Source organism: Pinus tabuliformis, chromosome 1_1 (assembly GCF_031772625.1).
Source record: "Pinus tabuliformis cultivar Carrire ecotype Pingquan chromosome 1_1, CPIR1, whole genome shotgun sequence".
Classification (NCBI taxonomy): Eukaryota; Viridiplantae; Streptophyta; class Pinopsida; order Pinales; family Pinaceae; genus Pinus; species Pinus tabuliformis.
The window spans coordinates 243,344,325-243,416,413 of NC_142297.1; the positions used below are offsets into that span (position 1 = coordinate 243,344,325).

General features: G+C 38.6%; 1 protein-coding gene and 1 long non-coding RNA gene across 2 annotated transcripts; one reads left to right on the forward strand and one right to left on the reverse strand.

The window, feature by feature from the left end:
• Window positions 1–2,538: 2,538 nt before the first annotated feature.
• LOC149212431 (uncharacterized) lies at window positions 2,539–55,716 on the reverse strand. Its single transcript, XR_016250768.1, has 2 exons — window positions 55,554–55,716; window positions 2,539–3,413 (listed from the first exon to the last, which is right to left on the reverse strand). It is a non-coding gene; the product is annotated as an uncharacterized LOC149212431 (long non-coding RNA).
• On the forward strand, window positions 29,630–44,881 carry LOC149212432 (uncharacterized). Its single transcript, XM_089393110.1, has 4 exons — window positions 29,630–30,742; window positions 30,850–30,991; window positions 31,116–31,349; window positions 44,497–44,881. Exons 1-4 carry the CDS (start codon window positions 29,707–29,709, stop codon window positions 44,879–44,881), a joined length of 1,797 nt encoding a protein of 598 aa, XP_089249236.1. The 5' UTR covers window positions 29,630–29,706.
• Window positions 55,717–72,089: the final 16,373 nt, after the last annotated feature.

A 72,089-nucleotide genomic window follows, 5' to 3' on the forward strand; every position in this document is an offset into this window, starting at 1 on the left:
TATGCCCATGAAAGCACATTATGGAAATAATGACTAAAGTACTAGCCAATGGATGACACGCCTTCCTTCAAGAAAGAATGTCAAATGGGAGAGAGAAATCTAACCATAACAAGAAGCATAGAATCATAATATCATGTTATGCATGATCATACAGGGCCACCCATTGGCTTCTTGTCCAAGGAGAAGAATTTTTTTCTTCCATGGGTTACCGACTTTATGGTGGGTAACAGTGCCTACAATCATAGGGTGATATTTCATTATTTCTTTGTTAAATTGCCTAAATGTGAAATTTGTTAGACTATTTCAGCCCCCCTCCATGTAAAACCTACATTGTTGAAGATTTAACCAAAAGTCAACTCCACCCCATCCTCCCACAAAGAGTGGAATTTTATCATTCACGTATGTTCAACAACAAAAGGGTTATCTTTTGCATCAGTGACTAGCACTTTTGTTTTCTACTTTTCAATGAAATTCAATTGGTTTTGATGTTAAAGCAAAGAAAACCTCTACTAGTCTTTAACTTGAGCCTTTACCAATTTGATAGAACAATCTTTCTATAACAAGATATTATTGCTTTTGTTATTAAATTAGAGAGAAACCTTTACCATCTGATGCAGCACTTTACCATTTGTTCAAGCACTTCAAGCTTAGCATGCACAAATCCATCCCAATATCTCAACTATACAAAAGCAAAGCCACTATTTAGTTTAAGTTTCTCGTTATAAATGGTACACCCTCCACTATGAGGAACAAAAATAAAATAAAAAATTGTGAAAAGAAATAATATGATTTGTATTGTCCAATACAAAATTCTATATTTTATATTTATGATTCCCACTTTAAAAGACAATTGTAAATACCTCCTCTTATCTCACCAAACTCTTCAACTAAATTCATCTACTAATATTGTTACCTAAATATGTCTAATGAACTAATAAAAATATAGCTTATATCTAGATATCGTTATCCTCCTCTTTCATTTTCTTTTTATATGTATTTTTATTCAAATATATATGATAAATTGTAGAAAATACAGATTTACACCAACGTATCTAATTAACTACAAATTTTACAAATATATATAATAAACTAAACTACAAAATTTACAACATGATATGATTTGTATGGTTGAATAAAAAGTTGTATATTTTATATTCATAACTCTTTCTTTAAAAGTTAATGATAAATACCTCCTATTATTCTACCAAACTCTTCAACTAGATTCATCTATCATATTTTTACCTAAATATATCTAATAAACCATTAAAAAATGTAGTTATTCTTCTTCAAATATATCTGATAAATTATAGAGTACAAATCTACACACGTTAACTACAAAGTTTACAAATATATATAATAAACTAAACTACAAAATATACAACATATCTCAAATAACTTTAGAGAGTGTACATACAATATAACGTCGAGTTGGTAGTAATTCTCTCTTACATTTTCCTTTGTATGTGTTTTTCATTGCTGACTTATATGTACATATTGGGACATTCCAAATGATAATGGGAAACTTGGTGTCTTACTAACACAACGATGATTGAAGTTTTCCCAAATCACATTCAAAATAAAAACCAACGAAACAAACAACATCTATTTTAGAGCTATTCATATAACATAGAAACGTAGAATTATGTTGAAGCTTTGCCGAATCACAGTCAATAAAAACCAACAGAATAAACAGCATCAATTTAAGAGCTATTCAAACCGAGATTGCAAAATTAGTGTCACGCTTCTATCAGCAGATATTGTTATTCATTTAACATATAAGCATAATTTTGAAAATTAACATCAAGCTTCAATCAGCAGATATTGCTTTTCTTCAAAATGTCGTAAATATTCCTGGTGTATTTAACATCACATCTGATCAACTTGTATTTGTTTATAATGGACAAGCCTACTTCCAACTTCATCTGTATCTAACCAGAACAATGAATCTAACAGCTGTATCGTCCTCAACAGCATGAGCACCTAAAACTATCCATCTGGCCAATCAATCCTCTAATAATAATTGGATCTAGCAGGTACATAATTGTTAAACAGTTTCTTTGGCTTTTCTTGCAACCTAAATTCTCAAAGAAATCAAAAGCTAGCTAGATCTACACAATCGGTAATGGAAATAACTGAACGGCTAATCCAGAAAATGAATTTCCTCAAGAAGAAAAGTTTGTTTAACATCTATGACGAATACTCTCCAAAGCATGTCTGACATGACCCTGGAATCATAATGCCATATAATGCAGAAAAAACACAACTTGCCACACATCTTTCAAAGTTAATTTTTAAACAAAGGAAATAAAGGTTCTTCGGTCCAGAGGAGAGGATTAAACCTGAATACAGTTGAATAGCTTCGATTTCAGAATTTCAAGAGAAACATTAAACCATGTTAAAGACATTACCTTCACGTTTACTGCATAATAAATATTTCTTTAAGCATAGAAAGCAAAATGGTTGCACAGAATGCCATCCTGCCTAGAAGAGCTACAAATATTTATGAATCAAGAAACTACAAAAGCCATAAGGGGAAAATAAGTTAAAGCCATCGTATTATTTATACAAATGGACCAAAATAACGGGCAGATAAGAACATCGAGTGACTGTTTCAGCGTCACAAACAGAATGCATACAAATATCATATTCAAAGCACCCGATTTCCTGTGAAGATTATATATGCCACCATACAAAAACAAATAGATAGATTTTGTTAAAAATACCATCCTTTAAGAACTGGCCATTTAGCAATTGAAATGGAGTCCTTCATAGATACCATTAAACCAAAATTCGCCCCCACTCAAGAACACCACATCATGCTAATAATGGAAAAGTTGGTTTGGAGCAGGCAATGGATCTCTCTGAACATAATACACCAGCCCATAGCAAACAGATAGTTTATCTCAATCACAAGCTAAAACAACACCTGTCCCAGTTGCAATAATACTTTTATTTTATTCCTCAGGTCGTTGAACATCCTCAGTCATATCATCAAAGTGCCAGTCCTCGAATATATCTCTTCTAACTGCACGGCAGCGAACCAAACGAGGTGTACCAGGAGGGTCTTGACTGGTCACAACAGGGCGTGGAGATGCCTGCGAACTCGCTGCACTGTTTGCAATATCTGTAGGAGCTGTCATGGGAGTCCTCCTCCAGCAGTTCATTGTTGCTCCACATCGTCCTTCACCATCCGAATCTGAAACTGAGTAGCTCCTGAATGACTCTGATCGACTATTTACACCATGGCAAGCAAGACATGAAAGACTTATGGCTTCACAACATCGACTAGAAAATGGCAGCCTACGCCTCATCTTCGATAAACCAAATTTAACACACGACAATGGTCCTGGAAGATAACTAAAACATGCCGTAACACTGGATGCAAGTGGATCTCGCTCCCTTCTTTTCCAAATCTGCACGCGTGAATGTCAAAAACTAAGAGTCAAATAACTTTATATCAAAAAAATTGCAAATCTAAAGAAATAAACTCAGAATTCAGCATGTGTGACGTACGAGTGCAACATGCCCGAGGAAAAGCCAAATTTTGAAAAAAGGGAACAAGGTAGTCTAAGTAATCGACGTTCTTGATCTTTTCGGGGGATATTTTCTGGTAGATTTTACTGGAAATCTGGCAGGGATTTCTTGGAATTGTGAGTTTGAATCTATAACCTGCCCAATCCTGGTGCTCCATGGTATTTCAGGACACTGAATCAATTTGTGCATTCAAAAATGCATCTAAACAGAAAATTCATTCTTGCAAAAAACTGCATCTCCAGATTCCGGCCCAAAAGACAAAAACGTCTATTAGTTAGATTGCACCGAAGGAAACATAATAATGGTTATGGTATTGAATGTTATAGCACACCATATCGTCGTTTAAGTCCTAAAAGAAATCATAAAGCAAAATTTCTTACTTTTCCATTACCGAAGGACATGTATTGGATCAAGAATATAATATATTTTGGGAAGAGCACACTGATATTAATCATATAAATATATCAAAATCTAGCTATAATGTCAAAGAACCACTTCATATATAGTAAGTGCATCCCAAATTTTGTAAAATTACGTGCTACAAGCTTGGTTCTTTTGGCAACTTTAAGTTCCTTCTGGAATATGATGTTGCTCCTTGGTTGGCAATATCCTTGCATGAGTTCGACAACCAATCTTGAGCAACCCAGGGACCATAGTACAAAAAAATATACGAAAGAATGTCAAAATCATTGTATGAGAAAAGTAGAATTATCAACCAAAAATGGATGTAATGTTAGAGTTGTTTTCCATAAAATCCCTATTTATGAAGGTGTCCAAACCTCTCGAGTAACCAAGGTTCGCTACGAGAGACCCAAGAGTGTATTCAGATCTCAGCCCATGCAAACCAAAAAAACAATGTTGACATGCCCCTTACTCTTGGAAGTCCGACTGCAAACTTTGGCGTGTGCCTCTCTGATACTTCCGTTATTGTGTTAAAATATAATAAGTAATAAATATTGGTAACAATACAATAATTACCATTATTAATGTTTCAAGTATTAAAATGTGATTGGTAATTAATAAACATGTTAACATATCTAAAATTATATAATAGGCCTGCACTGCTCAAGTTGCTTCAACCTCGAAGCAGGATCCGAATAACACATTCCTTGAATAGACAAAGATATCATATTCTTGAACCAGAGTGCACAAGACTTCTGGACATCGCTTGTAACAATTTTTTTATAGAAGAATTGACCTCCTTTTACAATTAATGAAGCATTCCACAAGCAACACTGATCAGATGGAATAAATCTTGAAATAGCCTTTGATAAATCTGGTAATATCCTCTTAATTGACATCAAATAAGAGCAACTGGATGTCAAAATCCAGCTGTACATTGAATAGGTCATCACTGTTTATTACTTTATAAAGGAGTTTCATGGACAATTTGAGGATTAGAAGGGAAAATTTGAACTTTGAAGCTAATATTGAGATTATTATTCCATAATTATAGAACAATTGGAACCATTTAGATTTTTTTATTAGTTAAAAGAAAAAGAAATCACCAACAGAAAATTTAGAATCTAATTTTTCATTTCCACTTCTAGTAGTCAACATTGGCAAAGTCTAACAATTCTACATGTTTGTCTTTTTTGCCAGAATCCGGCAATACAATTCTTGGTGACATTGCTATTTTTCATTATGTGAAATGCATTTTTGAGCACATATGGATTCAGGGCCCTGAAAAATCCCTGGGGCACTCACTCAGTACAGATTTAACAACTCAAATCTGCAATTGCGACAATTGTTGGCTGGATTTTGGGTAAAACTCATTGAAAAACATTCCCAAAAAAGAACAAAATCTCAGAACATTTAGACTACGCTGTCAACATTTTGCAAACACGAGGATCTTGTAAACTAATAGGCTACCTGTTTTTGCCTTTTTAATTCGTTATTTCTATCCATTTAGTTCATTAATATGAGGCTAAAGGAGTCTTCAACAATGCTATTTGCATTGCATTCTATGACAAAATCAACAGGATTGGCTCCTTTGTTGATCCAAGTTCATGCCTCCTCTTCATCCCCCCAAGGAGTGGTTAGAGAGGTAAATGATCAGTGAATGGAACAATGTCTTTGTCATAATTGTTCTTGTTATTGCAAAATCTAGAAGGTTTAGTGCAATGCCTCACTAGGCAACCTAGGTCTTATGGCAACAACAAGATCAGACACCATTCTCACCCCCAATGGCCTTTCTCAAGTGTGTCAAATACGAGTATCCATACACCACCAATAAATATCCATACACCAGCACTACTTTTGAGTTGAAGAATGCAATTAATGCTAGATTTTTCCCTTTTGATTATTAAATGCAATTTCTATCAATAGAGAAATGACATAACAAATGAAAATTACCATAAAATGCAAATTAAAACCAAACCCTAACCCTACTTAAGAATAAATTAGGAAAAAGAGGTAAGAATTTAAAATGATCACCTTTACTCAATTAGGCAATGGAGTTAATTAGGCAAGATCAATGATAGAGGTTCTTGGATGAAGAGGGTGGAAGATCAAAATGCTTCTCTTAATAACCCTAGCGATTTATTTATATGGGAGATTCAAGGTCAAAGAATGCATGCACCAAGTTCCTTTGATGGATTCTTGAAAGAAAAATTTTGCATAACCACATTGTTGCCGCAAAATCTAGCAGGCCTTGGAGAGGGGTACCTAACAAGGCTATTAGTAGGCCAAGAGACAACAATGGGGTAGTGGCCCACTGTCACCATAGCCAAAACCCCCTGCTCTTCCAAGAGGCTGAAATTCCAAGTGTGTGATGATGAGAAACAAATGATTCATCTCCTCTTTTTATATGAGTATTAATGTCCTTTTTAGCCTAAAAGCCCCTAAAACAATAAATTATGTCACAACGATGAGTTAGGTCACAAGCAAACCTACTAGATTAAACAAAAACACAAGAATTTTCCCACAAGTGTGAGTTGTAGGGCCATATATGCTAAATTCATCCATGCATGAGGCTTTCTAGGGCATGTGTTGAGGGCTTAGGGTGCCAAGAGTGGTGTAGAAGCCCTCTAAAATCCTCCTCTGAGGGTTGGCCTTTAGATCTCTATCAATCTTCCTCTATGGACCCCAAATTTTATCTTGGGGCAACAAAGGTGGTCTCATGTGCCTCCATATGGCCATAGTGCCCGTCTTTGCTCCAACATTGAGGGCTTACAAGGTGGTGCGAGCCCTCCCAAGTCTTAAGGGGTGCGACCATACTCATCTGGGCCATGGATCAACTATGATCCCCCACAAAGTGCTAAGGCTGGCTAGGGGCATGTTGGGTCTAGGTGCATCATCCTAAAAAGTCATCAAATGTAGGGCAAAGTGCTGAAATGTTGTGGGTGTTGAAGGTGCCCAAGGGTGTGTATGATGATCTATTGTTGCTTGGAGTCCCATGGCTTTCAAATCTTCACCTATGGGTGACAATATGCTTCTCTAGAATCCTAGACCCAATTAAGGTGGCCAGGTCCGACTATGGAACCACCTAACAATCACATCACAAAGTCTAGTGAAAGCAACAAACCATCAGGTACAATAATCATTTTTACATCTAAATGACCAAACTTGAAAGTAAAGGGCTATTTGACACTTCAAATAAGACATCCCTTCCAAAATTAGGGATTTGAACTCGCAATGGTGTTACCTGCCTAGGTAGGAGTGGCTAAAGTATTAGGTGTTTCTAGCCCCCAAAGGGAAGTGACATTTCCTCGATCCAACTTTCAATCAATAGGAATCATGTGAAAAATTATGGTAATTAAGGGGAGAAAACTTCATGGCCAAGTGCCACGGTCAAAGGGACTAGCATGATGGGGATCCATATCCTGAGTGTATAGATGTGAGGAGGGAGCAATCATGGATGCATGAGTTACCCACTCAACCTTTGTTTTTCCACCCCTCTTGTGCTCTTTTTACTTTTTCTTGATTTTTCTTTGTAATATTGTTCGTAGCTCAAAGGGTTAGAGCTTGCTTTGTATGATGTATAACAATTGTATTACCCCTTAATGATGAAGCAATTCATTTCCCATCAGAGTTGGGATATGCAAGGGTTCCTTTCATGATGTATAGGAGCGATATGGTGCTCAGGAATTGGGTGATAGCCATAATGGATGAGGTAGAGCTCATGGTAGGCTTTTGCCCATGTGCTAATGTGTATGCCCCAACCATCTTTTGCATTTTAACATTCTTTATTTTATTTTGCTTGTGGCCAATATAAGATTTTTCCTTTCTTTCAGTTGCATTAACCTCCTAAGGCCAAGTTTCGAGCCCTACTTAGATATGAGGATGTATGGTGCCAAATCCTAGAGAACCAATGGCCATTTGAACCTTAAGAAAGGAGGTGGAATATAGGGCTTGAAATGTAAGATGAAAAGTGGTAAGTATGGAATCAGGATAGATGGAACAGGATATCTCAATCAAGGCTTCCCAAGTAGTGTCCCTCTTATACCCATTGGTCCATTAGGGGAGATCCAACTGCACTAGGATTGAAGATTAACCCCCCATTTAAGGTGAGGGAACACGATCACGATCAAAACCCCTCCTCCTTCTAGGTCACCCCATAATCCATGCCAAAAGCCCAAAGTACAAACAAGCATAATGTCCCTGATTGCAAAATTAATAAAGTACCTTTTGATCGGAAGCCCACCTTTGTTCGCGTGCTCCTATGAGGTGGGTGAGAAGTCATGTGACTAATGCAGGGGACAAAGATGAATGGTATATCGTCTTTGGCTAGTGGTGGCTGTAGGGGTTGTTGCCTAGCAGGCTAGAAGAGATGCTAGGAGAAAAAATTTCTCCTATGGGGTCACCCACTTTTGGTGGTAATGTTGTTGCACAAACTAGCAGGCCTAGTAAATAGGCTAAAGTTAGAGGGCACAACAACAATTTGGGACAAAGGCCCATTGTCACCACAGCCTATGTCCCCTTCTCTTCTCGGATTTTCACCGATGGGAGGAGTCCCAATATAGAGGAAATCACCTAGGATTGTGGCATCAATGATGAGGTCTGTAGTGATTTCAAAAGCCCATTTAAAGGAGAGGCTCAATATGAGGCTCACTTGCTTCAATGAAGCTTAATGGCTCCCTAAGAAAGACATAAAGGAGTAGGAATAAAGATATAGGGATTTATGATGTTACAATAAGGTTAGGTATACCTAGAGTCAAGATCAAATGATATAGGACCTCTCAATAAGCTCTTTAAAATAAGCAATTGCTTCCAAGAAATGTGTTGCTAAAATCAAGAGACCTAGGTTAGGTCCACACGAGATCTAGGGTTTTAGGATTTATCATGAAAGGGAGGCCTCCAAGGACGACCCTAGGTCAAGCTAGGACAAGGAAAGGGTTAAGAATGATCAAGCTTTGATGGGAGATAACCCTTAACGAAGTTTATCACTATGATGTCAAGATTAGCCTTCAATGTCTGAGCTAGGGCTTGGTTTTTCTCACAAATAAACTGTTGAAATTTCATGAAACCTTGAAGATCTCTAGGAAAGACACCAGCGCAGAAGGTTGTCCAAGCAAAATTGCAAAATCATCCCTCCAAAAAAATTGCATGATTCCCTAGCAAGGTCATCTCCGAAATTTTTGGGAAGAAGAAAAGATAATAAAGGAAGGGTGATCACTAAAATTTCTTAGACTAGTGCCTTTCCCTTGGGAAATGGAGTTTTTATGATTCGAAATTTAGACTAATTCGTTCCTCAAGGAGGTTGAAAAATGATGCCATAAAACCTATCTCTCAACAATTTACCCATAAAAGATCAATGGACTTTCATGGAAGAAAAGAAACTTCAATCCACTAGGAACATTCTTCTACTTGTTATCAATGAGTAACATGCACAAATTTGCAATCTAACAATCTTTAACAATGATATTCAACAATTAGGGCATAAAAGAAAGAGCTAGTTGCATAATTTCCACACATTAGACATTATTCATGAAAAATTATTTTACACAATTCACTTACAACAAGAGATATATCCAATCCAAGATCAAGACAATGGCTCCAAGAAGAAAATCGAACTAGCCTCCGAAGATATCGAATGCAAGAAAAGTATCTCCAATAGTCATCCAAGAATAAATGTGAATTACTCAAGAAGAGCTAATCCAAGAATGTGATGATCATCCAATACAAAATGAGGCCTCTCTTATTTATACGAGGCTCCACAAGTTTGATTTAGTCTAATTTAGCCCCTAACGATATTTTAATATACAAAATAACATGTCTTTGGTGACAAGCCCACCAAATCATTGATGAAGTGAAAGATAAGCCATCCAAAGCTAGCCGAAATGATAAACTAATGGTAAGAGGGTCTTTGGAAGTCCTGGATGAGTCTTCAAAGTGCCATGATGAAGAGGAGGGCTTCATAAATGATGATCAAGGGGGTGGCCCCTTGATTTCCAAGAAAAACATCATGTGGTCCTCCCAAGTGGTTATGGGGCACAAGTAATGTTCTCATGGGTCTCCAAGTGGCTCAATAACAAGTTGATCCTCCATCCGTGAAGGCTAGAAGATGACACATGCCCTCCCATGTCTCCCTAGAGGAAACAAAACTTCATCTGGGCCATGGATCAGCTACCAAGTTCGAGTGCAAATGTGTGGTCGGTTGGGCAATGTGGTCCAATTGCATCATCATCTCTGTATGGTTGGGGCACGAACAAGCAATGTATGTGGTCCTGAAGAAGCCCATGGTGTGGCAATCAATGCTCTGCAACGGCGGAGGCCCATGGCTCTCAACGCTCACCCTATAAGTGTCATTATGACCCTCTGGAGGGTTTGGACCCCGTATAGAGATACCAAGTCCAAGATGAAGACCCACCTGCAATCCTTTATAAGGTCCAACACGTCTCCTTACCCTTCAGTACAATTAATCACTAGTGCAATTGAGTAAATAAGCGTGTTAATCAAGGGCAAAAGTGGACACTTCACAGTGGCATCACCTTCCAAATGGACTTTAAACATGTACAAATGTTACCTTGCTCGACAAGAGAGGTTAAATAATGGAACGGAGTGGGGGCAAGAGGGAAGGATCCAAGCCACATGCCATGGTACAAGGGTAGCTATGATGAAGGAAGCCCACACATCAGATATATGAATGTAGGAGGGAGTAACCATGGTACACGAGTTACCTCGACTTTTGTTTTTCCACCATTCTTCATATGCCTTTTGCCTTTTATTGATTTTTCTTGATTTTACTACTCGAGGCTCAAGGGGATGAGAGCATGATGCATAATATGTAGCAGTGAATACCCCTTAAGGTGGGGCATTTCATCGCCCACTAGGGGTTGGGACAATCATGGGTTCCTTAATGATGCAGGGGGAACTCATAGGGGGCCTAGGAACCAGGGTGATGGCCACAATGATAGGAGTAGAGCTCATGTTTGGTTTTTTCCCACACGCTAAATTTTATTGTCCCGACCATATTTTTCATTTTACGGTACATTTCATGTTGTATGTGGCCATATTATGCTTTTATCTTCCATTTTAGCTGCATCAACCCTTGAGGGATTATTCCAGGCCTGACCCATGGTGTGGACAAGGGGAATGGGAGACTAACACCTCATTGACCCGATGGACAAATGTGGACCCAGATGGGGAAAATGTGAAATTTGTTGTAATGAGAAAAGAGGAGTGAGAAATATGGTATCGGGAAGCGGGACCATGCAACCAAAATCATGGTTTCCCATTTAGTGCCACTCCTAAAGATGGTAGCCAATAAAGGAGATCCCAAGGGACTATGATACAAGATCAACCCCCAGGTTGAGGTAAGGGAAAAAGAGTACCGTCAAAGCCTATTCTTTCCGTTGAATCCCCCCACTAATCCATGCCGAAATGTGCCCAAGAGAAGAAAGCATAAACACCCAATTACATAAAGAAAAATCATACCTTCGGGGTTAGATGGTCCACCTTGAAACATATGATCATAACAGATGAGCGAGGGCACACAATAGTTGGCTCAGGTGGCGGAGAAAAGTGGCACATCGAGTTATCAAGTCGCTGCAAGGGGTTGTTGGTTGTCCACACTCCATTTAGAGATAAGTGAGTGAATGTGATGATGATAATCTAAAAGTGACTACCCTCTATTTATACGAGGGAAATCAAGTCACTTTTCACAAATTTACAACAAAAAGACCCAAAGGTTTGCTTGAAGCATTCAACTAGGCCTAAAGGTCACACGCTGACCTTAAAATTAATTTACAAAATGATAATACATGAAAATACATCATAAATCCTCCACATATGTAGAGGAAAGGCTCTCCAACATGACATCACCCTACAAAAATGGATATCTCCATCAAGCAAGTGGCGAAATGGGTCCAAGAGTGCTCCTCACACCAAGGTACATCATCAAAGTGCATGGGTATATCTCCAAGTAACATATACTCTACCATGATGTCATCAAAAAGGAGGCTAACATCACCCTTCTAGGGCATATATGGATGATGTGGAAAGGTCATATTGGCATCAAAGGCATGGTGTTCTTGTTAATTTTAAATAACAATGGTATGTTCTATGCTTAAGACAATTTACTTCAATGTCCCTTTAGCAGCCCAATGACAAATTCCAATTATATCTAGTAGCAATCACATTAACTTATAAATATTGACAGTAAATGCAGATAGAACATATAATCATATGTAGAATACAAGTCAAGACAAGAGGACACAAAATGTGGCGCATGCCAGGGACAAACCCCAATGTGGGGAAACCCTTTGATCAAATCTTCTTATTATTTTTCAATAGTTCAGCAGAGAGAAAGTACAAATATAAGACCAAAACAGATATGCTAAAACAGTAGTCAAATCAGCCCTAACCAGAAAGTCAATGGTGGTCAAAGCTACCCCAAAACATCCTCCAAATAGCAGTCCAATTCGGCCTTCCAAGAGAGTCAAAGTCAGCTCAAAATCATCAGTGAAACCCAATCAAAGGAGAGAGAAAGTCTGCTGTAATTTTCTACAGTCAAACATGAAGTCAACATTGGTCAAACACCTCCAAATGCCTCGATTTTTGTGCCAATAAATGCGGCCTAGGAAAAACAAAATTCTGGCCCAAAAACCGAGGTCAACTCTGGTCAAACACCCCTTGGTCAACGATAGTCAACACTCTGCAATTTTGACTTGTTCTGCCCAGAAAAATTTGGCCTCCTGCCACATGTGCGAAGTAGAAGAGAGAAGCCTCCAAAGTTGTTTGACCCAATAAAGAGAGAGAAGAAGATGTGATGAGATGATGATGTCCAAATGAGGAAAAGGTCTCTCTTATTTATACACAACGTTGAGGGTGAAGAGACACATTTGTTGGTCTTCATGAGCCTACATTTAACTGGATCCGACCTTGACAATTTGTCCATAGGAGAAATAAATTCATAACTCCATTTCTGCTTATCAGAATGAGATTATCTTTATATCAAAAGTGTACCCCTCTGAAAGAGGAATCCAATGCAATAATCATCTCCATCATATGAGTTGTCCTAAGGTGGAATTTGGCCCTGGTTTCCAATTTTAACACTCCCTCTCAACTAGGGAGAATTCCACCTGTCAATCCATCATCATGCCAACTTGTCATCTTGTACCATCATGCCATCACTGCTCTGCTTTACTGAACCATGAAGTAATAATGAAGAAGAAGTGATAGAGAGTATATCATACCACTCTCCACTGACTAAAGTCAGTCCTTAATCCCAGATCAAGTTGTTGAACACCATCCATCGTATTCATAGGGAGTACGGCAGTACACGATGCGTCCATCAGTAGTGTTATGGTCCCTAACCAACTTTTCCCAACTCATTGGCCAGATGAGAGGTACTTCCCATGAGTTTTGGACTCTATGGGTAGGATGTGTGTCAGGGCATCAACAGGAGAAGGTGAACCACTCATCCTACTCATATGCCATAGGAGAAGGTGAACCACTCATCCTATGCATATGTCAACTGTAGGGGAAGGACTCACCCTACATGCATGTGTCTGGGTAGGGGAAGGTGAACCACTCACCCTACACACATGTCAACCATAATGGGGTATCACAGGGGAAGGTGAACCACTCACCCTACACACATGTCAACCATAATGGGGTATCACAGGGGAAGGTGAACCACTCACCCTACGGTCGCTCATAGCTAGCTCCAAGAAGTACCCCACACCCCAAGAGCTCCCAGAGCTCTGCGTCCAACTCATATGAGACCCTCATAAGAGGGTCGTTCCACGACTCCAAGTCTCTCTCAGAAGAATAAGAATTTGACCTTCCTAAGAGGCTTCGTGAGAATGTCAGCAACTTGCTCATCTGTCCTGATGTGTTGGAGCCTAACTGCTCCCCGTTGTACCATAACCCGGATAAAGTGGTACCTAATATCAATGTGCTTGGAGCAGTTGTGGAAAATGGGATTCTCTGATAAATGAATCCCACTCTAGTTGTCGCAGAAGATCACGGTCGTATCTAGCATGTTCTCAAATAGCTCACTGAAGAGCTTCCTCAACCAAACTGCTTCACAATAGGCCATACTTGCAGTAATGTATTCAGCCTTGGCGGTTCTTAGTGCAACCGATTTCTGCTTCCTTCTCATCTAAGATATAGAAGCAGACCCCAAAGAGACACAACATCTGTTGGGAAAAATACTGAGAGGGGGATGCTGAATCAGTATTTTCAAATCAATAACTTTTTCATTTCATATTTTGATTTCTATACACGACTTTACTGAAAGGAACCTACATGTGTATGCAACTGTTCTTAAGACAACCAGCGTACATCCAGTAAACTTATGTTTCAGTTAATTCATCATTTGTTTGTCTTTTTTTTTGGTAGGTAAGCACCCACGGGGGATTTGAACCAGTGACCTATTGCAAGGAGTGCCTTAACAGTGCACCCATTCACCGTCAATCCAAAGCCCCGTGGGCTATCATTTATTTGTCTTCATCAAGTGCATCAGTATTTTATTAAACATTAGATAGACAGTAACCATGTGTTGTAAGAACAAAATAAACCATCACACATAAGCAACACATATGAACACCAGGATTTAAGTTGGAAACCCAATGCGGGAAAAAACCACCTGTTGTTGTCGTCTCTAGAAAGAGATTTTTACAATCTTGTACTAGTGCAGACTCATACCAGTACGCAGACACCCACCTACAGAAGGCTACAACCTTTTCTCGTTCTCCAGCTCCTACTGGGAGGGAGCTCCAACCCCCTGATCTGATTACCAGCTACTACTGGCAGGAAGCTTCGACTTTTTCACTGAAGGCTCCAACCCTCAGCAACATCAGTGGACCACGTTTCATAAATTTTCACACTGGATCCAATATCAACACTTAAGCTCAATATCAATAATCAAACTATAGCTCATCAATGTAATACAACTGAATCAACCAATCACTAAACCCAATCAACTGACACTTAATCGAAACTCAACCAATCAACTGGAACAGTTAGATCACTGTAACCAGTACAAAGAACTGAACTCAGAATATTGTATCAACACACAAAATCAACTACAACCCTAATCATTCAAATGCCAAAATGTATACGCTACTTTACTTAAGGCAACCTGCGTGTATATGCGCTTTTCTGTAGAGAAACCCTTGTACCGATTTTAATATACTGAAAACTGAAAACTTTTAATTCTGAATCAAACACAGAGTTTACCAGAGATATACTGAAATATTTTGTTAGCTTACAGAACTCTCATACAGCCAACAACATCAATAATATTTTCAACCAATCAGCATGTAGACAAATTCAACTTCATCATTCAATCAATTCTACTTTAGACATTATCACCCAACCCAGATCAACATCAGGACTTCATTGACAGACAACAGAGAAACAGTAGAACTAATCAGGTTGATCAATCATTTATGAACAGAAACCCTTACTTTATATACGCGACTTTGAAGAAGCAAACCCGCGTGTATACGTGCTTTTCCCGAGACCAACCAGCGTATAGATCTGCAAATTTTGACCTAAAACTGTGCAACTCTTCAGAAAGACCCAAATCATAATATTCAGAGATAAAACATGCGTCAATACTTAGATCTAGTTAATCCATGAGCAGATCATAAAATGAAAAGTCATTTCAAGTCTCGTGATCCTGATCCATCATTATGTTCATCGGTGCATAATTATTTCAGATCTACGTGACAATTATGGCCCTTACAATGCAAATATACTTCAGATTGAAGTATTCATCAAAAACCCTTTCACATGCACACTTAGCACTTTGATCTTCACATCCTTATATAGTTTAGTCCTTATCCAATACCACAGGTCAAAACTACACTAGTGCCAGTGGTAATCTTTGACAAGATCAATATTCGTTGTCGCACTCATTACTATGGGCCAATACCATGGTAGAGACCCCTGGTATTTAGAATACCATGGTGCAAAAACCATATGCTACTTTGCTTCACCAAACTTGTGTGTATACGCGACTTAGCCTTGACGAACCTGCGTATAGATTTTCAAATATTCACCTCTATCAAACTTTTGATTCTGATCTGTAAACCTTTGACCCATCATTCTGGTATTCTGTTCCATCATTCTGTCACCTCTGAATTGACCTGTGGATTCATCTAGTTACCATATACTTGTTTTGTTACAAGTGAGTTGCCATCAAGGACAACACATGCATCAGAATGCCAACAATCTCCCCCTTTGGACTTGATGGCAACCATGTTGGTGTTGATCACCTCAACTTGTAGAAACCTGTTAGATACATCAAATAATCGTTATTCTAACACCAAGATATTCTTCCCCTTTGACATCAAGGGAAAAGGGCGGACCAAAGCTCCCCTTTGGATGTGATTTGTGCTATACTGTATGTGCTCCCCCTGAACACATGCTGAATCTTTAGAAAGATTTTCAAATGAAGAACATGACTCTATAACTCAATTGCGTATGACCTTTCTATCACCAAGGACTTAGTTACATCAATCACCCAACCAAGTGGGGATACATATTTGACTCAACCACTCAACCAAGTGGGATTACATTTTTGACACTACCACCCAACCAAGTGGGATTAGATATTACATCAACTTCCCAAACACAGTGGGGTTTCAAAATTCATCATAAGTCCAAAAGGACTTGACCACAATAGTCCATACATGGCTGAATTTTACAATGAGTACATCATAGGTATTTATATGACCTTTACATCAAATGACATTTATAACAAAGACCAAAGATATAAACAAGACCATGATAGTTATCAGCAACTATCATGCACCATATATGATCTGCACCATAAGCATTTGTCAGCAGCATCAAGAACAACAACCTGTATATGTCCATCATCAATTCACAAGATAACACAATGTAGCTTTAATATCATCAACTTGTGATTAAATATGCCGCATATAGATTTTCATATATATCTGCTATCAACTCATCCTCTTAACCTTTATCAAGATCAACTTGCTCTTTTTCTATGTTCATAAAAAACATAGCCTTTTATGAATCAACTAAGCATATGCCATATCTCCAAACAGTAATGCCTATATCTTAACAAAACCATTCACATCATATCATATACATGTGAAAGCACCATAGTCATCATCCATGACCACAACATCATCATCAAATCATCGTAGCAAGAACTACATGTTCTTTCCTCAACAACCCTCAATATATCAAACATGTATCATTACTAGGAAGTTTTCTAACATCCCACATTAAGGGAATTTTGAGGTCTAAAATGGGCCTCCTACAAAAAATGTAAAACCAAAATAAACTTTATAAGGACCAATAGGATTCAAGATGATGATGTCAAGCATGGGGGATGATTCTCCATTTTTGGAGTAAAAAAGTAAAAAGATTAAAAACTAATAAAATAATAAAACTAATTTTTCAACTCGTATTTTCAACTTATCTCCCTAAGGTTTTACTCAAATTTCGAGCGGGATTGCAATCACGTTTTTCATGTATTTCTTATTTTTCATGTAGCAAGGTCCATTGAAAGTATGCAACATGGGTACTCCTTGCACGAGGAATCAAATTGTGCATCCAACGAGTGTTTCCGCTCGAAATTTGAGTAAACCCACAGGGAGATAAGTCGAAAATATGAGTTGAAAAAAGTTTTTTCCTTTTTTTTTTCCTCTAAAATTTGATGATGTAATCTAATCTTATTTTATTGTTTCCACTATTATTTTATAATTTCCTTAGGAGGCCCATTTTAGACCTCAAAATTCCCCTAATGCATCCGATAAGAATCAACCATAATAATCAACATATGTGAGAACCAAGCCTATCATCATAAAGTAAGATAGGAAGAAGTATTCATCATTTCTTATCATCATCATTATGTGACTAAGTAAGCCATGTCTCCAAATAGCCATGTCTTCATGAAACCTGCAATAACATCATTCCCTTGGCCAATTTTCTTCATATAAGATCTTTTATACCAACATCGTGCAACTTAAGTAATCATCCATGTGATCCTTACCTTGTAATGTATCTAGCTTCTCATCAATGAGAAAAGCAAACCATGAGCTCACAATCATTTGTTAAACTTCCGTGATACCATCAAAAGCAACAATCCTCAAACATGTGAGAGCCAAGAACCATATGAATCCTCATCCATAACTGCACCATATGAAATTTATGCATCTTTGAAGGCATGATGACAACAACATAAAAGTAATGAGTGACACTTATCATCATCAAATAATGAAGTTGTGTACTCAAGCTTTGTTTTTCTCCTTGAACTTATGAAGATCACCATGTAAGCAACATAACATATGTACTATATGCATCATCAAAAGAATCATCCATAAATCTGATCAATAGCATCAAAACAACTATGTGGCTCAAGCAATATATAAGTATCATCTGTGATTTCATCATAGGCAACCCATGACCGCAACATAGCATGATGCATCATTTAAACACTTCAACAACATAAGCATCATCACCATTGATAAGCATCATTACGTACCAAGGACTTCTAAAGCAAACATAATGCCAACAATGCATTATTAGAAGCATAGAAAATAACCCCCCTAAACATGTGCCAACTGTTCACTGTTAGATCTGATCATTTCATATATCAGTAAGAACCATCAAGGCATCATCATCAACCAATTATACATCAAGTCATCAACAACTTATGAGGACCAAAAGAATTTCTAAATAGCATCAACAGACTATAATCATCAACCATCAAAACAGAAAAGACAATTGACAATTGACTGAACCATATCAGACCCTTTCCCTAAGTCTGTCCCACTGTTTCTTCATCAAACCAAAGTATACACCACTGTGTAGTTTAGAACTCGTGTATACATGCGACTCGTATTCATAAGATCTGCGTATAGAAAGGGAAATACTGAAATTTCACACTTTCAGCTCCTCCTGAGTCTATTGTGATTGTACCTGGTCCTAGATATTTTGCTAAAACATTAGTTCCAAGAATATCATTACCATGATGGTTCTTCATGAGAGAATCCATTTTACTCTTATCTCCAGTCATGTGATGAGAACATCCATTATCTTTGTACCATTCATCTTCGTCTTCGAATGGAAAGAGAGCAAGACCACACCTTATCTGTTCTTTTTTTTCTTGCTTATTGGTGGATCCATCTTTTTAAGATTTTCTGATATTAATGTTCTTATTTGGTTGCTTACCATAATGTCTATGGCGATCCATAGACTTGTTCCTACATTCTTTTGCTACATGTCCAAACTTGTTACAAGTATAACATCTTGTATGTTTCATATTCCTTCTATAGCAATCAATGGCTTTGTGACCAAACATATTGCAAGAAAAACAAAATCCCTTAAAGTACCTGGAAGTTGATAATCTTTCTGTGAGACGGTTATTAGCTTGAAACATTATATTTCTGCAACTAGCTGCAACATGTCCAAAATTATGACATAGAACATTCAACATTATTGATCAGAGGAAAAAATCGATTAAAACTTATATATTTAGGAGTAAATGATTTCCTTTGAAGACTTTCTTTCCTTGGTTGTTGATGGGGTTGACTTCTTATCTCCTTGTTGAGCATTTCAGTTTTTGCATTAAAATTCCTTGCCTCGACTTGTGAGCTAAATTCACCTTTAACAGTTTCATGAAAACCAATACCAAATTTGATGGTAGGAGACCTTTGACTACTAAGAATATTAACCAAAATCTTAGTACTATCTTGAAATCGCAAAAGTTTATCATTTTCTTCTAATTTACCTTTTAAGATATTTACCTCATCTTGATATTTCTTTTCCTTTTCTAGATACTGCTTCTTCATGATTTCTTCAACCTTTCTTCCTTCCTCCACTTGTTGTTTTAATTTGAGAATCCCAATTTCTTTTTCCTCAAATGCTTGAAGTAGTTCTTCATTCTACTTATTTGATTTTTCAAGGTCTTCTTTTAGAGAGACAACCTCAGCTTCAAGACCTTTACCGTAATTGGTTCTTTCTTTAAGTTCCTTGGTTGTTGTATCATTTTCATTCACTTGATTTCTTAATGATGTTACTTCATCCTGTAGCCTTTGACATTGATCTTCCTTTTCCTTGTACTGCTTCTTTATTTTGTTTCCTTCCTCCAACTAAGTTTTTAACCTAGTAACCTCCTTTTCGTAGGTACATTCCCTTTTATCAAATAGATCTTGTTGATCTCTAATTTTATCTGTGAGCCTTTTAACTTCTACTTCTATGGTCATTAGATTTCTTTCACTTTTACCCATAAGAGAAAATTCAGTTGTTTCATTGTCACATTCATTACCTTCAATTTTGCATGAACGGGGAAAGGTATCACTAGAGGACCAAAAATCAGTACCTAATAATTCTTTTGTTTGATCATCTTCATTCTGAGGTGATTCTGAATCTGAATATTTTCTTCCATCTAATAGACAATTGTCTCTATCACGGTCACTGTCTCTTTGAGATGTCTTCTTCTTTTGAGGTGCTTTCTTCTTTTGCTTCTTTCCCATTGTCTTGACAGATCTCCTTCAAGCGATAAAGCTTCTGCCAATTGTTGGGAAAAACACTGGGGGGTGAATCAGTATTTTCAAATAAATAACTTTTTCATTTCATATTCTAATTTCTATACGTGACTTTACTGAAAGGAACCCGTGTGTGTACGCCACTGTTCTTAAGACAACCAACGTACATCCAGTAAACTTATGTTTCAGTTAATTCATCATTTGTTTGTCTTCATCCAGTGCATCAGTATTTTATTAAACATTAGATAGACAATAACCATGTGTTGTAAGAACAAAAAAAACCATCACACATAAGAAACACATATGAACACTAGGATTTAAGGTGGAAACCCAATGCGGGAAAAAGCCACGTGTTGTTGTCGTCTCTATCTTCTTTTTAATATTTTACAATCTTGTATTGGTGCAGACTCATACCAGTACGCAGGCACCCACCTGCGAAAGGCTACAACCTTCGCTCGTTCTCTAACTCCTACTAGAAGGGAGCTCCAACCCCCTGATCTGATCACCAGCTATTACTAGCAGGAAGCTTCGACTTCCTCACTAAAGGCTCCAACCCCCAGCAACATCCATGGACCACGTTTCATAAATTTTCACACTGGATCTACTATCAACACTTAAGCTCAATATCAATAATGAATTGTAGCTCACACTGTAATACAACTAAATCAACCAATCACTGAAACCCAATCAACTGACACTTAATCAAAACTCAACCAATCAACTGGAACAGTCAGATCACTGTAACCAGTACACAGAACTGAACTCAGAATACTGCATCAACACACAGAATCAACTGCAATCCTGATCATTCAAATGCCAAAATGTATATGCTACTTCACTTAAGGCAACCCGCATGTATATGCGCTTTTCAATAGAGAAACCCGCGTACCTATTTTAATATACTGAAAATTGAAAACTTGTAATTTTGAATCAGGCATAGATTTGACCAAAGATATACTGAAATACTCTGTTAGCTTACTAAACCCTCATACAACTAGCAACATCAATAATCTTTTCAACCAATCAACATGTATACAAATTCAACTTCATCATTCAATCAGTTCTACTTTATACATTATCACTCAACCCAGATCAACATGAGGACTTCATTGACAGACATCTGGGAAACAACAGCACTGATTAGGTTGATCATTCATATATGAACAAAAACCCTTACTTTATATTCGCGACTTTGAAGAAGCAAACCCGCGTGTATATGCGCTTTTCCCTAGACCAACGTATAGATCTGTAAATTTTGACCTAAAATTGTGCAGCTCTTCAAAACTTCAGAAAGGCCTAGATCATAATATTCAGAGATAAAAACATGCATCAATACTTAGATCTAGTTAATCCATGAGCAGATCATACAATGAAAAGTCATTTCAAGTCTCATGATCCCAATCCATCATTGTGTTCATCGGTGAATAATTATTTCAGATCTACGTGACAATTATGGCCCTTACAATGCAAATATACTTCAAATTGAAGTATTCATCAAAAACCCTTTCACATGCACACTTATCACTTTGATCTTTACCTCCTTACATAGTTTAGTCCTTATCCAATACCACGAGTCAAAACTACACTAGTGCTGGTGGTAATCTTTGACGAGATCAATATCCATTGTCGCGCTCATTACTATGGGCCAATACCATGGTAGAGACCCTTACTATTTAGAATACCATGGTGAAAAAACCACACGCTACTTTGCTTCACCAAACTCGCGTGTATACGTGACTTGGCCTTGACAAACCCATGTATAGATTTTCAAATATTCACCTCTATCAAACTTCTTATTCTAATCTGTAAACCTTTGACCCATCATTCTGGTACTTTGTTCCATCATTCGATCACCTCTGAACTAATCTGTGGATTCATCTAGTTACAATATACTTGTCCTGTTACAAGTGAGTTGCCATCAAGGACAACACATGCATCAGAATGCCAACAGCATCCAAACATGCTCTTACGATTCAGCATCTGTATATCCATGTAGTCTCGAATCCCCGACAGTGTATCTCAGTCCATAGTGGATTGTGCCTCGGAGATATCTCAAGAGATTCTTGGCAACAATCAAATGAATGTGATGAGGCTCGGCCATATATTGACTCAATTTGTTCACAGCGAAGCATATGTCAAGACGGGAGTTGCCCAAAACATCAGTTCCCCCACAAGTTGATTATACTCTGTATGGTTTGCCAGTCTGAGCCCAGCAGCACTTCCACATAGCTTCTTGAAGTTGAGTTCCATCAGAGTAGTCACGAACTTGCAGTCCACCATCCCACATCTCTCAAGTAGCTTCAAAATATATTTTCCTCGAGAAAGGAAATTCTCACCTGGCTTTTGTCAGACCTACAACCCTAGGAAATAATGCATCAGTCACGGGTCCTTCATCTCGAACTCGGAAGCCAACTCCCTCTTGCTTTGATGAATGAGAGGGTCATTGCCTTTTAGAAAGAGATCATCCACATAAAGGACTAGAATAAGAGGTCTGTCATTTTCAACCTTGAAGTATAGGTTCGGATCAGCATCACTTCTTGTATATCCCAGCTTCATAAGATAGATATCGATCATCTCATACCAAGCCCTAAGGGCTTCCTTCAACCCATAGAGGGATTTCATCAACCTGCATACATGTGTCTCATGATCTTGAACCTCGAACCCTTCAGGTTGTTCCACATATGCTTCCTCCTTAAGCGAACCATGCAAGAAGGCAATTTTGACATCCATCTAACGAAGGTTCCATCCTTGCGAAGCAGCAAGAGCTATGATCGAATGGATGGAGGTATATCAGGCAACTAATGCAAATATCTCATCATAGTCTACTCCTTCCTTTTGAGAGAAGCCTCGAGCTACAAATCTGGCCTTGAATTTCTCAACATCTTTGTGTAGATTTTGCAGTGTGTCCAAGAAATGCAATGCTCTGCTCACATCAACCCAATTCATAACGAGTAAATGGGCGGAGAAGCCTGGTAACAGGAAGCCATGGCTGCTTGTGCAAGATGTTGGCAGAAGGCCTCTTCATTGTTTGGCTTTCTTCTTCTTCACAGGAACCTGGAGGAATACCCCCTGCATCTCCTTTCCCTCCTTCGTGGCGCCAAATGGTAATGTAAAATTTGTTACTTTCTATGGATCAGGGGCAGGCTTGTTCTTGCACACAATCGATCTCCATCCATGTCTATCATTTGTTGTTTCCAATCCCCTCACAAGAACCTCCTTAAAACTGACCCCCATCTCATCCATAACGGTCTTAAGTGTTGGAGGCATCGTGGAAGGGGAGGGCGACAGTAGAGGGACATACAAAGTGGTGGTGGTTGGTGAGGACAGCCATGAAGCGGGGATAGTGGAAATATATGATTCTGTATTCAAGTCATGGAGAATTGCAGGACCCCTGCCACATGAAACTCACATCAGCTCCATGTTTGATCTTGTACAACCATTTTGAAGTGACCACAAACATATTCTTGGGTCTAGGAACCACATCGCAGACATCATTCTTCATTATTGACTCATACTCTTCGTTCATCGCATCCTTCCAAACCTGTTGCTTTACAACTTCTTCGAATGTACAAGGCTCAAATTGTACAATGGTACTCATGGCAACTAAGTAGCCTTGGTACCTATTCTTCTTCTTGCTTTCACGAATTGTCCCCCTCTGTGCAATTTGTTTCTCGACATCTTCAAGAGTATCTTTAAGCCACAAAGGCCTCTTTCTTGTAGTAGAGGGATCACAAGGAGGTGGATCAATGGGATCCATCGGTCCTTCAACATCAGGCATCGGTTCATCTGACAAAGATTCATCCTTCTTTCTTGCATCATCATCATCATCATTGTTCTTCCTAGGAATAGGAAGATCTTGAATCTTTCTAAGTGCAAAATCTTAATCAAAAATGACATTGTGACTTAATTCCACTTCCCTTTGACTAGGCACATAAATTCTATATGCCTTCGAAGTTTCACTGTAGCTTACGAATGTTCCTTTCTTCCCAGATGCATCTAGTTTGTTTCTTTTCTCTTTCGACACATGAAAGTATACGGGACATCCAAAAATTCTAAAATGAGAAACATCAGGTTTCTTACCGGTGAATACTTCTTCGGGTGTCTTGAAGTCCAACGCTTGATGTGGGCATCGGTTTTGGACATACACAGCAGTGTTGACAACTTCTCCCCATAAGAACTTTGGAAGACCTTGATCATGAAGCATAGCCTAGGTAGCTTCAATGATAGTACGATTCTTTCTTTCGAAAACACCATTTTGCTCAAGAGTATAAGTGGTTGTAGTCTCCCTCTTAACGCCATCTTCCCTGCAATAGTCTTTGAAGTCATTAGACTCATATTCGGTCCCATTATCGGTCCTCGAAAATTTTATCTTCTTCCCTATTTGATTCTCGACCAAGGGTTTGAAGGAGAGGAACCATTTCAATGCTTCATTCTTCTTCTTTAAGAAATAGATCTATGTCTTGTGAGAGAAGTCATCCACAAAAATAGCATAATACAAATATCCACTCAAAGATGTCATGGGAAACATACCTGATAGATCAGAATGGACCAATTGAAGAATATTAGTGGTTTCAGTCTCAGTTGAGGGGAATGGTCCCCTTGTATGTTTTCCAGCTTCACATCCCTGACAAACACCTTCATGAATCAAGTTGAATTCGGGCATACCTGTGACCATCTTCCTTACATCGAGTAAGGCTTTAAAATGAAGGTGAGAAAATCTTCGGTGCCATAATTCAGATTGAAGAGAGGTGTCACAAATCATAGCTCCCAACGGACTTCCTCCAACTTGATAGAGACCTTCAACTCTGAATCCTAGAGTGAATGCATCTCTTGGATTCCTTTGCCACAGACGAACCTTCCCATCAACGAATGACACCTTAAAACCTTTATCTTCCATTGCAGAATTAGAAACCAAGTTCTTTTTCAAGTCAGGTGCATATAACACTTCTTGTAGGTGAAGGGTTTGACCTTGATTTAAGTGAAGAGTAACGGTCCCAATTCCTTTCACAAGATAGGTGGCATTGTCCCCAAGTATGATCTCCATATTTGTCTTCTTCTCAACCAGGTTTGAAAGAGCTTCTTTATACCCAGTGAAGAGCCTTGAGGCACCACTATCAATGTATCTAGAGGAGAGGCAGTGGAGAGGGAAGAAATAAGATAAAATTCTTTTTGTTTTACAACATTAACTTCATCATACCTGGCGTTTCTCGACTTCTTGGGAGGATGACCACCTCCATTTTAAGAAGTAGGAGCTTCCTCTTTCCTTTGTTATTAAAGTTGTTGTTCCTTCGATTGCCATTGCCCTTGAAGTTGTTATTATTGTTGTCATCATCTCATGGAGTATCCTTCTTGTGAGGACACTCTCTAGCGAAGTGGCCAAACTTGTTACAATTGAAGCATCTTCCTTTTCTTCCTTCTTTGAATCCCTGCTTGAACCCTTGTCCTTGATTCCTTGGACCAGCATTGTTCCTTCTCTTAGAATGAGCGGAGAAGGCAGTAAGATTGTTTCCATTTGAGGGCTTGTCTCATTCCATCATCCTTATTTCTTCTTGAGTGCATCTGGCCAATAGTTCCTCATATCCGGAATCTTGTCATTGTTAAGAATGGTAGTGTTGAACACATCCCAATCTCTTGTAAGGCCCCCAAGTGCAATAAGAGAGAGTTCCCTATCACCAATGACTTGTCCAATAGATAAGAGATCATTCTTGATCTCGGTAATCCTCATGAAGTAGGATTGGATGGATTCAACTCTATCCATATTGATATCTTTCAGCTTGTTCTTGAGAAAGATTTGATTTGCATTGTTCACTTTGAACATCCCAACCAGCGTTTCATAGATCTCCTTAGATGTTTCCAAATCAGAGATATATGCAACCAAAGGCTTATGAATGGAATCAACAATAATATTCTTAGCTTTTACCTCACATTTCTTGTACTTGGTTTGTGCAACAACGGATGCATTTGAAGGAGGCTTTGCTATTCTTCCTTTGACATAGTCCATGGCATCATTCTCTTCCAAAGTCAAATCCAAAGTCATCTTCCATGCATGATAGTCATATTTGTCCTTAAGCTTGTCCTCAGATTTGAACAAAAATGTAGTTGTCATTGGGACTAGTTCCAAGTCCTTGTCCAACAACTTCCTTTAGTGATTGTTTTGCTTTACTCTTGCTTGGGCTTTGTCTTCATCTGAGCTTTGATACCATGTTAATTTTAAATAACAATGGTATGTTCTATGCTTAAGACAATTTACTTCAATGTTCCTTTAGCAGCCCAATGACAAATTCCAATTATATCCAGTAGAAATCACATTAACTTATAAATATTGACAGTAAATGCAGATAAAACATAAAAAATCATATTCAAAAGAGAAGTCAAGACAAGAGGACACAAGATGTGGCGCATGCTAGGGCAAACCCCAATGTGGGGACACCCTTTGATCAAATCTTCTTATTATTCTTCAATAGTTCTGTAGAGAGAGAGAGTACAAATATAAGCCCAAAACAGATATACTAAAACAGCAGTCAAATCAGCTCTAACCAGAAAGTCAACGGTGGTCAAAGCTGCCCCAAAACATCCTCCAAACAATAGTCCAATTTGGTCTTCCAAGAGAGTCAAAGTCAGCTCAAAATCTTTGGTCAAACCTAGTCAAAGGAGAGAGAAAGTTTGCTGTAATTTTCTGCAATCAAACTTGAAGTCAACGCTTGTCAAACACCTCCAAATGCCTCTATTTCTATGCCAATAAATGCGGCCTAGGAAAAACGAAATTATGGCCCAAAAATCGAGGTCAGCGCTAATCAAACACCCCTTGGTCAACGCTAGTCAACACTCTGCAATTTCGACTTGTTCTGCCCAGAAAAACTCGGCCTCCCGCCACACGTGCGAAGAAGAAAGAGAGCTGCCCAGCGACATGTGCTAAGTAAAAGAGAGAAGCCTCCAAAGTTTTTTGACCCAATCAAGAGAGAGAAGAAGATGTGATGAGATGATGATCTCCAAATGAGGAAAAGGTCTCTCTTATTTATACACAATGTTGAGGGTGAAGAGAGACATCTGTTGGCCTTCATGAGCCTACATTTGACTGGTGCCAACCTTGACAATTTGTCCATAGGAGAAATAAATTCATAATTCCATTTCTTCTTGTGAGAATGAGATTATCTTTATATCAAAATTGTACCTCTCTGAAAGAGGAATCCAATGCAATAATTATCTCCATCATATGAGCTGTCCCAAGGTGGAAATGGCACTAGTTGCCAATTTTAACAGTTCTAGATGGCAGTTGTCATATGAAATAATGATGGAATAAAGTGGGGCAACAAGGAGAGCTCCAAGCCACATGCCATGATACAAGGGTAGCTATAATGAGGGAAGCCCGCATATGGGTATAAATATGTAGGAAGGAGCTACATGAGTTACCCCAACCTTTGTTTTTCCACTGTTCTTGATATGTCTCTTTCCTTTTATTGATTTTTCTTTCTTTTATTGCTTGGGGCTCCAAGGAATGAGAGCATGATGTGAATGATATAGCAATGGATACCCCCTTGGGGTAGGGCAGTTCATCGCCCGCCAAGGGTTGGGACAATCATGGGTTCCTTAATGATCCAGGAGGCTCACATAAGGGGCCTTACGAAATAGAGTGGTGGCCATAATGATAGGGGTAGAGCTCATGTTCGGCTTTTGCCCACATGCTAATTTTTTGTCCCTGCCATATTTTGCATTTTGTGGTACATTTCTTGTTGAGAGTGGTCAAATTATGATTTTTACTTTCTTTTAGCTACATCAACCTCTGGGGCATCATTCTAGGCCCGCCCAAAGTGTGGACAAGGGGAGGGGGAAGCTAACTCCTTGTGGACCCAATGGATGAATGTGGACCCGAATGGGAAATATGTGAAAGGGGTTATAATGAGTGGAGGGGGATGGTGTATGTGATGTGAGGGAGTGAGACTACGTAGCCAAAATCAAGGTTTCCCATGTAGTGCCACTCCTAAAGCTAGTAGTCAATAAAGGATATACCATGAGGCTAGGATACAAGACTAACCACCAAGGTTGGACAAGGGGACAAGAGTACATACCAAGCCCATTCTTTCCGCCGAATCCCCCCACTAATTCATGTCTAGATGTGTCCATAATAAGTAAGCAAAAGTACCCAATTACATAATGAAAGTCATACCTTCGGGGTTGGAAGGTCCACCTTTAAACATATAATTTCATCACAGAATGGGCATAGGAACATAATGGTTGGCTCGGGTGGCGGAAATGGTGGCAAATCGAGCTATCTGGACTCAAAACTTTGTTTTTCATTGTTTTTAAAGAATTTTTTGAAATTTTTCATTGATTTGGGATGGGTTATTTGTTATGACTATGAGAACCAATTTTTTATTTTCATTTTCTCATTTTTTTTAAACATTGTTTATTTTTTTTGAATTTTCATTGTTTTTTGGCATTTTCCATTGGCATTTGGTTGGGTAACTTGGGTTTGGAAATTGGGATTTTGGAAATAATTAACTTGTAATTTTGTAAATGCTAAATTGTAATTTGTATTATGTAATCCTAAATTCCTATTTCCTAATCCTTATTTTTCCATAGGTTTGCAAATTCAAAATTCAAAAACAAACATGCCAAGGAAATTGGATCCTTTCTGGGAATATGGTGAACCTAAAACTCCGAATGATAGACAAAACTTGTATTGCAAGTTGTGTGGAAAGGAGATATTCGGGGGGGTGTACAGGTTGAAGTTCCACCTTGCACAAATCCTGGACGTAATGTGGAGCCCTGTAAAAATACAAATGCTGAAATTATCCGAAAAGCCATGAAATCATTGGGAGAATTAGAGCACACTAAAGAGGCCAAAGAATAACTTTTGAGGCAACTAAAAAGGTCAGCTGAAGGAAGTGGGCCAAGTGGCACTGGTTCTACTGCAGCGTCAGTCAATCCGGTAGCTGCATCATCATTTTTTGTTCCTCGAACCACACCTGGTGCACAACCAACTATCGGTTCAATGCTAAAAAGAAATGAAAAACAACAAGCTGACAAGTTGATGACAAAATTTCTCCTCTGGAGTGATATTCCTTTCAGCATTGTAAGGAATAATCCATTTTTCCAACCTACTGTTGATGTTATTGCCAGTGTTGGCCCGGGGTACAAAATCCCTTCTCTTCATGATTTTAGAGGCCGGCTTCTTCAAGATGAAAAGCGTGACTGCACCCAAAGATTGGAGGATTTTAGGGCATCATGGGCACAAACAGGATGCACTGTTATGTCAGATGGTTGGACTGACCAAAAGGGGAGAACCCTTATAAACTTCTTGGTTAGTTGTCCCAAGGGGACTATGTTTATCAAATCTATTGATGCAACTCATCAAATCAAAGATGCAAGAACTTTATGTGATTTGCTGGATGTGTTTATTTTGGAGGTGGGTGCAGAAAATGTTGTCCAAGTCATAACGGACAATGCTGCAAATTATGTTGTTGCTGGTAGAATGCTTATGGACAGGCATCCTACTTTATTTTGGACACCTTGCGCTGCCCATTGTATTGATTTGATGTTAGAGGACATAGGGAAAATTCCCTTTGTCAAAGAGACTGTTGACTCATCAAAAAGCATCACAAAATTTATTTACAATCACACATCTGTGCTTAGCTTGATGAGACAATGCACCAACAACAAAGAGTTGGTGCGCCCCGCCATTACACGGTTTGCGACGAGTTTCATATCTCTTCAATCCCTCTTGAAATCTATGTGGGATTTGAAGAGAATGTTTCTTTCAGAGGAGTGGCGTTCTTCGCCAATGAGCCGCAAACCAGAAGGAGAGGCCGTGTGCAGACTTGTTTCATACCAAGAAGACTTCTGGGCGGGAGTGCAGGAGGTGTGCGCTGTCACTGAACCTTTGGTAAAGGTTCTTCGGTTGGTAGATGGTGAGAAGCCCGCAATGGGCTATTTGTATGAAGCCATGGACAGGGCCAAAGAAGCCATTCGGTCCTACTATGATGACAAGGGAGATGATGGGTTCCAGAGACAACTCCTTCTATGGAACGTCATTGATGAGCGATGGAACAACACACTCCATCGTCCCATTCATGCTGCTGGGCTTTTCCTGAACCCTGCATTTTCTTATGCATGTGGGTTTGATTTTGATACTGAGGTCGTGGAAGGATTATTAACCTGTGTCCAGAAGATGGTGAGATCTCCAGAACAACGTATAGAGATCTCTAGACAAATTGAGACATATAAGATGTCAGGTGGCACATTTGGCTTTGAGATGGCTGTCATTGATAGGACGATTAAAATGCCAGGTATTTTTTAGTTTGTACTTTGTAACTTTGTTTCAAATTTCATTGTCTCTTCAAATTCCATTTTTTTCTTATGTTTATTTAAAATTTTATTTGTAATTTTGTTGTAGACGCATGGTGGAAGATGTATGGTGGCAGAGTACCCCTTTTGCAAAAGCTTGCCGTACGCATCCTCAGCCAAACATGCAGCTCCTCGGGATGTGAGCGCAATTGGAGTGTATTTGAAAAAATACACAACAAGAAGCGCAATAGGTTAACAACTTAACACTTAAACATTTAAAATATTGCAAATTTCCAAATAAATTTTTGAATTCATTAAACAATATTTTTTTTTATAATATTAATTATTAATTATTATTTCATGAACTTTGTACAGGTTGGAGTCCCGTAGACTTAATGACATGGTCTATGTCTACTACAATCTTCGATTGTGGGTGAGGCAACTAGAGAAGACACCTGATATGGATGCCATCTCATTGGATGGGATTGACACCACTGCTGAATGGAGGGTTGAGACCGAGAGGCCTCTCATGGATCCCACTGAGGATTGGTTAGTGCAGGATGAGGGGGAGGAGGAGGGGGAGGAGGAGCAGGAGCAGGAGGAGGAGGAGTTGGAGGAGCAGGAGGAGGAGGTGACACCGCCTACCCGGGCTACCACTACCACCAGTAGAGGATGTGGTCTCCGTCTACCTACAGTAGCTGCTACTTCTACAGCTACTCCTTCAGCTTCTAGAGCACATCAGACTCCACTGCCATTTCCACCACCACAGGCACCAGCATCTTCATCTAGGGGGAAAGAGAAAGCAGTAACATTTTCTCGCAAGAGGGGCAGAGGAAATCAATAGGATTAGAGTCTTAGACTTTCATTTTATTGTATATGACATTATGACATGATGAGATACATTATCATATTTTTTGTTGATATTTTGAGGCTGAGTTGGGACTCAGGACTTACTATTCAGGACATGATTCAATGTTATGTGTGATTTTAGCGCTAGAAATGATATTAAACATCTTATATATTAGTTTTTTTATCATATTTATGTGTCAATGTATTTATTTTATGTTGTAGATGGTTTAGATATTAAAAAAATTGAAAAAAAAATGAATATTTTTGTGCCAAACGATTTTTTCCCGATTTTTTCTGCTTTTTTTTTCTTTTTTCCCGATTTTTTTTTTTCCGCTTTTTTCCCGGCGCCGAATAAATCCTGATCGCGATTTTAACAACATTGGTTTTTATAGAAGCAAAACAAAAAAAAAAATTAATCTACATACCTTTTTTACGGACAAATTGGTGATCTTGGCTTGGATTCCTCCTAAAAACGCTTGGATTCGCTCCCAAATCCGACGGAAACCCTTTAGCTGCTCTCCCTCACCTCTTCTCCTCCTCCTCCGCGCGGACAGCCAAATGAATAAAAAAAAAATCGATTTTTGCATATAAAAGCCCGCTGCCCGTGCCTGTAGCGATTTTTTCACAAAAAATCGCGATTTTTTGAAAAACTCGGATTTTTTCGAAAAAATCGGGTATAAAAAAAATTGGCGATTTTTATGGATAAAAATCGCGATTTGATCGGGTTATGGTTAAAATCGTTATCGGGATTTTAACAACACTGATCTGGAGGCTACAAGGGGTTGCTGGCTACTGGCTGAAGACAATCTAGGAAAAAAATTTCTCCTATGGGTGTCACCCACTGGTGGTGGGTAACAACCTGCTCCAACTAGGACATGATCTCTCAGTAGAGTGAACAAACGTACTTGAACGAGGAGGTCATGAAAACACCAGTTATTTCTTAGGATCGCAGACATGTTACCTACACATTCAAAGACTAAGCATACGGGACAACATGTTTTTGCGGCATCTCTTGATCGTCCATGCTTTTGTTGGTCCATAAAAATCAATCAAGAAATAAAATTTAATTCTAAATGCAATTTTAATCTAAATGAATCTTAATCTAGCATGATAATATCATATGACATTAGCTCTAAAGCAAAAAACAGCATGCAATGCATCCTACTCTAATATGCATATTACATCACACAAGTACTAAGTGTAATCATAGACCCAATGAAACCAATATATCATCCAGTCAATATGTGAACGACTGCCCCTCTTCTTACTCATGCAATAGATCCAAAGGGAAGGGCAAGATGCTCGGAACGACTATATGGAAGGTCACAAGGGCGGGAGGTGGGAAAATGGAATATCCTCATATGAAGGATCATGGACAAAGAGGGAGTAAAGGGATACAACCTATTCCATAGGATCCTCTCTTTCAACCAAAAGATAGAGATATCAACAATTAAGCCCATAAATTTCCAATGAATGGAAACCTTAGGCATACCATCCTCATCATGGTCCCTATCATTTATATCGAGTTTTGCAGCCACCACAAGGTCATGATCGGAAGGAATAGGAGACCGATGACATGGAGAGACAAAAAAGTAGGTTGCCCATGATGATCACACTTAGGAGAGCGTGAGGATTCCTCATTATTAGTGATAATGTAAGAATGGTTTGAGGAAAGGGTCCACACGAGACTCAACAACATTCCCAAGATCGTGAGGAAAGAAAAGGGTCCTATGGATGTCATCATCATCAGTGTCATAGATAGGATCCTTGTCAAAATGATGCCCATGAACCTCCCATTTCCCCTTTTCAATATGTAAGTATTCATTGATATCAAAGTTCAAAGGGGGAGCGAGATCACTTTTCCCAAGATCTTCATGATGTTCAATGACGGCTTCCTCTTGAATATCCAATGGTGGGCACACCTAAAAATGTTAAAGAAAGTCATCAAAGAATGCTTCAATAGATGAGATACTCTTAGGTCTGCAATTATGTAACCATGAATCATGACCATGGACGGATCTCATAAATAGCATCATAAGGACATCGTGATGAACCAATTCCGCCTTTGAGGCATATGTGGCAAATCTTGCCACATGATCAACTACAGATAGTGGATCACCATCAAACTTGGGCATCCCATGTATGATAGTCCAGGTGAGATGCTTAGGGCGTCCAGGAATGTGAACGATGTCCAAGGCAAGTAAATCGTCAAAGAAAGACATCCTATTGAGTTAGGCATATCAGTTATGTAGGAGCTGCCAAGGTGAATTTAAATGTGCCTAAATATATGCTTGCTTCACCCTTCAAGCATTGACTTTGGAGTTCAATGAAGAACTAGAGCTTCGTTCTTCCAATGGAGTTGCAAAGAATGATATGTCAATATTTTTGTACGAGAATCAAGACACACGTCTCGTGTCCCCAACAATGATGCCAAAAATGTTACCACACAATCTAGCAAGGGTCCTAGAAGGGATTCCTAAGGGACAACTACTAGACCAAATGGCAACAACAGGATAAGGACCCACTGTCACCTCAATTAATTTCCACTGCCCTTTACGGACTTTCACCGATGGGAGGAGTCCCTATATTAAGGAAATCACTAGAATGATGAGGTCAATAAAAACGTGCAATGTGATTTCCAAAGCCCATTCACAAGAGAGGCTCAAACAATGGCTTGCTTTCTCTCCAAGAAAGGCTTAGGGAGGGAGGCCTAGACCTAGGTAAAAAGGATATTCAAAAAGGAATGTACTTAGATCAAGGATTCCCAAGGAGATAGAAGGACCTCTCTTAAGGTCTTGTGAGATAACAAGCATATAAATGTTTGGGACCACAAGAGAGACCTAGGGGATCCAAGCAAGGCCTGGGGTTTAAGATGATCACCAACAATATGACTAGGCCAAGCAAGGATGAGAATAAGGGTCAATGAAAGATGAACTTCCATTGAGTTTTTGAGTGAGAAAGGACCCTTTGAAAGCCACCAACCAAAGAAACCTGGGAGCGAAAATGATGTTGGTGCTAGGGCTTGGGTTTTCTCCAAATTTAACAGTGGAAAATGCTTCAAACTTTGTGGACACTTGGAGGACACCCCAATGCAACTATAGACCAACTCACGCTTGATTTGGGCTATCCTAATGCATTTCGCACAAGGCCCTAGGAAACTATTACGGTTAGGGCAAAAAATAGGAAAAAAGGTGAAGAAAAGGGTTTGGAGATTGATCAACTAGGAATGGGGTCCAGTGCCTTGACAATTGGGAGAAGTTGAGTCAAGATAGGCCTTGATGAAGGAATTTCGGTCTACCAAGGAGCCCAATGCTGCTTTTCGCTATCCCTAGATGAGGCAACTACCTAGCAACAAGGGATTTATACTTCGATTTAGCAATAGATGATGGAGTTTAAAGGTTTATTAATCAATACAAGCCTCTAGGAACATTCATTAACTTTATCTTTGACATGTAATGCATGCAATACTTCAAAATCCAAGTGTTTCCACTAGTTCACATTACAATTAGGGCACAAACGGACTTGACAAGACATTCCATACATTAATCATGTAACATAGTAAAGAAAATAGCATTAAATGACAGTTTCAAGAGAAAGAGAATATATCCATCCATCACATTTGCAATTAGAAGCTCCAAGATAAGAAAAGCAAAGATCCAAACATCAAAATGCATCAAGAACAACCAATTTCGTCCATCAATTGTAGGTCTGAATTCTTTTCACAAGAGAAATCCTAAACCAAATGGTGATGAATGATACAATGAGGCTCTCATGTATTTATATGAGTCTTAGGGTATTCGAATAGCCTAAATTAGCCTAATAATGCCCCTAGAATAAAATAATGTGCACAATAACACTACTTTAGTGACAAGCCCACCAAATAGCTCCAAAAGATAAATAATAAGACTCTCAAGAGGGTCGAAATGATAGAACAATAGCTAATGGGGTTGTTGGAAGGCCAAATCAAGTCCCTCATGTGCCACAATGAATAGGAGGGCTTCAATGACAATGATGAGGGGGTGGCCCCTTAAATCTCCAAGAAAATAACCTGTGGTGCTCCCAAGTGGTTGTGGGGGCACAAAGAATGGCCTCATGGGTCTCCCAACTGAATCAAGCAAACCTATGCTCCATCTATAAGGGTTGGAGTAATGATACAAACCCTCCCTTCTCTCCCTGAGTGAGACAAAACCCCATCTGGGCCTTGTATCAACTGCTAAGTGTGTGGTCCAAGTGCTTCATCATCATTGAATAACAGGGACACGAGCAAGCAATAAGTTGTGTTGAAGGGTCCATGGTGTGGTTATCTGCTCTCTGTTGTGGTGGAGGCCCATGGCTCTCAACACTCACCCTACAAGTGCCATTATGACCCCCTAAAGGGCTTGGATCCCATATAGGGAGGCCAAGCCCAAGATGAAGACCCACCTGCAATCATGTATAAGATCTAATGTGTCTCCTCACATTCTAGTACAACAATTTCATTAGTGCAATTGAGTAAATGAGCTTACAAATCAGGGAACCAATACTTCATAGTGGCATGCCCTTTCATAATGGGCTTTACAATGTACAGGTGTCTCCAGGGTCAAGAGGGAGGTTAATCAAGGACCCTATTTGGTGGTTTCAAGCTCTAAGGGTATGACAAGTCATGGTACATCTATTAGATGGAAGGTGTCGTATGAAATAATTATGAACAAATTGGAGCAAAAGGGAGGGATGAAAGCCACATGCCATGGTTCAAGGGTAGCTATAATGAGGGAAGCCCACACTTGGGTGTATAGATATAGGAGGGAGAAATCGTGGTACATGAGTTACCTCGGCCTTTGTTTTTCCACCCTTCTCCATATGCCTTTTTTAACTGCTTGGGGTTCTAGGGAATGAGACATGATGTGAAGGATATAGCAGTGGATACTCCCTTCAAGTAGGGAAATTCATTGTCCACCAGGGGTTGGGACAATCATGGGTTCCTTAATGATCCAGGGGGCTCACATAAGGGGCCCAAGGAACCAGGGTGATGAACATAATGATAGGGGTAGAGCTCATGTTCAGTTTTTGCCCACATGCTAATTTTTTGTCTCAGCCATCTCTTGCATTTTGTGGTACATTTCGTGTTGAGAGTGACCAAGTTATGCTTTTTACTTTCTTTTAGCTCCATCAACATTTAGGGCATTGTTCCAAGCCTGACACAAAGTGTGGACAAGGGGAGGGTGAAGCTAGATCCTTGTGACCCCAATGGACGAATGTGGAACCAGATGGGAAATATGTGAAAGGGGTTATAATGAGCAGAAGGGAATGATGTATGTGGTGTCAAGGAGCGGGACTACGTAGCCAAAATCAAGGTTTCCTGTGTAGTGCCACTCCTAAAGCTAGTAGTCAATAAAGGAGATCCCACTAGACTAGGACACAAGACTAACCACCAAGTTGGACAAGGGGACAAGAGTACAAACCAATCCCATTCTTTCCGTGGAATCCCCCCACTAATTCATGTCTAGATGTGTCCATAATAAGCAAAACCACCCAATTACATAATGAAAGTCATAACTTATATGTTGGAAGGCCCACCTTCAAACATACAATCATAATAGAATGGGCGAGGGTAGATAATGGCTGGATCAGGTGCCAAAGATGGTGGCACATTGAGCCATCTGGAGGCTGCAAGGGGTTGTTGACTATTCGCTGAAGACAATCCAGGAGAAAATTTTCTCCTATTGGTGCCACCCACTGGTGGTGGATAACAGGTACTAAACCAATTGAGAACTGGTCTAAACCATTGTCTTAAAAACCAAGACTAGATTTTGTACTAGTCCACCTATCAAACCAGGTTTCAGACCAAAACTAGATCAAACCGACTTGCACAGAATTCAATGAATAGGTCTTTAAAAAAATACACAAAATAATATTTTTTAATGAAAAACAAATTTCAAACCATGATTCCAAACCATTAGAGACAAAATATGCAAAGTTTGTTCCTCTATATACCATGTAAAGGTGCATATATCAAAATAGCACTGAGTGTAATACATATCATCAACAAAATACATAATCAATGAAGCTATAATTGGCCTCTAGAGTCCAAAAACAATGCTACAAGTTGTTGGGCCACTAGCCTACTACAAATCATTGAACAACATGATCACTCATCAAATTCATTATTAATTCATATCACTACTAGAAATGGGATCATCAACAAGAGCTACATAAAAATCACTTGGCTTAAAGTCTTCAAATTCAAATTCCTCAACCTTATAATATGGTAGAAATTCAGAAAGCTTAACATGCCTAACCAATGATTTTGATTTGAGTGAAGAGTTCATCTCCTCAACCTTATAATATGGTAGAAAAAGCTTAAAATTCCTAATAAATTATTTTGGTTTGAGTGAAGCGTACATTTTTGTTAAGGCCATGGCAAAGGAGTTCAACAATCAATACCACCAACATCAAAGTACATAAAGGGCGTCATTCTCTTGATTAAAAATCAATTCCCTACCCCCATACATGATAGAACTCAATGAAAATGTTGCAAGCCTACCAATCCTAAAATCCTGAAAACTATTCAGTCTATCAAATTTTGTGTGGGATGTTAAATTCTAATTTCTCTGCATTAACTCTGATATGGCTAGAACCACTCTTAAGAATCTTGAAACAATTAATGGTAATGTTAAAATTTTAAGTAAAAAATGATATTTCCTTTTACTTTAAGAATTTAAAATTACCGTTGGTAGCCCACATTGTTAAAGTTGAGTTAGGTTTTTTATTTAGGATTAGGGTTTGAGGAGGGGGAGGGTTGGTTTTATAGCCAAGGGGGATTATTTTGAAAGGGAAACTACCCCTAGTTTCTTCCAAAACCACCTAAAAAACCGCCACTGTGGGTCCTAGACTCTCCCCACCACATGTGAGATATGACTAGCCTAGTTTGGAGTGGAATCGACAAATTCAAGCCAATTGGTCCCAATTAGATACCAACCAATCTCCAAGACAAACTTTTCTACTAATTCATTGGCTAAAGGTTGTTGACCAACTAGTTTGACCAATTACCAATTCAAACCAACCCATTTTTCTAGTTGTTTTGATACTAGGGAGGTTGGTTCAACCACTAATTTAGGAGTTGAACCATCTAGGTCGACACTGATAACACCAATAGTGACAAAGGGGAGGAAGAAAGCAAGAACAATAGAAAAGAGCAAAGTTGAGGGCAATATAGGGCAACATCCTATGGGCAATAACAGAAATGATGTGGATAAGAGAAACATTGGTTTCCTGAAAATTAATAGTTCCATGTGTGTCATTTGAACAAGTCATGAATTTTCCCATATTTAATAAAGGATGACAACTAAGAAGGATGAAACAAATCAAGTTCAAGAGTTTTCAAATTAACCAAAAGACATCAAGAGATACAAGTTTGGGAAGGTCAAGGTAATAAGAATGACAAATGACAAAGCAAAATGTGTCATGACATGAAATGAAATGAAATTATACTAATATCTACAAGTGAGAAAAATAGGCCCATGGGACTAAGAACAACAATATTTAACAATGAGGAATGCCTTGAGCATCTTCAAAGTAGTTTGAAAACAAGTAAAAGAAAGTATGATAAATGACGTAGAGAAAAGTGTTGGAAACTAGGAAAACCAAGGGATGCTAGATACAACTAATGAGGTAAAGTAGAAAGATGGTGATGTGATAAAATAGGACTAGATACAAAAAATAATATGACAAATGCAAGACGTTTTTTTTTCCCAAGGATGAAGAATGCAAGACTTGCATAAAAAGGCAAAGAAATTCAAGAGAAGGAAAAAAGTGGTAGGGGTGTAGGGGCATGAAAAAGTCAAGAGCAGCAAAATTGCAAAAGAAGGGAAAATGTTAAGGGGAATTGAAGAAGAGTAATCAAAAGGGAGCATGAGTATTAAAATTCACTTAGTTTACAATGTTGTAGGCATGATCAATAAGGGATGGGCAACATGACAAGGACCAAAATTGGCAAGCTCTAATATTACTTGTACGCAAGGATAGCTATGTGGATCGATAAGGTCATTCACACCATAGGAGATGCTTAGATTAGAGAGAAAGTAACAATTAAATATATTGAATAGGAAATTGTGACAAAGTACAAAATGGTAAATGTCATACATATAATATCAGCATGCTTCTTACATTGCAATGGTCACCATTGGGCAATGACATTTACCATTTGCACAGGGACCTGCCAGCCCCCCCAACCAAAATAAAAAAATGTGCCCTCTGTTCTTGTGTTTTTGGGACTTGTGGACCCTTAGGAAACGTCCCTAAACTGTTGGAGACTTCATGAAGGACTTGTTGGCCATCCCCAAGGCATTTTGGGCAAATGTCAAGTACATTCTAGACAAATTTCAAGGATTTTTTGGACAGATTTCATGGATTTTCTGAGCAGATTCCAAGGATATTCCAAGAATATATCTTCAATTTTAACAATCATGGACATTGGTGATTAGACAATATGATCATTTCTTCCATTCATTATTTTTGTATTGCACTGAATCTAAATTGGTCGTACAAGTTGTAACTCAAAACATGGATTTTGCATGTTGACTTTCAATTTGGGTTTCTAGTGATTTGAATATTGTATTTTAAGCAATAACATTACAACAAGGAAAGCCTCCATGCCAAGAAAATAGGAAATGCAAAATTTCAAAGGATTGACACTTGTGGTTATTGCTTTTGTTCTTCTCATATTTTAGGTCATCTAAGCTTTTACATATTGTCTATCAGTTTCCAAGTGTCATTCAATTCCAGTGTTTCCACCATCCCAACCTCAAGCATTGTAAAAGAATCAGATAGTAGTGACTTGAATTAGGTACTAAATGTTTGATTAAATTCCTATTCAATCACCTTCTTAATCCGGTATATGAATATAATCTCTTTACAGAACCAAAGTGTTTTATAGTGGGTTTCAACACAGTTGTTAAAGTCTGAAAACCTATTGAGAAGGGAATGTCTTTTATGTTTTATCAAAACCATCATTAACAAGAAACATGAGGAAGAAAAGCTGCTACAGAGACAGTTCTCTATCTCATAGACTCTTCATGGACCTTGTTGCAAATTTCAAATAGATACACTTAAGTTTCTAAAGCTAAACTACATTTTGCTAGTGTCTAATGGCCAATAATAGAAAATCAATCGGCCCTTTTTTGAATTGCTCAAGCTTTTCAAAGTTGGCAAGTGTAAGTATTCAGCATAAAAATATATAATATAGCTTGTCATGCATACAAGCTTGAAGCAACAACGAATTTTGAATTTTTTATATTCTTTATATAATATGTGTGTGTACATATATATTTTATTTTCATCCCTTGAAATTTTTGGGGCTGCACTCTCGCTGCCCCGGGGATGCATCCCCCCATGTTCCCATTTCCCCTGTCCCTAAAACTTGTAAAACATAATTATTAATTGATAACTTACGAGAAATAATTAATGTTTATAGCAATAGATCTAACATCATACAACAAAATCTCAGAAGTAATGGGTTGCACATAGAGTTACTAAAAACTTGTTGCCCTATATGTGGTCTTGCATCATACGTCTTCAAAATCTATATGTTATAATAGTTATTTTACAACCCAGCTCAAGGAAAAATAAATTTAATTTGTAGAATATGGGTCCATCACCCTTCAATTACAAGTTCATCCAAAGTGCATAGACCATTTTATAATTAACAACATATACAATATATATTTTTTCTAGTTTTGCATATCTGTTAGAGCGATCTTATTGATTTTTGATACTAGCTTGCATCTCAGTCAAATCCAATAACCTTGTCATGGTGAAATTGTTGTTGTCTGTATTGGTCACATTTATTCAATCAATAGTAAAAGACCTTCATTGAGTTGCACTAAAGGGGTTAACATCTCACTTAATTTTGCCTTTTCATTCACTGGAATATGTTGTTGGCTGAGGGTTTATCTTGAGTACTTCATTTGATTTATGCTTTAAAAACTCCTAAGAATTAAACTGATACTTGAAGTTGTTCAACGTCTTTTCTTTAAAATCTAACATTCAGCTCTCATTTTATCTCATTTGCTGGCACATTACGAGTTTGATCATACATGGATGTCATTTACACATAAAATATGAAAAATCCTTTTTCACTGGAGTCACCTCCATTGTCATAAAGTTACTGCAAGAAGGGTTACAGCATATGATAAGGATATTATAGGTCCTTTGTGTTGCAATACAAGACTTAATGTATTCAAATGCCGGTTGTGGCTCTGATATGGCCTAAAGTCTGAATCATGGTTTGCACTGACATCTAAGGGGTGTGTGTCTAATTGGAAATTTTTGGATGCCACTGGAATCTTAATAATCTTAGCATAATCAATTAGCATCTAAACTAAGAAATCTCGATTTGATGCAATTTATTTCCAGCATTATCACTCACAGTTAATGATTTGATTTGACGCTTAATCTTAAATTCACAGTCTAATATAAATGGTTCATGGCTTGTCCACATATCATTTAATGAGCAGCCTTTTTTCCACTGTTGACCTGTGACAAACGTAATGTGCGAAAAATTGATATTCTGGGATTCTATCACACCATTAAAGATACATAAAACTGTGATATTTTATGCTATATTCCACTAGCTGAATGAGACTGCCAATATATCATGATGTAGTTATAGACTATAACATGTGCGAATGCTATAAACTCATGGTTCATTATGCTGGTTATTGTCTTCAATTTTGTGCACTAATCTGAAATGTCATAATAGCAGTATAATATCTGAGTTTGAGGAACTGAACCACACTTAAATCACATTTAAGTTGCTCATATTGGTTTGAAATCACACTGCTGTTTATTCTTAATGGGACAGGATTCGCACTCGCAATTTCATGTTACATTTTGGATCGTTGATGTGAATGTTCATTTTTGGCACTCGTGAATTAAAACGACTGGTTTAGCAGCACATGGTCACAGCCCCTCTTTGTTATCTTCTTTGAGATGTTTGTCCAACAGTTTGTGTTTGATGTAGTAATTGTGGACCATGGTCATCAAAGACTGTCATAACATAATCATTTCCAGAATTCTAACACAAGTTCATGTTAATGGTAATCCACATTTCAATTGGAAAACTTGTGTTACACTTGTTAACCATACAACACTTTGCATATTTTATTTCACTCTTAACTTATGGCAATATGATTGTTTGATCAATCACATTCATAATCAATCCAAGCTAAAAAATACTCCCACATCTACAAAATTTAGCTAGATAGACCTTGGGGATACCCCCCTAGACTAGGGATTTTGTAGTCTAAAATGTGGGGCAAGGTCACAAAAGTGACAGTGGATGGCTTGCTTGGCAGTTGCCTCTAGGCTCTCCTATTGTAGTTAGGACTCTTTTCATCTATGCAAGAGTTTGAGTGGAACAGGACCACTTCAGGCTAGCAATACTTTGAGAAAAATTGCTGAATGATTACAGATCAGTAAAATAAATCAGTGAAAACAATCCTTTTAAAGGTGGCACTAAAACTGTCAAAAATTCTGCAACTTGATCAAATCTATAACTACACTGCAGCATAGTTTCTTAAAGATTGTAGAACAAAATTACAACTTTACGGATGCTTGTAAAGCTATGGCCTAGCAGTAAGTTGGAGCACTTTTGACAGCAATGACCCATGCTCAAGAAATGGCAAGCATGCTGCTGCTATGTTAATAGGGGTTTGGGAGCAGATAAAGTTCAGGTGCAAGTCCTAGGTGATTTTGACTGAATTTGGCACAAAATTATCAAAATCATCAATTTGGCACAAAATTAAAGTTCAGGTGCAAGTCCCTCAATTTGGCACAAAATTATCAAAATCAACTCAGGGAATGACTGAACAAGGTAAAATAGTAAGAGTTGATTCACAATCAAGAAAATCTCCAGTGTTGACTCATTAAAATCAGAAGAAAAAAAAATACACTAAATTTCAAAGAAAAAGATATATTTCACATATATGGAAGTTATCCATATAATGCCAACCATTTATAAATATCATTTTAAAGCACATAGATGATCCTACATAGTACAAAATGCCTTAAATTCAAACAGTTAACAGGTATGCTCGTTGTGACTTGTCTGCTGCGAAATGGAGCATACTATTTTATTAGTTTTAATTCCCACAGCTATGTGATTTAACATCAAGCAATTGTAGAGATCACAAGAGAGAGAGAAGGATCAAATGGAACCACCAACAAAATCAAAATCAAGATGAAGCATAAGTACATCATAAAGAGAAGCTAAGATGAACCCATCAACAAGAGAAACACAGGATATGGTGCATATAGGCTAAAGTATCAATCACTATGAATCAATATGATGTGATGATACAAATGATAGCTTGGGTTGTGTATTTTTCCATAAATCAAATGAGCCATATCTTCAAGAAGGAAGGCATGCCTTCAAAACGGGGTTATGGGCCCACTGAAAAGGGCACACACCCTAGGAGAGTTACTAGGCCAACCTAGTCAAATATATATAAAAACAATCGAGAGGATGTTTAGCCATAAATGACCAGATGTGAAGATTTCCATCCTTGTAACACCTGCCCCCTTAATGTTATCATGGGGACTTGAAGGAGGAGGTTTGCACATGCCTAGCTCAATAGAGATACAACCGTAGCTCAAAATGGAAAGGAGAGTGGGTATGAGATAACCCAAATCAAATACAAGCATGAATAGGTATATGAAGACCCAACCGTCATCATAGAACTACTCAACTCCTAAGGAAATTTTTGGCCAATAAGGCTTGCCTATAGGAAGAAGAAAAAATTGAAATAAATATCTCCCTTCTCCATTTTTTCCTTCTTCATTTTTTCCTTCTTCAATATCTCCTTTCTGGCTTACCTCTATCCTTTTGCAAGTGCTCCTTCCAATTTGGAATTGGCCTCTGTGGTCATAGCTGGCTGAGCACTGGTCATGCAGTATATAACTCTTCTCAGCCTTTTTGGAATCTAGTCCCAAAGGAAATTAACATGGACGTGAGCTCACCCGATTTGGCATCTTCAGACTCATCCATCTGCAAACATTGTCAAAAGGAGCATGCTAAAATGAATGCAGAAATTTGTGATTTGCGTGTGATGCTCTACCAACAGAGAGCCTCAGATTGCAACATGTTGGACACTATTGAAGCTCAACAACAAGAAATTTCTCGTTTAGAGGACGAAGTTGAAGCACTTCAAGGCATAATTATGGATCTCCAACTACAAAATGCCAAGCCGACCAGCCCTACAGAGGACCTGCATAGGGATATAGATCTTAATCGCCCAGTTGATTCTTCTGACTAAGTTGTTTTGTCATGACTGGTTTCAAATGCTTACTTCTCTTGTTTCAATTTTGTCGTGTCTATACTACTAGGATAATAAGGGTATTATTGGAGTTAGCAGATTTCGCTGTTATCTGGGCATGGGTAGATAGTTTTCATGTGACAGCCCAGATGTCCATGGACAAATTTGCAATATAAATCTCTCCGGTATGTCACGATCAGGCGCAGATTTAATACAAATGTACTCATTCCTGCTGCAAGAAAAGAAAAAAAACCATCCCCAAAACACCATAAGCACCAATACCAATACAATTCCACAATTAAGAAAAGAGAGTCTCTAGCAAAGAAATGAAAGAAGGAACTAATGGCATTTGTTGCATATAGGATATCCCATAAGGACAAATAGTGTGAAGGATTTAGAACCACACAATTAGATTGAGACAATGAAATACGCTTGGAGTCATCCTTAGAGTCAAAGTAGAGTGAGATAAATGTAATTGACTAGTGAGAGGAAATTGCATCAGAGGTGCATTAAAGGGTCTCCCTTCATAAACAAATTGCAACATGCTTGTTAGAGTCATTATATATAATCATCAAAAGCTAAGTGTAGACCTTGTGTCACCAACTAGAAAATCCAACATAAAAATACAAATCCTTGAAATATGAAGATTATCTCCAAATTAATGTTTTAAAAAACAGTCCACTCAAACTTAGACTCAACCAAGTTGACCAAGTTGACCCTGAACCATATTGGCTATTCCATCTAAGTCCATACCAACTCAACCAAGTTGGTCTATTTCCTACCGCAATACACAGTTTGACAAAAACTTACATAAACCCTAAATTCTATCACTCAAAACCCTAAAATCAAACTATATAGACACTGCCCCCCACCCCACTTTTCCCTCCATTTTCCTTACACCTCTCTCATTCAATACTTGGGAGCATCTAATTTAAATTGAGCTCATGCCGAGAATCCCATTTTGAGCAATGGTGTGAAGTTTGATGATTGATCATGTTGATCAATTATATGTGGTAGGCCAATCACTTCTAACATGTTTTTTGGACTCTAGATGATATTTAGACTCTAGAGCCTCATTGATTATGTATTTTATTTCTTTTATGTATTGCACTAACATTTTGAAAGCTCCTGCCAAAACCCGCTCATGAAACGGATGTCCCTGTCACTGGTGATGGTCTTAGGAAGACCATGTAGACTGAAGACCTCTCTGAAGAATAGCTCGGCCACCTGCGCTGCTGTGTAGTGTGCGGATATGGCAAAAAAATGTGCGTACTTTGTCAGTCGGTCAACGACGACAAAGATGCAATCCTTGCCCTGTACCATGGGCAACCCTGTGATGAAGTCCATCGAGATACACTCCCATTTCCCCTCCGGGATGGGAAGAAGCTGCAATAATCCTACAGGATGGCTCATCTCCCCCTTGTTCCTCTGGCAAACATCGCACTCCCGGACATGCTGGAGTACGTCCTCCTTGAGGCCCTTCCATGAGAACCTCTCTCTAATGGCCCTGTAGGTTTTGGTAAACCCCTGATAACCGGCCAAAATCATGTGATGCCTAAGTATCTTCTTCTTGAGCTGAGATCCCTCAGTCAAGAAGATCTGATTCCTGTAGTAGATGATCTCATCGACCACCCTGTACCTGTCATCTGCCACCTGCCCATCCAGAACCTCACATGCAAATCTGTTCTTGAATTACTCTACTAAAATTCGAGCCCTCCAGTCTGCGTCGAAGCTCATAAGAGACAAGGTGGCTAGTCTACGTGAAAGAGCATCTGCTACCACGTTGTTCTTACCCTTGACATACTCAATGTCAAAATCATATGCTTGGATCTTACTGATCCACTTCTGTTGCCTCTCCTGTAGCTGTTTCTGCTCCAAAAAGAACCTGAGGCTGTTGTGATCAGTGCTCACCCTGAACCTGTTACCCACTAAATACTCCCGGAACTTGGCCAATGCATGCATGATGGCCAGCGTCTCCTTGTCGTATATAGAATACAATCTCTCGTGCAGGAGGAGTTTCCGGCTCTCAAAGGCTATAGGGTCACCTCCCTGCATCAATACTGCGCCGATCCCCTCTCCCTACGCATCACACTCCAAAACAAATGGCTGCGAAAAATCCGGCAATGCAAGCACTGGGCAGCTACTCATAACCTCCTTGAGCCTGTCAAAGGCTCGTTACACTGTATTCAACCAACTGAATGCCCCCTTCCTTGTCAAATTTGTCAGGGGTGCCGCAAGCTGTGAGAAACTCTTGACGAACTTCCGGTAGTAAGTACAAATTCCAATGAACCCTCGGAGTTCTGTCACGTTCCTCGACTCCAACCAATCTCTGATGGTGGCCCTGATCTTCTCCTCGTGGACCCTCACTCCGTCCACCCCTATGATGTGTCCCAAATATGACATCTCCGTCAACCCAAACTCACATTTGGAGAGCTTGGCATAGAACTGCTGCTCCTCCAAGATGCGCAATATTGTCTCAATGTGTTGGAGATGCTCCTCCCAAGTCCTGTTGTAAATGAGGATATCATCAAAGAACACCAACACAAACTTCCTTAAGTGACTGCGGAAGATGTGATTCATGCAAGACTGGAATGTAGCTGGGGCGTTGGTTAGCCCGAAGGGCATCACCAAAAACTCAAAGTGCCCATAGTGACACCTGAAAGTGGTCTTGGGAATGTCCTGTTCCCTCACGCGAATCTGATGGTACCCAGATCTCAAATCAATCTTTGAGAAGAACCGTGCTCCTCTCAACTCATCCATCAACTCATCGATCCTGGGTATGGGGTACCTGTTCTTCAGTGTCTTCTTGTTCAGGGCCCTGTAGTCAATGCACATCCTCAATGTGCCATCCTTCTTCTTCACCAACACCACAGAAGAAGCAAAAGGACTCGTGCTCGGCCGAATGTGCCCAAGAGCCAGCAACTCCTGAATGGCCCGCTCAATCTCATCCCGATAGGCCTTGGGATGCCTATAGGGGGTAGTAATCACTGCCTATATGCCCTGCTCAAGCTCAATGGTGTGCTCAAACCCCCGATTCGGCGGCCGTCCAGGCGGAATCTCCCCAAACACTATGGCATACCGGTCAAGGATGGACTGTATCTCTGGGTGCACTGTTTGCCCTATAGTCCCTGCTTCTGATGCACGCAGCTCCACTGCCCACTCTATGTCTCCCTTCCGGAAGACTGCCTCCATCTAATGAGCCGAAATAGTCTGAGGCGGATATGTGTGCTAACCTTGTATCTTCTTATGCCTCCCTGTATTCTCATCATCCCACTCCATCTCTAGGGCCTTCCAATCTATAGTGACCTTCCCTAGAGTGATAAGCCACTGAACACCCAGTACTACGTTGGTGTCCGGAATGTTGACCACGAAAAAGTGGTCAGTCAGTGTGTAAGTGCCCATAGTCACTGACAACTCTGGAACATAACGAGCACACACCATGGTCTGATCTCCTAGGACCAAAACTGAAAATCCATCAAAGCTCTCTGTCGGTATACCTCTCCGCTCAACCATCTCTGCATCGATGAAGTTGTGGGTTGCCCCACTGTCGACCAAAACTAATACTCGCTGGCCACGTACTGTCCCCGTACACGCAGCGTCAGATACTTGGGAACTCCTCGCAATGTTGCAAGGGCTCCTCCGGTAGGTGCAAAAGCTGCACCACCTGCTGCTGCTGGTGGAGGCGGCAAGGGACCCTGCACGACATGACTATCTCCTGCCTCCACATCATCCTCCTCATCCTCTTCCCTGCTGCTCTCGGAGAAGACCTCAATAAAATGTGCTTTGCTAGCAGCACATCTATGTCCCGGTGCCCACGGCTCCTGACAGGTAAAGCACAACCGCTTCTTCTTCAACTCCCTCCTGGCGTCATCATCAATTTGTGCTCGTCCTGGATTCCCCTTCGGAGGTGGAATCCTCACATCCTTCCCCTTAGGCTGGAAAACCTGTCTCTAGGGGTAAGGTGTCCGGGTCCTGGGTAAGACATCCTGTAAGTCCCCGAGTCCTACTAATAACATCCTAGAGTGTGGTTGGTATAGTGGATCTGACTAGACCCCAAAGTCGCTCTGCTAAACCCTCAACAAACATGTAGATCCTCCGTGTCGTGGATAGATCTGGCACCATCACTGGCCACTCAAGAAGTCTGTAATGTAGGTCTCTAGGCTCCTGGTCTATTTGAGCCTTGTCAGCTCAACAAAGTGTTGTTCCGGATCCCTCCGATCAAACCTCTCCATCAATCTCCTGGTGAACTCGGCATACGTCGTCACTGTGGAATGTCCGAGTGTAACCATCCCATGGAACCACCAATCCTGGGCCTCACCATCCAAATGTAATGTCGCCACCTTGATGGCTTCTGCCTCCGACATCTGGTTAAGCTGGAAATAGATGTCCAGCTTCTCCACCCAAGACCTTGCCGAACTATTTGATGAACCATCAAATGTAGGCAAGTGGAATCTACTAGCTGTGCGGTGGGTGTCTCCATCGTGATAATGCCAGTGTCTTCTGTGATGGTCGCGGGGTCTACTATCCCGTTGGAGTTGAACAAAGTCTCTAAATGAGAGAGCGTCCCTGAACTCCTGCCCATAGGCCTGGTATTCTGCAAAATAATCGCCCATGTGACCGGGCTTTGCCTCCTGCTGGGCTCTAGCCCCCGTGTCTGCTCCTAAGAAAGTGGGCATGGGAGAGCGTGTAGGGGCATGTGAGGCCATCTGCTGAGTAGTGTCACGCTGAGTGGCACCCTGCTCTGGAAAATGGTGGGATGTACCCGATCCCTCACCAACCTAGAAAACTCGTGGGTTCTCACGCTGTCTAGCCTCTACTGTCGTGAATCTCTGCCCCATCACCTCGATCTGCCTCGACAGATCCTGCACTGATTTGAGGAGCATGTCCGCAAATCTCTTTCCGTCCTCATCTGCCATTGGATCCTCCTGCTCTGCGTCCACCACAGGCTCCTTCTGTTCTGCACCCACCACAAGCTCCTCCTGTTCTGCGTCCACCACCGGAACACAGTCTCCCTCTCCGTAGGTGTTCTCCAACCTACGCCCAGTGTCTTTGTATCTCCTCCCTCTATAACAAGTGTAGGGTTTTTCCCCCAGTGTCATAGATTGCTAGCTCCACAGGCTCAACCAGATCTATGCTCTGATACCACTGTAATATCCCTTTTCCGGAATAACCCTCAAACCCAATTGAACTCCAACTAAATACGTACAAATGATATAGTAACTGGGAAGCTCAACGTGATAAAAATAACAGTGGTGCAACATATAATAATGTAAACATGAAATATAAGCAGATACTCAAGAAATGCAGAGAGAAATGCTAAGCCATTTTATTATACTGAGTAATGGAATGAGTACAGGAGGTGATCAGAAAGATGGCACCTCGACTTGCACAAGGCAAGTGAAGAAATACACTCAGAACAATAAAGGAATGGCCTCTCTCTGAATTGCGTCCAAGCAGTCGAAGAATTGCCGTGCTGTTACTACTACTGGAAATCAAATGAGGATTTGGGGTTGTTCCCCTCCTCAGAAAATGCTGAAACTCTGGAATCAAACTCTACTCAAGAAACCCAGAAAGCTTTTCTAAAATAGCCGACCCCTGAAAATCACCCCTTGGGGATCTACGTTGTCCCTTAAGGCCCTGTGCTGCCACTGAATAGAATCCTCCAAAACTCAGCCCAAAACTCTGCCAAAATCCTCCAATATGCAAGAGCTGATCCCTTGCTCAATCTCCCAACTCAAATCCTCCACAAATCCCCCAATCCGGAACTCCCACCAAAAGAACTGCGTCCCTCTCTCTCAAGACTGCGCAGTCCTCAAATGCTCAACTCTTCCACAACGCCAAAAATCAATCCTACTGCAAAAGACTACTGAAAACTACCTTGCCCGAGTAGGCACTCGAAGTCCCTCGGGGCTAAAGGTGAGATCTCCGAACGGAGACACTCAATGCACTAAACAGTGTTGCAGACAGGCTAAACAGCCAGCGTGTTCCAAGTCGAAGTTACTAGCTCAAATGCACATAATCGAATGCCAAAATGAGACTCCTCTCTCCTTTATAATGTTGGCCTCTCTCAATCCCAAGGGTCACCTCCTCCAACGTAGTCCCTCTCTTGCCACGTGTTCCTTTCCATCTGCACAGTCCCTCCAAGTGTCTGCGTGGGCCCCATCTCTGCGTGGTCCTTTGGCCCCCTTGGCTCCCCTTTAAGTCACAACGTTGTGCTACTAGGGAGTGACTTTATTCTAAACATGAGTTATGTCCCCCTTTCCTCACCTTTTTATTTATAAATAGTTATAGAAAGCAAAATTGAGCAAAATCGAATATTCCAATTAGCCATGGCTAATTAGGGATATTACAGTGGCTACTCCAGTTCCACCGCAACCTCAACAGGAACCCACTCATGTTGCGAAAGCATCCGGACAGGGGGGCAAAGCCAAGAAGGAACCTAAGGACAAGGCTCCCCAAGCACCTCCCACTCCCAAGGCTCCAAAGTCGACACCTCTGTGCGCTTTGTGTAATGTTGTTGGGCATGCCACCAATAATTGTCCTGAACTTCCTCGTCTCAAACCTTTGGTTCATGAAACATTTCCTAAGTCTAATATCCCTGAGGTCCAAGTTACCTTACCGGATTCAGCCAAGAGACTTAAAATGTTGCGCACAAATCACCCTTGTGCCTTGTGCAATCATTATGGTCACTATTCCCATTGTTTCCCTCGTCTCGACAAATTTTGTGATTGCCTCCATGTGCTTCGTGAATTCGAGGCCACCCGTAGTGGATCATCTACTCCTCTACTTGTGGATTATGGTACCACTAGTACACCAGAACAAGGGGACTCTGGTCCCACCATCGTGATCCCTCCCCCCGATGTCGAGATGACGAACTCCACGGTCCATATCCTTTACCTATCATCATCCTTGACTTCCTCGCATGAAAACCTTTCTGAGGTTTCTGCGCGTGCTTCTATCGAACCTCCTTCGTCGGAAACCCAAGTCTCAACATCGGTATATTTTCCATCTACTAGCTTGTCGTCTCCCATTTTAGATGATGTGTATGATGCACCAAGTACTGCCACCACATCATGTAGTCAATCTTCTTCCCGTCTGCTCATCTTCCATTCTGATGAGGACATCATGGAAACTATGTCTACTCCTGATTATCCTTGGGATGATATGCACCATCGTGCGTACTTCCTGTCAGAGTTGTCTCACGACCACTATGTTGTAGACTTCATCCATGGTAAAGTCAAGTGGTTTAGACATCCCATCCCTACCCCAGATGCTTTCGAATCGTTATGACTAGGACCTTATATCATTCGTAAGGACTTAGGCAAGGGGGCATATCTTCTGGAGGATTTTGAAGGCCAACTCAGAAAAGGAGACCTACATCAGTTAGTTGGTCTTGCCCCCTCCGTCACTATCCTCTTTTGATTCAGCACCATTGGTCTCTCTCTCTCTCTCTCTCTCTCTCTCTCTCTCCTTCAGTGTCTAGTGATTGTGCCCCTACAACGTACTTCGGTCATACGTTTTGCTCCTAACGTATCATCCAGCCATAATTTACTAAATGGATCGAAGTACACCATAGTAAAATTGCTTTCACTATAAGAAATTACTTAATAAACCACATTTGTTAAGTTATTTCTGGTTAAACCCATGAAGAATAATTAAATAAATCACTATTTATTTAATTATCTTCTAGGAATAATTAATTAAACCATTGTTTAACTAATATTCCTTGTCATATTTGACCCAGTTATGAGAAATAAATAGATAAATCATTAATTATCTTATTTTTCTCTAGGAATAATTAATTAATTACTAATTAGCTATTATTTTTTTTCAAGTTTGACTAAATCCCCTAGGAATACTTAAATAAATCATTATTTGTTTATTATTCCTTAACCATATTCCTTGAGATGATAAATAAATCATTTATTTATTTATTATTTCTAAATAAAACAATTTAAACAATTTAAATACTTTTTGCCTCCAACCAAATATAATAAAATGTTCCAAATAGTTAATTTTAGAATTTGGTTAATAATATTTTATTATTTTCCATTATTCGAGAATAACCTAATATTTTGTTATAAATTGAAGGGTTTTACATCCATTCTTCACTTTTGATCATTTTCATTGTTGCATGCATTGTTTCCGCTCTAATTATTATCACTGTTGCTCACCATTTCCTTTTCCATTTGAGTTCTTATGGAACTCAAACATTTTGTACGCTGGGTTTTACACATTATAAAGGAGAGAGACTCTACAAAAAGCTAAAGACATTGAGAATAGCCAAGAACCCATCCCATAAAGGGCACTGGTAACATTATTTGTTCCTTTCACAGGTGTCATCTAATAAAATATATTCTTTATATATCTGGTTTCCATTGGATTATTGGAGTTACTTGCGCTTATTTTCTTATTCCATTTTGTTGTTTAACTATTTTTGTTGCATAAATCAGGGCTTTGGCAGGTTTTGTTTCTATCATTTGCTGCAGATCCACACAATTTGACATCCATTTTTACTGTTTAGGTTGTTTGTCATCCACGGTCTAAAGTGGTTTCTTTTCGTACACTCTCGATAAGAAAACACCCCAACACAACTCAACTTCTCGACGAAAAAACATTAGTAGACCAAAATTAAATTTAATAATTAATACCTCTTCTGGATCAGAGATATGGAGTTGAATGTCTAATTTTTAGAAGACATCAATGTATGCTTGCATTGATTGATTCGGTAGTTGTCAGAGTTGCAACCATTTGGCAAGGAGATTATGGAAATATCACGGGGGGAAAAAACGTGCCCTTAAGGCTTGGCAAAAGTCATCCAAGATGTGATATGTGTGGATTTGGTTTCGGCTTGGTCTCTGAGTTCAACAACCAAGGATATATTCTCGAGTTGAGTATCCCACCATGTTTGCGCCAGGCCCTCCAACTGTAGACTGGCGATTTGAAGCTTAATGTCCTCTTCCATCGTGGGACATGTTTTGAAAAAGATAGAGACTATGAAGCTAAGAATCGACGGCCTCTCCATTCATTTGGCCTAAAATTCGGGCAATTGAAAGCGTGTGTCCCACTGTCTCTGTTGTTGCAACATAATTAGCTCTTGAATAGCCATGGCTAAATCATGGACTTGTGAGTCCTCGGTTGAGGGTTCTCGACGAGGCGGCATGATTTTTATCCACTAAAGGAATTGAAAGGTACCTCAAGCGCCAATCTATGATGGGAATCTGAAGCAAAGAGGGCACACTAAGAAGGGTGTTGAATTGTTAAGCCACAAATCCCCAAAAAAAACTTTGAAAAAGTGGATGGCTTCCAATATCTTATGCTCTGATACCAATTGATCTACATGTAGATCTAAAAAGATTCAGAAAATGAGAGAATAACACAAATGTTAAAACAATACCATCATCTTATTATGAGGGAAAGATGAGCATTTTATAAACAATGCAAACATTCTCCTTATGCGTTTTTAATTACAAAATATATGAAATAAAAATCAATTACATTATTAGATAAAACAACTATAGAGATGTTTCCATCTTTACTAGTTTTGTTTCCTTCTTTTTTAGTTTTAGAGGTTTCCTTATTGTCCAGATGTTTCTGATTGGTGAGCTTTCTTGGTTGCCCACTATCTAACTTACATTTGACTCTTGAGCTGACTCGGGGTTATGCTTCAAGGCGGAGTACAACACACATAAGCTGACTTGACTTGGTTTCCTCAAAGAACAAAATCAAACTCCGGAGCTGACTCAGACTCCGTAAAGTCTGGTAACACAAGTCTCGCATTGACTGTTACACTGATCTGTGTCAATGGAGTTTGAGCCCTCGCACAAAACAAATGAGTCAACAACGAGTCAACGATTATTCCGTCAAAATAAACTACTTTTTGGACAAGCTTGCAGTACGATTCAAGACCACTACAAACTGATAGAGGATTTAGACCAAGCAAAGGCTTATTTCTCCACCGCTTCAGACAGAAACCTGTTAGAGATCTTCAGTAAATCAATATACTATTCAAATTTAGCAAATCACTACCTTCCCTAACATTGCCAGAAGTTGCTCAAAATCGGTCAAGAAAATTTACAGAACCTGCACTACCCCTATTCACAAGAAAAAACTAATCCTCCGGTTCAATTTGTGAGTTCTATTATTTTTCGCCATGCGGAGGACTCGAGTTCACTTTGTATTGATTGAGTTGGACACGGCAAAAGTAAATCTCCTCGAAACCCTTCGTTAACATTGAAATTATAAATTCAGCGCTTTCTCTGGACATCATCCCGTGTATATTGGAGATTTCCGTCCGTAAATGAATGGTGTTGTCTACCGAGCCCACGATTTTGTCCGGAATTTTTTTGGGTCAGAATCCAGCAATTTTTTTATTACAAAATCTTAAATATTTAGTGTTTTAATTACGATTTTTAAACTAGAAATATATTTAGAATTATCAAAAACCTATGGAACACCCCCAAAATTCACAACTTAGCCAGTGTAACTTACTTTTAAGAAATTCCAACCTAATTTAACCCAATATTTGCCAAAAAAAAACAACTATTCCAGGCGAAAATGTCGCCTGTTTAGCCTACGCGCTAAAGGAATTGCAGTGGAGCAAATTGGATCAGTTTACATTACAGAACGAAAAAAGCGAAGTACTTGAATCTCGGAAAACAATGCAGAGTACCTTCTTCACGAGATTGCTGCCGCATAAAGGAAAATATCGCTAATTCCCGTCGAAAACGGTGCCAATTGTGACGTAGCTAAGGATCTGGAGTGCATACACCAAGAATCGGAGTATCAGAGATCGCCGGGAATTTGTCCGTAGACCGCTCGATGAAGTACAAAAAAGCTGAGGAAAGAGCTAGAAATATCTGGATCTACGTAAAAGTGGACGTATATACGTATGTGGGATCGATACATACGCTGCCTCTACCATACGGGCTTATATGTACGTTGAGGTGTCACCGTCGGGCGTATATGTACGTTGAGGTGTCACTGTCCGTCACAGGCGGCCAGTCAATGCGCAGTCCACGAGGGTGCGGGTACCATTAAAGGCGTGTGATAAAAGGCAACCATTTGCCTTTTTCCCGATTTACCTTTGGCGGAATTAATGATGCAATTTTTAAAGTTAATTATTACATTTACAAGGCGGGAAATTTACATCGAGTATATCATTACGTGATTAATTTATATTATATATTTAATGTTTTAATTTAATGTTATTCAATTAAAATAGTTTTTAAAGAATCCCATCATTCTTTATTGTTGTACTTTTAGTATTTTTTTGATACTCTTTTAAATTCAGAGATATATGAACTCCATGGAAACCTATTTATATTAAATAAAATTAGTTTAGTTTTTGAAAATTTAATGGAGTGATAGGAGTAAGAGGGGTTATTTTTAATTTTGATTAAAAATTTGAAATTGAGTATAGTTGGGGTTACGGAATTATGTAAATAATGCGGTAGATTATTTCAAAGGTTTATTTTGGCGGAAGTAGCAAATATCGAAGATTTGGTGGTATTGGAAGATTTGCAGTTAGTTATCCATCACCTTGTTCATGGATCTTTGTCTAAGGATTGCAAGTTGTGAAGCATTATTGATCGAATCAAGAATCTGAAATTAGCCTTCTCTACTATTAGCTTCTTTCATGTGTTGAGAATAAGCAATTTTATTGCAAAATCTAATATTAGCCTTCTCTGTTATTAGCTTCTTTCATATGTTGAGAATAAGCAATTTTATACCAAATATTTTCCGAACGTGTTTCGAACTACTTACTATAGTTCATCATTAGGACATAAATGGATAGTGGAACTATAGAACTAATAAATAGTAGAGATGCAATGGCTTAATCCCAACAGTGAAAAAAATTGAAAATTATTATCTTATTAAATTATTAAAAACTATTATCCATTTATGTTCAGATGATGAACCACAATAAGTGGTTCAAAACGCGTCGACTCAAAAATCGATATGTGATTTCATCCATAAAATATTTGGAATAAATCATGAATCACAAAACCCTGCATTCTGAGATTTTGTCCCTACACAGAAGGGAAGTTGCCAACAAAGTTCATTAGTTTGAACGAACATGATTAAGGGTTTCAAAGAAGATAGTTGATCTGACGTTTCTCAAGCTATGTAAATAATAGTTTTTAATTTTTTTACCATTGGGATTGAGTCATTGCATCTCTACTATTTATTAGTTATTTAGTTCAGCGATCCCTTTATGTTTTGATGATGAACCATAGTAAGTGGTTTGAAACGCGTCAACTTAAAAGTGGATATGTGATTTCGTCCGAAAAATATTTGGTATAAATCATGAATTACAGTGTAGATTTTTGTTGTAGATTCAATAGCTTATGTGATATGCTAAAACACAAGACAAGAATCTACTCTAGTCTTTAGCAGAAACCAAATTTTATCGATGAAAACAATAAGCAGAAAAGGAAGAATATCAATCGCACATAACACAATATTTCTCTTGGGAAAGCAATTGCTAAAAACCCCGACTATCTATATTGCATTAACTAGAAGATCTGAGAAGAAAATACAATGTTTGTTCAACCCGAACGATTCTTGCACTAATACAATCTATCTCTCTGCCTCACAAGCCAGCTCAAGCCAACACTTGGCCAATTTTGTTGCCTGCCAAGCCCCTACTTCCTTACGCAATTCCAGAGAAAATTAGCCCATATTTAATTGGAAAATCCACTCTCCATAACTGCGCATTCTATCCATAGGCCCTCAACTGATTGCATGCACCATCTGTACAACTCGGAAAATTATACAATTGATAGTACATTGTCCTTGAACTCTAATCTCAATTGGGTCTTCCTCTGAACTTACATGCATGAGTTATTTATGAGTGAATCTTTAGTTAATTGGTGTGGCATTGAAAATGCATTGGTGCCCTTCCCCACTACTAGATCTCCTACTAGTTACTCCAATAGTTAGAACTTGTTTAACTGATTATAACTCAGTTAGACTGAGTTATCTAATTACAACTTAAAAGAACTCAACTTGAGCCCATAAAATTTAGGGATCACTCTACATGACTCTAGATAGACTTCCAACTTGAATTTCCTAAGTCAATTAAGTCAATTTAACTTAATTAACTATTACAAGTTGCTATGAGAATAGAATTTCGATTTAATTCACAATTTAATTCAAGGACAAAATAAATTGAATTTCTTATTGCTATTTTTAACGCACAGAAGCCTACGTTATGAAAATAAGTAATTTTGTTGCAAATGATCTCACCATTAGAGTTGTAAACTTGGACACAAGAGTCCTAATGAGAAATGGTATTCCTTCCCTCACAATTATCCTTAACAATGGGTCTGCTATGCAGTGTAAATTTTGTCTATATCTACAAGTTTTTTGGAGAACTTACACCTCCAAAGACCTTGTGTCCTTTAGGATAGTAAAATGGCTAATAGATATTGAGAATAAAGATCATTGTTAGGTTATGGGTATAGCTAGCCTAGAAGGAGTTTCATTGTACTCACCTACTGTATAGGGCGTGACTAGACGTGGATTTTGATTATAGAGACCATCTCTATACATTTTTTTTTTGGAATACAACCATAAGTAGATAAACATTAGAAACTCAAAGATATTAAGGAATTTACATCAAACATCCATGAATTACAATACATTCCACATATCATCGGTTTTATATTCTATTAACCATAGGCACAACAAAATCATATAACAAAACATCATAAATACCACAGATATTGTTCACCCGGAGAGGAGATTTGATTTTGGCCTTGCAACTACTTACTCTCCCTTGTTGTCGCTCGCCTCCAAGTGTGAACGTCGATGTGCTCTAACTTAATTTTGTGACCCGTTGGTTGACCTCCCAACCTACTCCTTGGTTACTCTTCTTCCTTGCAACCCCCTAAGATGCAATGAGGTTGTACAATGGAGAAAATGTGGTAGCTAATAGAGGTGAGCACTCCTTGGCTTAAAAGCCCCCTCTCTAAAGACATCTACCTCACTAAACTCAACTATAGCTCGTAGCCACTCACCATGACATAATCTCATCCATCCAACAATAGGGTAACCAAAAGTCCCCTCTCCCATGGCTTGCCCCTTCTTTTATAGGGGGCTTCCTAGGTGAAACTTGGCACTTCATGCATAATTAATTATTTTTATTAATCCAAAAGTTTGATTATTCACCCATCCATGTGTCACCCCCTCACCAAGGCTCTCCAAAATTATTTACTTAAATTTTAATTCAAAAATATTATTTTTCCTCACTCCAACAAGACTCCCTATTTCTTCTCCTAGTTGTTTATTGATCTCCCCTTTTTACTCCTTAATTTGTATTCATTACTGAAGTCAACTGATAAGTCTCAGATTTGGTCCCCTAACTACCTCCTAATTTAACTCAATTTGCCTCTTAGATGGATATTCTTATGTTGGTTCTTGCCACATGGAGGTTCTCTAAATTTCTCAAATTTTAATTTATTAAAATTATTTTAATTCACCACCCTCTTCTCTTAATGAAGTTTAACTATTTTAGGATTAATCTTTATAATCAACTCCATGTCCCTCTCCCCCACCCCATTTTTACTTAATAAAAATACTTATGTACATTATCTACCTAATATTTTCCAACATGGGAAGGGTAGAGTTTTCAAGGTACAATGTTTTTATTTCTTCCTATTCTCCCTTTACCCCAAATTTATTCTTGATTTAATTGTCTTGGTTCTAACCTCATTCGCCGCCTGATGTGAATTAGTAGGATTTTGATATCTTGCTTATATTTATTAGTTTCTTTTTGGTGCCAAGGGTGTCAAATCAATTGTGCCCTTTAAGAAATTCCCTTCAAAGCTCCAAGGGTGACATGCCTAGTAGTTTATTTATGATGCCAAGGGTGCCAAGTCATTTGTGCCCTTCAAGAACTCCCCTTGAAGTTTCAAGGGTGCCACAATGCTTTCCCTTCAAGCATCTAATGGCTACGAGGGGAAAAATATATGTGCAACAACAAAGACTGTTATCATCTCTTGTGTTGCCCGCTATAGTGAGTCTAATGGTGTTTGGGATCAAGGAATTCACCTTGATGTGCGTGCCCTAGTAAATCCTCCTCATGAGCGAACCAATTTGGGAACTACCGCCACGACATCGTGATCTTCAAGATGAAGATGTCTCAACCCTTCCATCCCAACTCATGGCGAGATTGTTAGCAGGTGGACTCAGGGACACTGTCCCACCCCTCCCATGCAGTTTCATCCATTTGTATAGCCCCAGCACCCATGTGTGATTCATTTCAGCCAAGCAACTAACATGTGCCTGCAACCACTAACATGTCATTAGAATTTATAGCAAGATTCAAATTAAACTTTAAAATTTCAAAGACAAAATATTCATTTCCATCAAACCAGATGTCGTTGACTCATCACATGTGAGTGCATCTAGTTGTTTCCTGTCATACTCGATAATCATTAGTAACAAAGTTTCACAGTGTTAGTCATTGTCATAATAGCCTCATCAACATGACATAGTCATCCACATCGTTATTCATCGTGAACCATAACTAATGTAAGTAACCAACATAAGGAACACATCCATCACTTCCACTAATAGTAGAGTCAAGTGTCTGGATCCTCAACCTGAGGTCCTCAAAGAATAATGTGTAAGCCTTAAGGCTAAATCAATGTTAATTTCATATCAAGGTCATTTAACTAGAGCGGGGCACTACATTTATTTAATACAATATTCTCATCACAGTTAAAAAAAATAAAATAAATCCAATTAAGAATGAAAGTCCAAAAGGTTTTTTCGCTGCCGCTCAGGACCGGAGCCTTGGCCTGCGCGCGCCCCTCTGAGACTGCAACCTCCTTCGGTATCGCGGCCGCTTGGGCCTTGGCCTTCTGCCATGCCCCCCCGGATTCTCCGCGGGAGGGAATCGATCCTCAAAAAGCCTTCTCAGATCTAGTGAAATCCCTCCCTCCACAACGCCCCAGACCTGCACTTTCGAAATTTGTTAAGAAATTAGATGTTCTTCAAGAAGTTCAACTGCCTCCAACCCTGCCTCGCATGGCGGCATTATCTCTGGCCGAAAAAGGTCTCATAGGTCAATTTACAGGCCTTTGGCCCTCTCCAAGAACAGTTCAAAGATGGGTTGAACGAAACTGGTCAGACAAAATCCAAGGGAAAATATCAATTAGGTTTTGTGGAAAAGGGTATTATACATTCCATTTCGAATCCAAAGAGGATAAGGACCTAATCTTCAGAAATGGGCCGTATTTCATGGACTCCAGGGGCCTCTACCTCAACAAATGGACCCCAGATTTTGACCCCGAACTGGATGTTCCCAGTGTTGTTCCGGTTTGGGTCCGTCTCCCTCACCTCCCTCTCCATTGCTGGGGAGATGAGTCTGTTCGTGCCATTGGGAACGCTGTAGGCAAATATATTGATCGTAGCGAGCCGAAGGACAACATGCAAGCTTGTGCAAGGATCTGTGTCGAAGTGGATCTAGGCAAAGGACTGCCCGAAGCAATAAAGCTGAAAGTGGACGAATGGAGCCATGTCCAGCAACTGGACTATGAGCAGATACCATTTAAATGTAAGGTATGTCACGAATACGGACATTTTGCCAATAGATGTTCTAAACTTGTTGATGCAGAGAGTGACGAGCAAGAAGGCCATTGGGAAACAGTCAAAAAGAAGAAGTTTGCCCCTCCTTCCAAGCCTCCCTTGGAGTCTGATCCTCCTGTACCCTCTGCTCCGCGTCCCTCTTCTTCCTCCCCTTCTCCATCTGTCCCCCTCCCGCCTGATCCGCCCCTCCCCCCCTCTTCTAACCCCTTTCTAGTCCTTTCTTCCCTAGAGCCTCCTCCAGAAGATCCCTCCTTGCCCGAGCCTTCTGATCCCCACCCTTCCCAGATCATCTCATCGCAGGCCTCCCTTGAGCCCTCTCTATCCAGGATAACCAGAAGCTCTTCGAAAGATCATGGAACATCCAGCGACACTTATAAAAAACCGGGACCTGGTAGAAAATCAGCCAAGCAACACAGGGATGAGAACGCCCAGAAAGACATAGCCATGGGAACGCAAACACCAATAGAATCTTTCATTCTGGGGCATCAAGAGAAAGAGACAAGTCACAAAGATCAAGAGAGGCGAGCACCTCTCCGCATGCCCAATACCCAATGATGAAAATCTTATCTTGGAACAGCAGGGGTTTAGGGCACCCCTCCAAAGTTGCTGCCCTCAAAGACCTAACTCATAATGAAAAGCCAGATATTATGTTGATACAGGAGACAAAACAAGACCAGCATGAAATGAGAAGAATAATAGATCAGCAGAAACAATATATAGGATGCACCAGTGACTCAAGAGGAGCCTCCGGAGGAATTGCCACCATCTGGGACTATAGTAAATGGAACTGCACTTCAACAAATCTTCACCAGCATTGGATCAGAACCGCTCTGGACAGCAGAACAGACAACCATACTGTAATTATCTATAATGTTTATGTTCCCAACCATTACAGAGAAAAGGAAATCTGCTGGGACGATCTAAAGGCAAGTATCGATGGGGAGCTAAATTCAAACATCATAGTAGCAGGCAACTTCAATCTAGTCTTACATGCCAATGAAAAAAGGGGAGGATGTTTCACTCCAGATCCCTTCAGAGGCCGACTGGAGGCTATCACTCAAGAACATGAATTAGTTGACGTTGCTCCTAAAAATCGCAGGTACACTTGGAGTAACCGTAGGATTGGCATCGACAATATAATGGAGAGGCTCGACAGATTTTTAGTCAATATCTCGTACCTCTCTTCCTTTTCTGTAGGATATGCCAGCGTCCTCAATACCTCAGCATCTGATCACTACCCTATTACTCTCACTCTGGAAACTCATTGCCCCCTCGGGCCTATTCCATTTCAATACAACCCCCTTTAGAATTGGATTCCAGCAATCAGAGAAATTGTTCAGGGGAACCAACATGTAGAAGGTTCTCCAGGCTTCATCTGGGAAACTAAATTAAAAAGAACCAAACAGGTGATCAAGGAATGGGCCAAAGAGAATTACAAGGAACCTGAGGAGGTTAAAAAGAAAATCAAGAGTGAATTAGAGAGCGTCCAATTAAGGATTGAAGAACATGGCCTATCTCAGCAAAACAAGGAGCAAGAAAGCGCTCTCTATACTCAGCTGAGCCACATAAATAGGGAGGAAGAAACCAAATGGCGTTTAAAATCCAGGAAATTATGGCTCCAAGGAGGAGATAAAAATACAGCCTTTTTTCACAAACAGGCCACTGCTCGAAAGCTTAGGAACAATGTAAGCTCAATCTTGGATAATGAAGGAAATCTGCACAGCACCCAAGAGGCCATTAGAAAGGCCGCCTCTGAGCATTACAGAGATCTCTTAACTGAAACTAAAGGAGAAGAGGATTATACTGATTTGCTCCAACACTTACCCAAAGGAATCACTAAGGAGATGAACGACAGTCTAAATAAGGAAATTAAAGAAGAGGAAATCAGAAGAGCGATTTGGAATCTGCATCCTGATAAGGCGCCTGGGCCTGACGGATTTCCCATTTGCTTCTATAGGGTGTTCTGGGGTCTTATTAAAAAGGACCTGATTAAGATGATCAGATGGATTCAGAGAAAGGGTAAAATAGGCGGGTACACCAATGCCACCTTTCTTGCCCTCATCCCCAAAGAAAACCGGCCCACTTCCTTCTCCCGATTCCGACCCATCTCCCTCTACAATTCTTCCTATAAAATTCTGTCCAAAATTCTAGCTTCTCGCCTTAAACCCCTCCTTCCCTCTTTGATCTCTGAAAATCAAGGAGGTTTCTTGCCCAATAGGCAAATCACTGATTCCATTCTTCTAGTGCAAGAAGCCATACATTCGAGCCTCTCTAGGAAGGAAAAAGGGTTCATACTCAAGCTTGACCTGGCCAATGCCTTTGACAGAGTTAGGCACTCCTTCCTTATAGCTAGATGGGATTCGAGTTGCCCTTCATTAGTCTTATAGCTGCTTGCATCTCTGGGCCCTGGATTTCCCCCCTAATCAATGGCAGACCAGGTGAAGCATTTCAATCCTCCCGGGGTCTTAGACAGGGTTGCCCCCTCTCCCCCTATCTCTTTATCCTCATGGCGGAATCCTTCAGTCAAGCTCTGGATCATAACAGGAGAGTGGGCCTCATCACTGGAATCAAATTCGGGAATGGAGCCAAGAACATCAATCACTCACAGTTTGTCGATGATACCTTGTTAATTGGAGGAGCCTCCACCACAATAGCAAGGAGGTTCAAGAAACTTCTTGATCAATTTATGGGGTATTCTGGAGGCTTGGTCAACCAACTTAAAAGTTGTATATATGGATGGAACACTTCAAATCAGGTCATTCACAGTATCACAAATATATTTGGTGTCTCTTGCAATCTGGATTGGACCCATTTCTCTTACCTGGGCATGCTAGTGAGCCTAGGTCCTTTGAAGGCTGGAACCTGGGACGGAATCATTGACAAGGTGAAGCGGAAGGTGCAGCAATGGGGATCACTGTGGCTCAACCCAGCAGGCCGCCTTATCCTTCTCAAATCAGGTATCACTTCTCTCCCCCTCTATCGTTTCTCTCTTTACCAAGCTCCTGCTACCTTCCACCACAAAATGGAAGTTGTTCTTCTCCACTTCTTATGGCAAGGAGGGAAGAACGACAAAAGCAAGTTTAATTTAGTCAGCTGGAAACATGTCATTCAAACCCAAGACAGAGGAGGTCTTGGTATTAGGTCGCCTAAGTTCTTAAATCTAGCCTTTGGTGGGAAAATTGCATGGAGGCTTATAACAGACCCCTCTTCGTGGTGGAAAAGGGTGCTGGAGACCAAATACCTAAACTTCCCCAGACAACAACTTCTTGATTCTGATATTCCTAACAGAGACTCCTCTAATATCTAGCGACTATGCAAAAAAGCTATTCCATTCATGATTCATAATACTTCTAAAGTTCCTATGGGGGAGCTAGTATTAACATTGGAGCGAATAAAATTCTGAGACAACAACCTACAAACATGCATGAAGAAACCATACCCATTCTAAATTTCTTCAACAACAGGGGTATATACCATCTGGACCAAATCTCTAACTGGGATCCACAATCTCACATCTGGATAGGGTGGTCCTTCCCGGAAATACCCAACGAACTTAACCCTAGTCTATGCTATCTGCAGTCTCTCCTTCACAGTAAAGCTCCCATTAAGAAGAATGAGAGGGATGGTTTTCGTTGGGATTTAACCAGATCAAATTACACAGTCCAAGCAGGCCACCAATATCTCTGCAACAACACCTTTCCCATGACTTTATGGAATCACTGGAAAATGGTTTGGAAGTCAGAGGCGCTTCCAAAAATAAAAATTTTCATATGGCTACTGCTGAAAGGGAAAATCTTAACAGCAGAGAACCTGCAAAAGAGAGGCATCAATGGCCCATCTAGATGTCCCAACTGCTACAACGCCGAAGAAACGATGCACCATCTCTTTGTAGAATGCCCCTTTGCTGTTGATTGTTGGAAAAGTTTGTCTTTCACTGGTAACTTACCTTGGAACTCTCAGCACTCCATAGCTGAAGTGATTCACATCTGGAAAAAAAGTTGTCCCTGGAAAGAAAAAAGAAGCAACCTGGTGAAGAGAGTATGGAATACTCTCCCTTATACCTTGCTATGGCGAATTTGGCTAGCAAGAAATCGGAAAATATTCCAAAACAAGAGCTCAGCTACAAGAATAATTTGTAACAAGGCCAAAAATCTCGCCCTGGAAACTATCTCAATCAAAACTCCAAGCAGGATAGATGCAACAATGTATAGTGTGGAAGAACGAAATTTTATTAGTTACATTCTGGACAAAAATTACAACGCTCAGAAAGGTAGCATGGTGAATGAACAACGCAGTCAGGAAACTCACTCTTGCAAAATAAGTGCAACAATCGACGGGGAACACGATTTAAAATAAAGCACTGAAATGTCTTGGGGCAAGCTCAATCGGTAATCTAAGATATGTGAAATCGTTGAAACTCAAGAGACCCAGATTCAAATCCCCCTAACTTATGGAGAGGAGGACAAGTCGTAGACCCCAGAGGTGGATTGTTGGGTCCCTTTGGATCAGAAAAAATTACTGAAATGATTAAACTAAAATTAAGTTAAGTTTAAAATTTTTAATAAATATATTTTAATATTTTAATAATTCCAATATTATTTTCTTTTACTTTATTTTAATTATTCCCATTCTTAATTCCTTTATTAATCATTCCAATACTTCAAAATTGTGGTTAATACCTTTTCTATTATTTATATTTTAATAAATACATTTTATTTTAAATTTGTGGTGAAACTCTTTTAATAAATCTTTTTAATGGCTTTATCTTTATTTTCTTTTAATAAATATTTTTAATTGTTTTATCTTTATCTATTTTATCTTTATCTTAATTTAAATTGTGGTCATTATCTCTTTTTAAATATATTTGAACATCATGGTCATTGTTTTTTAATAAATATATTTACCTACAAATATGTTTAGCACTCATCTTTCTTTCACTATGTTTATATTTTAGATATCAGTCTTTTGGATTAATCACATCGTTAGGATTTGGAATTGAACACAATTTAAAATAAAACATTGAAATGTCCTGGGGCTAACTCAATTGGTAATCCGAGATATGTGAAATCATTGAAACTCAAGAGACCCAGGTTCAATCCCTCTGTTTGCGACCTAGTTTATGGAGAGGAGGACAAGTTGTAGACCCCAAAGGTTTACTAGTAGTTTCCTGATGTCATCTAAAAGAGAGAGTAGTTTTCCTCCAACAAATTATTATAGAAATAAATAATATTAAATTATAATGGAATTAAAATATTTGAATATGAATTATTCCAAATAGTAAGCCTTTAACCCAATTTATCTTGAATAAGTCAAACTCTAACAAATTATATTATATAGATTTATTATTTGTAGATATTATTATTATTATTAAACAATTAATTTATGATATCGAAATAAAATATTTAATTATTACATAACAGGTAGTTTCTAACTAAATATTAAACAATTTAATAAGTCAAACCCTAACCAATTATAGATAATATTATTATAAAATTTGATATTATTAAATAATTAATTTATAATATCGAAATGAATATTTAATTATTACATAACAGCTAGTTTCTAACTAAATTATTAAACAATTTAACAAATTAACCAACGACTAGTTTTTCAACGGATAACTCTGGGCAATGATGCATCCATGGTATTTATTCCCTCAGATCTATTGATTTCTCACCATGTCTTGAGGATGAACCACATTAGTTGTTTCAAAACGTCGACCAAATCCTAACGATCTGATTAATATGAAAGAATGATATCTAGATTAATCCGAAAGACTGATATCTACATTTTGGATCATAAAAGTCTTAGATTTAACAATATATTTATATTATGATCAAATTTTTTAATAAATGTATATTATTCCCTAAAAATATTTTTAAAACTCATTTAACATTTACTTAGTTTTTGATCCATTTAATGTTCATTCAGGCCACTAATTTTGCCTTTATTTATAAATAATCATGCACTCTTTTCTGATGGAGTTGTTTATATGTGGGACTTTTTGGAGTTTCTGATAGATTTCTGGTTGGAATTCGATGAAAAAAATTGTGGTGAAATCTTGATTTTCGTTGTTTAAACTAGTTTTTTGACCGCGTACATGGATTCAACACCCTCATAAACCCTTGGGTCACTTCGATCGGGAAGAGTTCACCCATCAAACTTGTGATTTCAATGAATCCCTGTTAGATTCTAAATAAATCAGATCAGAAAATAAACCGGAAATTTTTTCAAAAAGTCTCACATCTAGGCAACACCTTTTATGATCTATCATGTTTTACTTGAGTCCTTGATGATGGGTGTTGAGTCCAATCAAAACATAGGACAACATTAAACTCGCACACAACATACACCCAGAAAAAATAAATTTTATGTGAGTCATTATTTTTGAAAAAAAAATCAAATATTGTCTCGACATAAAATTCATAAAAAAGATAATAAAATTTGCTACTTCAACTTTTTCTGTTCATTTTTTTTCCATAAACATCCTTTATCTGACATGTCATTTTTAGCGAAATGTGAATTTTCTAAATTGTATCTATATGCAAAAATGTGTGCTTTTTGGTTAAGTGTTTAAAATTATTACTTTTTAGTAACAATTATTTTATATGTATTGAAGTATTAATGAATTATAAACATATAAAAAATTCTAACTTCAAAATATTAATTTTATTATTTTTTTAAATTTTACGAAAAAAATGAAATTTCATTACATAAAAATATTGCAAAGAAAAACAAAAAACACAAACTTGAAAAGCACTTAAAAACAAACATACTAGAAGAAAGAAGAAGAAGAAGACAACTTGAAAAATGGTTAAATAATCAACATTAAAAAAAATAAAACAACAACAAAACAACACATTCTTAATACATAAGAAAATTTAAAGTGTCAAAAATATGTACCCCAAAAAAGGTTGATGTTGCATCAACACTTTTCAAATCAACATCAAATTCACAAACATTTAAAAAAAATTGATAAGAAAATTTAAAGGATTAGAAATATGCAAAAAAAGGTCAAAATGCATCAACACTTTTCAAAATTAGTATGAAAATCACCGACATATATATATAGATATATATATATATATATATATATATATATATATATATATATATATATATATATATATACTTAATACATAAGAAAATTTAAAGTGTCAAAAATATGTTTCTCCAAAAAAAATGTTGATGTTGCATCAAGACTTTTCAAAATAGACATCAAAATCATGATTTGATGTGACTTCTAAATAAATGAGAACTTGGTACATTTTTCATTAATTTGGTTACTTTGTTCTTGACCTTATTCAGTACAAGATTCAATATTACCGCTTCAACCCCTCCAATTAATTTACACAATCCTTGTCCCTTTACAGTAGTTTGATCTCAATGTCATCTTCTCGTATCTTGGCCAACCAACTAGCCCATTTCCCTTCTCTCAATTGTTGTGTCAACATCATCTTAACATGTGGATAAGGTAAATCAGTGGTTACATGTAATTGCAAAAATATAACTTATGAAGTATGCAATATATTTAACTAGAGCATAAGCTTGTTTTTCTGTCAAAGAATACTTCAATTTATGTTCTTGTAATGATTTACTCATGAAACAAATTGGATGTTATTCTTTGGGTCAAGACTATAGCAATGTTGCCATCATATGCAATGTGTACATAATGAAATCCTTTATAAATCTAGGGCTGATTAAGACTGGATTTAAGGCTATTGTTGACTTAATATCTTCAAAGGCTTTTTAAGTTTCTTCTATCCATTCAAATTTAATGTCCTTCTTCAACAATTTATTAATAGGCTTGATGATGGATGCATAATCTAAGATAAAGCACCTTCCAAAGTTGATTTTTCCAAAAAATGATTGGAAATATTTTCGTGTAGGCAAAGGCCTTAATTCACCTATTGATTTGACTCTCTTTGGGTCTATATAGATTCCCTTTTGGCTCACCATATGACCAAGTAGTCTTCCCTTTGATATTACGAATAGGGATTTCCCAGGGTTAAAGGATACTCCATGTTGTATGAATAATTCAAAAATGTGTTCTCAATGAGCCCAATAAGATGTTTCGAGTCTAGAATATACAGTTAGGTCATCTTGATAGTCAACCATGATTTTGTTGATCGTTTCTTTGAATGTGTAATACATGGCTCTTTGAAATGTTGCCATAACACCTTTCAATCCAAATGGAATTCAATAAGCACAGGCTCCCCATGGTGTAGTAAATGTTGTATTATGTCTATCAAATAATTCACTTGGGTGAAAGAACAAAAAATATTGGTCTACAACTTATTAATGGTATTTAACCTTGAGTCCTAGAGAGAAGCATAACAACATAATTTCAAGTACAGAGCCTAGTGATGCAACATGTGTCCAAGAGATTTTTTATTCTTAAGAAACTATTTGTTGATGTGTCAATCAGTTTGATCCCAAGGCCAAGACCATCAGAGTTTCTTTACAAGGAAAGCACTTAATTCTGTTAACTCCCAAAGTTACCAAACCCAAAACAGGATACTCATATTGTTGAACTTGATAACTTCCTAGAGTCTTAGGGTGACAAAATTAAATTTATTTAAAACTTCATGCTTTATACTACACAAATTCCAACCAACCTTTTTCTCATTTATATTTCACTACAAGTAGATTCGTATAGAGTTTTTTTCTTAGTTTTTTCCCATGTTATGGGATGTGAATTAAAATTTCATGTGCCTCGTTGAGTCTTATATATATATATATATAGAAAGTTTATTGTCTTTGAATGGGAAGAAGTTATCTCCAATGTGATTTCTTTCCAATTAGAAAATTATACAAGACCCAAAGGTTCTTCATGACTACCTATCTAGTGATAGCCATAGTCTATTGTAATTTTTTCAATGACTCACCCACCAAGAGTAACATGAACCCTGAAGTAGAACAAGTACAATTTTGGTACCATGTTATGTGAAAACACAAGGATATATTTCAATTCCACATTGTCCAGGACAAATTTCTCAAAGAGTTTCAGTACATGTTAATAGGAAATGAACCATAGAGAATATCCTTAGAAGCATAGGAATTCCTGAAAGGAAAAGGAGTGCATGCAGAAAAGGACATCCACACATATATCAAGAATTATGGTTATGAATATAGATTGTTATTACTTCCTACATTTGTTTCTAATAAATATTTGTTGCAAATGTCTGTAGATAGTATTTTTCATCATCAATTTTCATTGACATGACAAAGAAGAAACAAATTGTTTCATTACCCTTTAACGTTGGAGAGGTTACGATGAAGAATTATACACATATAGTAAAATTGCTTGAAACATTAAAGCCTTTTAACTTGAGTGAGGTTGAATATACGCAAGGATTTGATCCCGACGGCCTCTTTTCAAGACATTTGGCATTAGTGTGATATGGAAACTTGTTCACCAAAATTATAGAAATAAGTGGTTAAATGAAGTAGGAACGTCAAAGGAAAAGGAAACAATGATACATAATGTTGGGTATGTGTTATATTATTTGCACAAATTATATGCACCACAAACAAATGGGGGTTCAAGGGGTGGTTTTTCATCCCCCATAGTTGGGGGGAGTGCAGGAGGACAAGATCCCCCCAACATGGGGTTCAAGTCAGTGCTCCAAGAAAAAAATTAGGGCACCTTTTTGCATACATTTTTGGTAGTTTTTGGCCCATAATTTTGTTGAAAGTGGTTTTGTGATGTATGGTAGTTTTTCCCATGGTTTTGTAGTTTTGGTTGTGGAACTAGAATTTGATTGGTGGTTCATATCCTATAGGATGTATATTGTATTGTAATATGTCGTACAAAAACATAATGAAAAAAAAAAAATCATTGGCTTTCCTAGGTTTGGATTTCCAAGATAAAGTCTTTGTGTAAATTTGTGAGTTTTCCATTATATATTTTCTATTTTTATTAAGAATCTTTTTGTAGCTATTAATTATATAGGGTTAAAACCTCCATTTGGTATAAAATCATTTTTGGCTTCAAGGGGATGCCTTTGCAGCTAAGGGGTTTGGCTCGGACTTGTGGTAGACCATGTTTTAGTGGGAGATCGATGGGAGTGATTCTTCTAGTGAAAATAAATAGTTAGCAGTTCAAAAAAAGAGATCGAGAAATTTGATGGGAAAATTTTTGAGTTGTGGAATCTCAAAATGGAAGACTTGTTGGTGGACAGAGATTAGTGGGTTGTTGTGGATCCAAGTACTACACCAACACCAATGTCAACAAAAGATTAGACGAAGTTAGATCAGAAGGAAAAGAAAACAATACAACTTTGTCTCTCTATTTAGTATTATTGAATGTGTCAGGGGAAGCAATAACAAAGGCTTTGTGGGACAAGTTAAGGGCTTTGTACCAATCTAAGTTCTTGGTGAACAAATTGTTCCCCCGAAAAAAATTGTATAACGTAAAGATGAAGGATGGAGACTCGACGATAGATCATATGAGTGCCTTAAATACTATGGTGAGTCAATTGTTATTTGTTGATATTAATATTTGAGATGAGGATAAGTGCATTAGTTTATTATGTTCTCTATCACACTCGTGGGATAGTCTGGTCATTTCCATAGTTAATAATGCAACTACCTTAAAATTTGATGA

What these genes read in the sequence shown, in the direction of transcription:
- LOC149212432 (XM_089393110.1), top strand. Translation starts at nt 29,707, where the DNA reads ATGTCAGATGGTTGGACTGACCAAAAGGGGAGAACCCTTATAAACTTC. An exon ending in TAGGACGATTAAAATGCCAG is followed by an intron (nt 30,743 to 30,849) that starts GTATTTTTTAGT and finishes ATTTTGTTGTAG; the next exon opens with ACGCATGGTGGAAGATGTAT. An exon ending in CAGGAGCAGGAGGAGGAGGA is followed by an intron (nt 31,350 to 44,496) that starts GTTGGAGGAGCA and finishes CTGTGGTCATAG; the next exon opens with CTGGCTGAGCACTGGTCATG.